The 72,089-nt window shown below is 35.9% G+C and overlaps 2 protein-coding genes and 1 long non-coding RNA gene across 3 annotated transcripts in view; 2 read left to right on the top strand and 1 right to left on the bottom strand.

Annotated features, from left to right (window-relative positions):
• LOC143243917 (uncharacterized) overlaps positions 1-3,577 on the top strand; it is a 17,072-nt gene extending 13,495 nt beyond the window's left edge. The window contains exons 2-4 of the long non-coding RNA XR_013024813.1: positions 1-1,175; positions 1,524-1,884; positions 2,591-3,577. The exon at positions 1-1,175 is cut by the window's left edge and continues 2,913 nt beyond it. This is a non-coding gene — a long non-coding RNA (uncharacterized LOC143243917). The remainder of the gene's footprint in view (positions 1,176-1,523; positions 1,885-2,590) is intronic.
• A 12,837-nt stretch (positions 3,578-16,414) lies between these two features.
• On the bottom strand, positions 16,415-65,874 carry LOC143245506 (glutamate receptor ionotropic, delta-1-like). The gene is made up of 9 exons (XM_076491869.1): positions 65,704-65,874; positions 56,695-56,774; positions 49,391-49,494; positions 46,306-46,408; positions 29,270-29,428; positions 25,772-25,937; positions 24,360-24,574; positions 22,736-22,857; positions 16,415-18,731 (listed from the first exon to the last, which is right to left on the bottom strand). Exons 1-9 carry the CDS (start codon positions 65,789-65,791, stop codon positions 18,467-18,469), a joined length of 1,302 nt encoding a protein of 433 aa, XP_076347984.1. The 5' UTR covers positions 65,792-65,874; the 3' UTR covers positions 16,415-18,466.
• LOC143235658 (uncharacterized) lies at positions 34,380-41,586 on the top strand. Its single transcript, XM_076473884.1, has 2 exons — positions 34,380-34,509; positions 40,412-41,586. Exon 2 carries the CDS (start codon positions 40,953-40,955, stop codon positions 41,412-41,414), a length of 462 nt encoding a protein of 153 aa, XP_076329999.1. The 5' UTR covers positions 34,380-34,509; positions 40,412-40,952; the 3' UTR covers positions 41,415-41,586.
• Positions 65,875-72,089: the final 6,215 nt, after the last annotated feature.

Below are 72,089 nucleotides of genomic sequence, written 5' to 3'. Positions count from 1 at the left end.
TATTTTCATTTTTGTTCTTCTTATATATTTATGTAAAAAAGTAGAGTGAAAATGTTTTTTCTGTAAATATGGGTTTATATCAGTTTAAAGAGAAAAGTCGTAATCAACTAGAAATACGTTTGAAATTAGCAGAACTTAAAATCTTTTACTGAAACAATGTAAATTGTTTTAGCCAGCTTATTTCTTTAAACAGATTTTCCACAAGAAAATGATAAAAAACTGGCTATGAATTTGAATTTTCTTTACACAGAGACACAAAGTAACTTGTAATAAATATACAACAACATTTCTTTTGATAATAAACAGATTAAGTAATACATATAATTAGAATTTAGTGACTTTATTTAAAAGAAAATATTACATTAGGGCTACTAACCAGTGGGTTCCAGGTTTGAGTAACAATATGTCGCTGAACACGCTCCATGCTTTTAACTGCAGGGTATCTTAACTACCTTAATCAATCTGATTGGTCGGTTAAGAAACATTGTATAAAAGCAATAACAGCAGCTGATGTTATTTGTTTAACAATTGTTAATAAAGGACAGCTTTGTCTGATATTAGAAACGATTTGAACTGTATTTTTATACCTTCAGCTTGTGTTTTAGAAACATTACTTCCATGCTTTAATATAAAAGTAGTTTTTTTTTATTATTCTCACAACTATAGCCAGCATCTCGAGTTGTGAAGACGCTACTTTGAACACAACCACACCTGTTCTTTATTCACTTATTATGATGTTTAGGATCGTCCATGTTATACTGTAGGTTTTCAGTTACCTTTTTTTACATTTATTCGTTATTCTGTTTTCAACAATTCACTGCGTCATGTTTTAGAATAAATTTACATATATTTTATGTCAAAAATGTAAACAATTGCCCATAACCTGTTCGGTTTGAATTTTGCGCAAGGATACACGAGGGCTATCTGCGCTAGCTGTCCCTCATTTAGCAGTGTTAGATTAGATGGAAGGCAGCTAGTCATCACCACCCATCGCCAACTATTAGCCTACTCTTTTACCAATGAATATTGGGATTGACCGTCACATTATAACGCCCTCACGTCTGAAAAGGCGAGCATGTTTGGTGGGACGGGGATTCAAACCCGCGATCCACAGATTAGGAGTTGAGTGCCTTAACCACCTGGCCATGCCGGGCCAGTTAACCTGTCCAAAAAATGTAAGTAAGAGTATTATAGAAAATATACATCAAAAACCATTTTTCAAACATTTTTAGGTCGGATTATGAAAAATATTGGGGAGTGTTTAATATAATAGAGAAACAAACCTAACATGTAGACACTGGATATAAACGTACAATACATAATTCATATACAAAAACACACAGTCATGAAACAGAATCGCAATCCTCTTTCCTTACATTTAAAAATTTTATAAAAGGTTTACTCTGTTCTTTATTGTGAGTTGTAACTTCGTTACACAATTTAGTTCACTTCTTTTTATCAACGTTTTGGTATTTAAAGTGCAGTTAGATATGTGCATTACAAATTATTCTTTTTTTTTAAAGATCTGAGCCCACCTGGAGACTTCAAAAGCAACAAACAAAAGAAATGTGTTTAGTGCCCTAAAAATCATTTCAGCAGTTACTTTGGATCATATAACTGTTGGTCCTGTCCAAAAGGTCAACATACAAATACTGGAGCTTTGTCACTGGATGCATGTAGACGTTTTATCAGACACTTATAAACACACCCTGAAAGATTTTATCTGAATTATGTTAACACTTTATATGAAAATTATTTATTAACAATAAAAGTGTTAAAAAATTGTATTATTGTTCTCATTTCAGCACTCGTAATAGTAATGTTATTTTTGCTTCCATTGGTATTTGTCACGGTGGGAATACCACTTATGATACTTTTATTATGGTAAGCATAAAGTTTCTATTGGTAGAATTTGTTTATTGTTAGGTGCAATAGGATCAACTTCTAATTGTAATGTTATTAACCTTCAAGTTTACAGCTAATTGGTTGAACAATCTAACAGTTTAGAAATACTTCAATCTATTTAATGTTTATTATCATGATTTTTAAACTGATTTCTTATTATGAATGTTTGTAATGGTATTTATGATTCTTATAATGATTAAATGTTTCTAACTTGTAAACGGGTTACGACCCAGAAAGGTGTGGAGTTTTAAAACTATATAATTAAACTCGAATTTTTTAACTGTTACCTATAGTAGGCAAAATAATTTAGATTTAAATGCTAATTGTCGGTGTTAGTTAAGTTTACTTAACAGCCAATCAACTAATTTACAATAAAATTGGTGTTTTCATTTTTATTTCTACCTCTCCTACCCTGATCTAGAATCTAATTTAAAATTGTTTTCCTATAATGAAACTTTCTTTTGTTGATTTAATAGAACAAGAATCCTTTCAGTTAAACGTGCCAGTTATCCAGTGTACTAATATACTACTGTAATATTATAATGACGCTAAAGTTTAACAGATTACATTACAATTGTTGTTATTTGCCACTTAGCTCATGTTACTCTTAACATAAATGTATATCTACTGAAGTCTGGTAATTATAGACAAATTTATCAAAGTTACATTATTTTTTTTCTCTTAGTATTATGATTTGGAAAGAACCCAGACTGGATCCATAAACTAGATACTTTAATGTAAAATCCATGGAACAACCAGAAAAAAAAAAACTACAAAAGACAAAATAACAAAAAATGATGATGTGAGTGTTAACAAACTATTCAGTTCAAGATTCTGTTAAGTAATATTTATATTTGAAAATTATGAAATGAACACAGAAATGTAGTTTTACTTTTGTCCCTTTCTGTGAAACATAAAGTTACACAACTGGCTATTTGTGCTGTTCCCACCAGTGGTAACACTGAAACTAGAAACCTTCAGATTTACCACTTGAGAGAAAAACTTTGTTTGAAAGTTGAGAGTTTGAAAGCAAAAATTATTATTTCTGTAAAAAGAATTTTTTATTATTTCAGGTTTACCGAATGATGTTGTTTGTTTTCGAATATTCTTGCAACTCTGTATAACAGATTGTCTAGCGTGGCTTGGTAGTTAGTGCACTACAGTCGCTAGATCGAATCCTGCTGCCGAAAATAACTGTCGTTACCGCCTTGTGACTATTATACTGTGAAGATTATTCTTACTTTGTATAAGTTAATATTAGGCCATCTCTAGTTTGGCCTAACATGCTCGCTCTTTCAGTTGTGAAGGCATTATAAAGTGATAGTCAATACTACTATTCATTGGTTGAAGAGTAGCCCAAGAGTTGGCTGTGGTTGTTGTTGTTGACTAGCAGCTTTCCCTCTAGTCTTACACTGCTAATTTAGGAAAGGCTAGCAGAGGTAACCCTCGTGTAGCTTTGGCAAAATTCAAAAACAAACAAACCCATGTCTATCTCTACTCTGCCCACCACAGGTATTAAAACCAGGTTTATAGCGTAGTAAGTCCACAGACATCCGGCTGGGGGCGCCAAAATTTATAAAATATTTTTAAGAGTAATATTTTATGTTTTACATTATATACCCCAAAAGAGAAAATATTATGTTTTTTTTTTAAAGTTACCTTCATTAAAAAGTTTACTGCCATAAAATATACAATTTACAAACGTAGAATTAATATAAATTTAGCCTTTATCTTAAATTATCTGCTTAACCGGTATATATATATGAATGTGTAACCACAATTCACTTTTATAAATTTAATGTAACCTATATTGCAAAACTTAAAATTATACATACATTTATATAAATTACATGCTAGATGCCCTGAAGAAACCCTCCTATATGCCAGTAAACAGTTTATTGAACGTATTTTAAAAAGTGTAAACTTCTGAAAGAGCTATATTTTCACGTGTTTCCTTTCTGGGGTCGTAATGTCAAAAATTAAAAATTGTTGTTTGAAAAATATTTTATAAATATTTGGCGCCTTTCTGAATATCTTATAGTCAGAGCGCAGCAGAAATTGGTTGTGTAAAGATGATAGGAATTGTGAAACCATGAAAACGTTTACTAAGACTTACAGAAAACAAAAAGTAAAAATATGAAGTTATATAATAAATAAATTGTATTTGTATTATTATTTTATATTATATTAGTTGAAAACCAGTATTTGTATGTTTTTCTGTTAAAGTTGGCCTGGCATGGCCAGGTGGGCTAAGGCGTTCGACTCGTAATCCGAGGATCGCGGGTTCGAATCCCCATCGCACCAAACATGCTCGCCCTTTCAGCCGTGGGTACGTTATAATGTGACAGTCAATCCCACTATTCGTTGGTAAAAGAATAGCCCAAGAGTTGGCGGTGCGTGGTGATGACTAGCTGCCTTCCTTCTAGTCTTACGCTGCGAAATTAGGGACGGTTAGCGCAGATAGCCTCATGTAGCTTTGCGCGAAAGTAAAAAATAAACAAACTGTTGAAGTTTCTCAGTAGAACTATTTCTTGAAGAGCAAATTTTTAAGTTACGAAACCAGTAGAAGAAAGTAATTGAAAAAAAGAAAGTAAAAGCTAGATATTCCAAAATTTTCTTATTCCTATCCATAAGATAATACTTTTTTTATGTTTTGGATATGTTTCCCAGTGGCACAATGGCAAATATGAGGAATTTCAACCCTGTTTCGATTCCAGTAACAGGCAGAGCACAGATAGTCCATTGTGTAGCTTGGGGTTAAATTTAAACAAACGAACGAAGTTTTGGTTAAATATACATATTTTTTGTTTCACTATAATAACACAAAACTAAAGGCCTACAACCAGCCTAAAATTGTAAAATATGTCTTTACTTGTCCCAACAAAAAAGGTAAAATATATTTTTAAAAGTTTCAGTGAGAATCTTTCTAAAACATTTGTGTTATCTGTAGACCAGAGGAAAAACTTTCTCCTCTCTCCCCTCTCAAATTTAACCCAATTGCAGATCTAAAATACGCTATTTTTCTATAGAAGACGTACGCATAAACAATATTCATGTCCTTCTAATGATTATCATAGTTTAAACATCAAACTGGGGAACGTGAATACAATGTTGAGTTCTTACACAACTAATGACGTTTATAAACATTGTCATACAGTGTCTAACAAGTGTATCTCAGATAAAACAAAAACATTACGATAAGTCTCTTACAATGAAATACGTTTGACCTTCGTCTCTGTTTCATAATTCATTATATTTGTTAACTCTTTCGTATTTCCAATGGTTCACAGATATCATTGGCTCTAATTAATACTTTATGGTTAAACCAGCAAACACTACCTTCACTCATAATATTTTAATTGTGTTTGTTGTAAATAGTCTGCTATGGCCGAATTGTTGTTATTTTTACTTCTTCTACATACTTAATGTAAACGATATTTTAGATCACGTTCTGTCTGTCCATTACAGTTTCTTCCATGTTAACATTCAAATTTATGAATTTCAACTTTCTCTATTAACACTATGTTGGCTTTAGTATCATAAAATATTTGTTGTATCTTATCTATTGGTTTAAATATAGGATAAAATATTTGTACATTATAAACACATTAACTAATAATTAAACCTGGAACCTAAGGTACAGGTAAACGTTCCTTTTAATGCTTGAGTAAAGAACATCATTAGGCTAATACAACAATGAACTGGCATACAAAGATTTATAAATGTAATAAAGTGATCTTAATACATTCGCATGGGATACTATGTACGTGCCTTGTTTTGTTCCTGTATTAGAAGTTATTCAGGGTTAGGTAATAAGGTGTTTATTTTATTTCAACGTTTAATGTCAACGCTCAAGTTATTCTAGAAAATAGTAATTTCTGGCATAGAATGAAATGTCAGTAGAAGGCTAGGGTTAATATAATATTTTGTAAGGTTTTGAACTTTAATAAAAGACCCACATATTAAGTAAGGTCTTAACCTGTAAATGGTGTTACATTCTTTAACTAATTCAGTTAAGTTTCTAAGTCTTCTTTATGGATGCAAAGTTGTAATAAAATGTAATAGTGAGTTTCTAAATATAGGGTTTTCTCCCTAAAAAGAAAAAAGTAATTGTTCACTTCACGTCTTATATGTGTGTGTATAATAATTCGTTAATATATCAGTTAGAAGTCTCTTAGAAGTGAAGTTATTAATGACAAACAACTTTATAACCTTTCTCTTTCAGATGTATTATCAGACAAAACTAACCAGGTGGGAGTTACTAAAACTCTAAAATCTTACCTTAAGAAAACCTCACCTGTTTCAATGGCAACCGTTGACTTACATATCGAAGATAACACACCGTATGATGTACTAGAACATCCACTTATTTCAAACATGGCCATACCCCAAACGTATGTATTTTGAAGTAAACCTGACCTTCAGCTTAAATGGTTCCCCGAGCTCTCTATTCGCAATCTGCAGGACACAGATTTGAACTCCCATCACACAAAACACACACTTTTAGCCGGGGGTGGAGGGTGAACTGTTATTATATGGTGATCAGTCTCACTATTCGTTAGTAAGAGTGTAATTCAATAGTTGACGTTGGGTGGTGTCGATTAAATGACTTCCTTTTCTAGTCTATGACTCCTAAGTTAAGGACAATTAGCACAGATAACCCACGTGTAGCATTGTGCAAAATTCAAAGCAACCCAGCCAAACGTTGCATTTATGATGTTACGAAAACTGGTGAAGTATTGAATAAACATTTTGAAACTAAAAAGACATTTCCATGTTTTCTAAATCAAATAGGACACGTTCGGTTTGAAAAATATGTGTATCAGTTAATGTATATTATATATTGGTCTTTATAGTTGTCTTTGAATCACCATGGTGAACATATATATTGATAGATTTGAAGAACATATACCAGTGATGTGTATTAGTTACTATCAAACAGTCATGGTGTTATAGTTGTTTGTTTGTTTTGTGTATTAGTTACTATCAAACAGTCATGGTGTTATAATTGTTTGTTTGTTTTGTGTATTAGTTGCGATCAAACAGTCATGGTGTTATAATTGTTTGTTTGTTCTGTGCATTAGTTACTATCAAGCAGTCATGGTGTTATAATTGTTTGTTTGTTTTGTGTATTAGTTACTATCAAGCAGTCATGGAGTTATAATTGTTTGTTTGTTTCGTGTATTAGATACTATCAAGCAGTTATGGTGTTATAATTGTTTGTTTGTTTTGTGTATTAGATACTATCAAGCAGTCATGGTGTTATAATTGTTTGTTTGTTTTGTGTATTAGTTACTATCAAACAGTCATGGTGTTATAATTGTTTGTTTTGTGTATTAGTTGCGATCAAACAGTCATGGTGTTATAATTGTTTGTTTGTTTTGTGTATTAGATACTATCAAGCAGTCATGGTGTTATAATTGTTTGTTTGTTTTGTGTATTAGTTACTATCAAGCAGTCATAGTGTTATAATTGTTTCTTTGTTTCGTGTAAAGCTACAGGAAATTAGCTGTTATTAATATAGCAGCGGACAACTAAAGTAAAGGTAGCTAATCATCACCACCTACCGCCAACTCTATTCCTACCAATGAATAGTGGGATTGACCGTCACATTATAAAGCTCCCACGGCTGAAAGGTCGTGGATGTTTGATGTGACGGGAATTCGAACTGGCGACTCTTAGATAACGAGTCCTGCGTACTAGCCACGTGGTCATGCCGGGCCAGTTAAACGCCACCTGTCATGTTATCTTTGTCTTCAACACCTTTTAAGTGTCGATTTTCAATTATGATTTTATCTAGACCTTTAATTCTTGCAGAAAACCCTCGAGTAGCTTTGCGCGAAATTCAAAAACAAACAAAAACAATAACCATAGAAGTCCAGAACAATATGAAGAAAAAAACTTTTCAAAGTTGTTTTTATTTCAATACACATTGTTTAACTAAAAATATTCTAAACTTCTAATTATCATGAGTGTTGAAAGAAAAACTAAACGACTGGATATAACTTGCTTTTAAAGGTTTATAAGGTTTGACCAAAAGTCAAGAGGACAGTAAAGAATTATGTGACATATTAATAGGAAAAATACGATCGAAGAATTGACCAATAGCAACATGAGGTATAACATTAGATACAGCACACAATGTAGCTAGTAGTAAGGTATGAAGTACAGTTTGACTTACAGCTTAGAGATATAGTTTAGGAACAGCTTGAAGAACAGGTTGGAGTACAGCTAGGAAGAATATCTTTTAGGTTTTATATTGTATTATAGCAGCTAGTGAACCAAATTTCCAATTCCTAATAAACTTACGTATTGGAAAATGAGAAAAAACAAACCTTTATACAAGTTGATATCAATTTTGATATTGATTCATAAAACACATTCCGGCCTGGATCAGTGCAACCTATCATACATAGTTTACGTGATATCATTAAAGCAAGATACTGCTCGTTTCTTATTCCTTTACATAATATAACACCTACCTGTAGTATACAATATACGTTGTTCCTGTACTGATGGGTGTGAGAGCTGGTGGCGGTATTATCAAAGAGATTAAATGTAGCCAATGAAGTTGGTGGAAATTGTTGCGTGTTCTTGAACAGAATGTATAAATTTGAAAAGTTTAGAACGTGTTAACAAGAAACAGTTGTTCAATTTCACCGAGATAAAGTGCTCTTCATAATTCTCTATTTGTGTAACGGTAAATTTTAGAAAGTCGCTTATTGCCATACTTATTACGTCATTTTTAATTGTCCACAACACCTCCAGCTTGTACGTTTACAACACACTATGATTGGAAGAAATTTTGTCATTACGACACTGTTAACATTTGTTATTGTCACGAAAGTAAAAAATGGTAAGAACCTTAAACTGTGTGAAACGTTAATAAACTTAGCGGGAGAACGATGTATAGGATGGTTTATGAATATACAACTGTTCACTACAGGGATGATGTTTAGTTTCAGATTGTTACTGTAATGTATATCATACGTTAACCAATAAATCATTAGCTTTCAATCGTCATGAACATACACTTTTTGTATTTCTGCTGACTCTCATGTTGTGTTTCAAGCTTGTATTATAAATATAAGATAAAAGATTGTGCCAAGCTTAACGTGTACAGTATACACAGTAAGATGACACTGTATTTATAGTTACACATTCATTACAGTAACAGTATATAATTCTGTTAAACCATAGAAATCATTAGCTTAATCACATAACACTAAGAGTGGGCACGGCCTGGCCAGGTGGTTAGGACGCTCGACTCGTAATCTTAGGGTCCCGAGTTCGAATCCCCGTCACGCCAAACATGCTTGCCCTTTCAGTTGTGGGGGCGTTATAATGTGACTATCAATCCCACTATTCGTCGGTAAAAGAGTAGTCCAAGAGTTGATGGTGGGTGATGATGACTAGCTACCTACCCTCTACACTTACACTCCTAAATTAGTGACGGCTAGCGCAGTTAGTCCTCGTGTGTCATTGTGAGAAATCCAAAAACAAACAAACACTTAAGTGTGTTTATCACTGTAACCTAGTGTTAAGCGAGTTCTGATCAGCGAACGTAACGCAAGATGTGTTAGACTAACAGTGTATCCATCCCCTTGTCAGTAGTATAACATAGGTTCATAACATAATGGGATTTAACCGTTTCTCTTGTAAAAAGTGCAATTTTCTTGCAACGGGACGCGAACCATAAACCATAGGATTCGCAGTACGACGAATGCTAATCATTTTGGTACGCCAAATCATATAACTCTGTAAACTTCGATTGTTAGTTAGTTGAGATTGACTATCCCCCAGACCTACAACGCTAAAATCAGGGACTCAGTTCCCTTCAATGGACACAACACACCAAATAGTCCGATGCGGCTTTGCTATAAAAAAAACGCGCACATACACACAGAGCGTGTCTTAAAGACGTTAAAATATATTTATATATATACTTCATTTAATCGTATTGCTGTGTCAGTCAGTAGACAATTTAGGCATATATTTTAGTCTTAGAAGTAATGATTACCCATACTCTTTTAGTTTTAACAGTTTTTAGTTGTTTAATTCTTTGTGAAATTTAATTTAAGTTCTACGTAATAAGTTAATAGTTATTTTATTTCTAACTAGAATAATATTCGATTTACTTAGTATGAAAATTTGATACTATACTATGTCACCCATGGTAACACCTAAAGTTAAACTTTAGATAAATCACAATTAAATAATCATTATAACCCAAATGTTTTTAAGATATATCTTATTTGTCAGAGCTAAATTGGTCACTGTTATCATAGTAAGCAACATGAACACAGGTATCTTGGCTCGCATGGATCGGGTCTGTTTGTTAATATCAACATTGATAAGCATGATAGTTCTTCCCTTGTCTGGAATCCACCAGAACGTCATGACCAAATTTCTCTCATCATCTCATTAATTAGTGGATTCTCATCAATAGTTACATACTCTGGTTATGGTATTCACCAATCACTTCAATTTCTTATGGACTTAAATCTTTGTACGAACTGACGGTAATCAACTTATCAACTATTATTTTGTGTTCTAATTAAGCGTTGGCGTTTCGTACTATGTGTGGTTACATGCATCTTGTAGTTACTTCAACTGATTTTAACCTATTGCTATTTACATAAATCAATGATTGAGTTAAGCTAAAAGATTTATTTCCCTCCACAGAATGTATTTATATCACATCTGCTGTGTAATTATCTTTTTTTTCACAGTGATCTTACAAGTTTCAGGTACTAGATCCGCAGGATGTAGGTCTAACATCCAAGGTTCCAGCCGCGATATGCCTCTGAATATGATCCACACTTTTAGCTGTGTTGGCGTTATAACCGTGATAGTCAAATCCCGCTATTCGGTTAATAATGGCTGGGTAGGCAACAAGTATTGATCGGTTGCCATCTGTCTCTGGGCAGTAACTCGAAATTAGAGATGACTGCGCATGATCTGAACCTTTACGGCCCATGTGTCCATAAGATAGTTTTCGGGTTGAAGCTTCTAGCACATAGAACTTCTACGCCATTAGGCCCTCCTCTCAGTGACTTAGTGGTACTTCTGTAGGCTTACGACGCTCAGAATCAGTTTTGAATACCGATTGTGAGAAGACCAAATGTAACCCATTTGAAAAGTTTGAACTTAACGACAACCAAGCCACATCTTTGATGATACGTTTCATAAACGTGGACCTGCACAAGTGTGTGGCTGACAACCATTCTCAACAGAATCTGAGCTAATGTTAAATTTTTGAGTATTTCCGTATTTATTAATTCGAAGTTAATTGATCTGTTTTCCGTATGAAGCCATTTTTAGTGTAAACTACATGTTATACACTGTTGGCCAAAGTTTTGGGACCAATGAACATAAAGAAAAAATATGCATTTTGCGTTGTTAGACTGAACCATTTATTTGAGTAGAGCTTCGAAATATGAAAATAAGAAAAGGGAAAATAAAAAAGAAACTTTTTTCAGAATTTAATAGGGAAAATGTGAACACTATGAAATTAGCCTAAATACTAACTGGTCAAAAGTTTAAGACCATACTGAAACAAAGCGTTAATCGGTAAGCACCAAACGAAATATAGTCATTTGTGTTCAAGCATAAGTGTTATCAACACCTCCCACTGACATCTCCTGTGTTGCATTGGGTAAAAACATGGCAAAGGCTAAAAGGTTCACAGAGTTTGAACGTGGCAGAATTGTCGAGCTGTAAAAGCAAGGTCTCTCTCAACAAGTCATCACTGGTAAGATTGGGCTTAGTAAAACTGCTGTTGCAAATTTCTTAAAAGACAGTGAGGAATACAGAACGAGAATTTCAAGTTGTAGACTCAAGAAAATTTCACCGGCTTTGAACAGGAAGATTCGATGGGTTATCCGGCAAGATACCAGCCGATCGTCGAACCAGATTAAGGCCCTTACGAACGAAGAATGCAGCTCAAGAATAATAAGACGGCATCTACGAGAGAAAGGCTTTAAAAACGGTAAACGTCTTCAAATTCCACGTCTCCTTCCACACCACAAAACAGCTCGGTTAAACTTTGCTGAGAAGCACCAAACATGGGACGAAGAAAAGTATACGAAGGTTTTGTTCTCTGATAAGAAAACATTTAACCTGGATGGTTCAGATGGCTTCCAACGTTACTGGCAGGATAAGGATATACCACCGGAGACATTTTCTACACGACACAGTGGAGGAGGTTCCATCATGATCTGGTGTGCTTTCTCCTTCCATGGAACAATGGAGCTTCAGGTTATACAGGGGAGTCAAACAGCAGCTGGCTGCATTGGCATGTTGAAGAGAGCATCCTAATTGACTGAAGGCCCTCGCTTGTGTGGAAATAACCGGATCTTTCAGCAGCACAACGCTGCAATCCATAATGCCCGCAGGACAAAGGACTTTTTCATGGCAAATAACGTGATTCTTTTGGACCACCCAGCGTGTTCGGCCGAACTGAAGCCCATTGAAAATATTTGGGGGTGGATAGCAAGGGAAGTCTATAGAAATGGACGTCAATTCCAAACAGTGCTTTTCATAGTGTCTACATTTTCCCTATTAAATGCTAAAACAGTTTTTTTTTTATTTTCCCTTTTCTTATTTTCATCTTTCGAAGCTCTTCTCAAATGAGTGGTTGAGTCTAACAACGCAAAATCCATATTTTTTCTTTTTGTTTTTTGGCCTTAAGATTTTGGCCAGCAGTGTTTCTCCGTTCCATGTTGTTCGTGTTATATAACTAGCTACATGTTTAAGTTAGAACTAAACGAAGGCAGCCAATTTCTACAGTAGTTTTGTGTATAGGGCTTAATAATCACCATGTTTTAGGGCGAGTAATTTTATATCTATCCTGTTTTGTATTATTTTATTCTGTGGGTTTCAATAGTAACTATGTTCTGCAAATTAATGTTCTATAAGGAGAGTATCAGACCCCTATTTTTTATTTAAGTTTGTCTAAATCGTATAATAACTAAACTGTGTTCTAGTTTGCCATTGTCTATTAGCTGTGACAGCAATCTCACTCTAGCGTTTAATTTTGTCTACTAGTCGTGATAGCCATCTCACAAACACGCTGTGGTTTAATTTTGTCAGCTACTCATGAGAGCCATCCCACTCTGGGGTTTAATTTTCCCTATTAATAGGGATAGCCATCCCACACACACGCTGGGGTTTAATTTTGTCTGTTAGTTGTGACAGCCATCCAACTCTGGCATTTAATTTTGTCTACTAATCGTGATAGCTATCCCACTCTGGGGTTTAATTTTCTTCATTAGTCGTGACAGCCATCCCACTCTGGGGTTCAATTTTGTCTACTAGACATAACAGCCATCCCACTCCGGGGTTTAATTTTGCCTATTAGTCGTGACAGCCATCTTACTCTGGGGTTTAATTTTGTCTATTAATCATGACAACCATCCCACTCTGTGGTTTAATTTTGTGTATTAATCATTACAGCTATCCCACTCTGGGGTTTAATTTTGTCAATTAGTCATGAGAGCCATCCCACTCTGGGGTTTAATTTTATCTGTTAGTCTGACAGCCATCCAATTCTGGCGTTTACTTTTTCTACTAGTCATGATAGCCATCCCACTCTGAGGTTTAATTTTGTCTATTAATCATGACAGCCATCCCACTCTAGGGTTTAATTTTGTCTATTAGTGTGACAACCATATCACTGTGGGACTTAATTTTGTCTATTAGTCGTGAAAGCCATCCCACACACACACTGGGGTTTAATTTTGTCTGTTAGTCGTCACAGCTATCTCACTCTGGTGTTTAGTTTTGTCTATTAGTTGTGACAGCCATCTAACTCTGGCATTTAATTTTGTGTAGTAATCGTGATAACCATTTCACTCTGGAGTTTAATTTTGTCTATTAGTATTGACAACCATCTCACTCTGTGGTTTAATTTTGTATATTAATCATTAGAGCCATCCTACTCTGGAGTTTAATTTTGTCTTTTAGTTGTTGTAACCATCCCATTCTGGGGTTTAATTTTGTCTGTATTGTTTAATAGTCGTGAAGGTTTAATATGTTGGAGGCTGTCTTTGCAGTCTTATAGTTACCCTATTGTTGAATATAATTTTGTGTATGTGGTGTAATACCTATCGTTTCCAGGGTTTAATTTTGTTCGTAGTGCTTAATAACCACCTTGTTTTGTGATTCAGTTTTTACTAATGGAGTGTAATTACCACTTTTTTCATGGTTTAATTTTGTGTATTGGGCTTCATAGCGCTATGTTTTGTATTATTTTTTTATGTGGGTATCAATAGTAACTCTGTTCAGCAAACAGGGTTCTATAAGCAGCGTATTACCCCCTCTGTTTGATTTAAATTTGTCTATATGGTATAATAAATAAACTGTATTCTCGTTTGTCTATTAGCCGTGACAACAATCTCACTCTGGGGTTTAATTTTGTCTATTAGTCTTGACAGCCATCCCACTCTTGGGTTGAATTTTGTCCATTAGTCGTGACAGTCATCCAACTCTGGCGTTTAATTTTGTATACTAGTCGTGATAGCCATCCCACTCTGGGGTTTAATTTTGTTCATTAATCGTGACAGCTATCCCCCACACACCCTTGGCTTTAATTTTACAAATTAATTAATGTCATGATTAATTCATGACAACCATCCCACTCTAGGGTTTAATTTTGTCTATTAGTCGTGACAGCCATCCAACTCTGTGGTTTAATTTTGCCTATTAATCGTGACAGCTCTCCCGCACACACACTGGGGTTTAATTTTTTTCAGTTACTCATGAGAGCCATCCTACTCTGGGGTTTAATTTAGTCTATTAGTCGTGACAGCCGTTCAACTCTGGCGTTTAATTTTGTCTACTAGTCATAACAGCCATTCCGCTCTGAGTTTTAATTTTGCCTATTAATCGTGATAGCCTTCCCACACATGCACTGGAGTTTAATTTTATTAATTAGTCATGAGAGGCATCCCACTCTGAAGTTTAATTTTGTCTTTTAGTTGTTGCAGCCATCCCATTCTCGAGTTTAATTTTGTCTGTATTGTTTAATAGTCGTGAAGGTTTAATATTTTGGATATATCTTAATCTTTGAGGTGGCTGTGGAGTTTTATATTTACCCTATTGTTGAATATAATTTTGTATATGTGGTGTAATACCTCTCGTTTCCAGGGTTTAATTTTGTTCGTAGTGCTTAATTACCACCTTGTTTTGAGATTCAATTTTTACTAATGGAGTGCAAATACCACTTTTTTCATGGTTTAATTTTGTGTTTTGGGTTTGAAAGCTATATGTTTTTGGGGTTAGATATTTCCCATATGGGTTACAAATTACCTTGTTATCAGGAATGTCTTTTTATCTATAGTGTTTAAAACCCACATAGTTTTAGAGTTTTTGCAATGGAACTTAATAACCGTAGGTTTTAATTTTGTCTATGGGGCTTAACAGCCATCCTGTTATGAGTTTAATTTTGTCTGAAGGACTAACAGCCATTCGACTCTGAGGTTTATTTTGTCTGTAGAGCTAAAAGCCCTATTCTGAGGTTTAAGTTTGTCTAAGGTGCTTAGTAGCCATCCTGTCTTTGGGTTTAATTTTGTCTGTAAAACTTTTCAGTCATCCTGTTCTGAGGGTTAATTTTGTCTGTAAGACTTAACATTCATTCTATTCTGATGTTTAAATTTATTTGTAGGCCTTTATATCATACTGTTCTGAGGTTTAGTTTTGTGCAAGAATCTTAATAGCCGTCCTGTCTTTGGGTTTAATTTTGTCTGCATGACTTAACAGCCATTTTATTCTGATGTTTAAATTTGTTTGTAGGCCTTTACAGCCATCCTGATCTGAGATTTAGTTTTGTGTAAAAAGCTTAATAGCTATCCTGTCTTTGGGTTTAATATTATGTATTGGAGTTAATGACAACTCCGTTCCACACTTTAGTGTTTAAAGTTTAAATATACTAATACAATGTCAGCATAACTCTACCAACTGTATGTCACGTCACAAAGTTTTTCACTGAACATAGGAGTTTTTAGAACGTAAAACAATATGGTATGAACTTTCCTGTAATTACTGTCGTGTTCAGTTGATTTTTTGTGACAATGCTGTATTTTGTGTGCACATAACTTGTAAGCTTAATTAACGTTAAATGTAATGAAGTTAGACAAATGTAAGCTGTGTATCCTGTGTCATTTTTCTTTATATATTTGTTTGCACTTAAGTATTTCTGTTTTGTAATTAGACAGATAAATATATATTATTTATTAGCTAAGAAATTATATTATTGTTAGCTCGCAGGTATCAATTGCTGTAACGTGTTAAAACCATTTTTATTTCACAACCAAATTCTTTTTCGTTCTGTTGATAATTGCAATTTATTTTTAAGATATAGCTTTTTAAAAAAAAATTAATAAAATTCGCCATTGACGTCTTGCTGAAAAATGTAGTAAGTTTTGATTTTTTGGTGATACTGATGTTTGACAAAGAAAAAAATAATCGACTCATTCAACGATTTTAGACATCGACTTTATTTTGCCCTTACTGATTGCCCACCTTCTCTTGTCCCACATTTATAACCAAATAATTAAATATATATAGAGAGACAAAAACATTTGACACATTCAGTTAATTTATCAACAAGGTTTTTAATACTCTGAACATCTAGATTTATTAATACAGACAAAACAGTGCTTATAACGAGTAAAATGTCCCTAGTGACTCAGCGTTAAGTCTGTCTGTGGGCTTATAACGCTAAAAATCTAGTTTATGTGTCTGTAGCAAAAATAGCATAAATAGCCTGTTGTGTAGCTTTCAACATAACAATAAATAAAAAGGAAAAAAATGATACATGTTTCACTCATTAACCAATAACGGTACAAATATAAGATGACATAACAAATAATTTTATTTGTTAAGCACAAAGCTACACAATGGGCTATCTGTTCTATACCGACCACGAACATCGAAATTCAGTTTCTAAAGATATATCAAAGTGTGGAACATATGCTCAGTGAACCGTCCAAATACAATGAATCTCATATATATGTTAGATAACTTGCTTAGTGAAACGTCCAAATACAATTAATCCCATACACAAATTTAGATAACTTTACAACTTGTATTCAAACATTTGTATAAGCACCTCCATTGTATTAAAGCCAGAATGGATATATTGTAGCTTTATAGTGATATTTGAGATACGTTTATTTACATAGATATTAAATCTTCATCCGCAAAAGAACTGATCTGGTAAGAATTTACAGCGCAGTGAATAATAATAATAAAAGATATACAGAAAAAAACCAATCTTACGTGTACAATACAGTATTTCTAGCAGTGAATGAAGGCAAACAACTGTGTAACATTTACATAAAAATTTCGTTTGATATCCAGTGTTAGTTGATTATCACAGAACATTATAGTAATATACATTCTTGATTCTGTCTGCTTCGTGGGAGCGGAAATCGTGTTTTGATACCCGCTGTGGGCACAGCACAGATAGCTTATTGTGTAGCTTCATGTTATACAAAACAATGAAAGATAAACATGGCCCTACCAGTTCCGTCTACTAATATTACAAGGTGGTTTAGTGATATTTCGTTTCTTGGTTGAGAGGACAATCAAGTAAAGAATTTGGGATTTTCTACTACTTTAGTAAGCTAATTCTGATTTGGCAATATTACCCAAGTTCCTTGTTTGTTTACATAAGAAACACGTTTATTTTGTTGTTAAATAGACATATTTCAACTCCTCCAAACATGTTCGACTTCATTCAGTGTTTAAACTGAGTTCTCTTATATTTTGTCCACATTTGTGGTTTGTTCTGTATTCACTTATTCTGGGACTTAAGGTTCTCTACAAGTTGTTTTTCAACCTAATTAGCAATAACTTTTACGTCACAGAATGGAAGCAACAACTAAACTGACAAAGTCGACAAAATGAGCTTGGTACATTTATAGAATATCAATTGAATAATTCGATTTTACATCAAGTACTTTAATGTACTGGTGAGGCCTCGGGTATATATTGTAGGACGTGTTATGTTAAGGTCTGTGATACTTTTTGAAAATTGCAAAAATGCTATAAACGTTGCATTCCCATTTCACTATTAATATATCTTCGATAAAATAATTACTCAAAGTATAAAATAACACCACGAAATTTAAAATCTTAACCCTAGTTAGGCCCTATATAGGCCTGGCATGGCCAGGTGGTTAGAACGCTTGATTGAAAATGAAGGTCGTGGATTCGAATCCCCCGCCAAACCAAACATGCTTGTCCCCCTCAATCGTGAGGGCGTTATAAGTGACAGATAATTCCAGTATTCTTTGGTGAAAGAGTAACTTAAGAGTTGGCGGTGGATGGTGATAAGTAGCTGCCTTCCCTTTGGTTTTACACTACTAAATTAGGAACGGCTAGCGCAGATAGCCCTCGTATAGATTTGCGCGAAATTCAAAAATAAAACAAACTAGATCCTATATATAGATAAAGCTTTTTACTAGCATTACTTGAAAATAAGTACACTGCGGGGCTTGAAATTGTTATTTGTGAGGTAAAAAAGGGGTATGTTAGAGTAACTAAGTAGAGTGAACTAATGTTTTAACCATGCACTCAATCTTATATCCTTCTTCTTATTTCGAAACATGTATTTCCATATATTTTCTATTATAAGAACAACAGTTCCAAAGGCAACACCTCCAACATACACATAGAAAGCACTTGCCAGTTCACCTATTGAAAGTGCTTCTTCCTGGGTATTAAAAGATTTTGATCGACTTAAGACACAAGACTTCATACTGGGAAAGTACTGCTGCCTCCACTTTTCGATCAGTCCTGCTGCTCTAAGTTGCTTGATCCTGAAAATAAAAACACATTCGTTGTATTTAGCTCATACACAATAGAATCACAAAGATTAAAAGTTTTATTTCACTTAATATTTACACAGTGCTCTATTACAATCATTGTAATGTTTTCTTGAGCCACACTAAAACCGTCTTCTAGCACATTAACTGTGATGTATTTGTGAGATATACCATAACTTGTGTCTTATACAATCATCGTGATATATTCTGAAGACAAACTAAAAAGTCTGACATGACCAGGTTTATAGGGCTCTCGATTCGCAATTTGAGAATTGCAAGTTCGAATCCCTATCACACCAAACAAGCTTGCCATTTCAACCATGGGGCATTATAATATGATGGTCAATCCCACTATTTGTTGGTAAAAGAGTTGCCCAAGAATTGGCAGTGATGATTAGCTGCCTTCCCTTTGGTTTTACACTACTAAATTAGGAACGGCTAGCGCAGATAGCCCTCGTATAGCTTTGCACGAAATTCAAAAGAAACGAACGAGCATACTGAAGTGATTAAACAAATAATAACTTAATGAACAACCCCATTCCCCGGCACTAGACGCTTACCGACGTAACGGACACGAACCCCCAAAAATTTTTAATATATCATGGGATTATTTAAAATAATAATAATAATGTCTTAAATAAACAATACATTTCTAAGCCTCATGCCCGTGACTTTAATTTCAGTATCTGTCACTTATAAAGTAAACGCATTGAGCGGTTTCTACAGTTCAAGTTGAGTGGTTCATAGTTCATGTTGTTGTTGTTCATGTTACTTACATATCATTGAAATCTTCGGCGTACAGACTATCTGGAGCGTAAGGTATGGCATTCTGTCTTTTGTAGAATTCAACCCAACCTTTGGTCAGGACACATTTTCCTTTATGTTTGATAAAACTTCGGCGTATCAGATAGTTTAAAACGTTGACCTCTCGGAAGAAAATATAGCCTGAAAAAGTTTTTGGATCTGATGATTTAAACCAATAATCTAGTAAACCTTAATTTGTTTGAATCTCTCGTCACTGAGAACTTCTAAACTGTCATAATGAGACACTACAAACTAGAGCTAGCGTTAGAGGGGTTGAGGAAGCTGAAAGTCTTTGACTGTTTCATGATAAAGCTGTCCGTTAATCAATTTTAAATTTGAATCCCTCCAATTGTATGTGTTACTGTCCCTCTTAGAGTAAAGAGACATGGGGTCGAGAGTACTAAAACCATTATTAATATATTAACCCTGGTAGCTGTAATGGATTCTCAGACGGAGATCAGTATGGCGTGTTATGCTAGAAATAAAGAAAGGAAACGATCATTCGATATTATGGCTTTAGGCTTAGTGTCAAGGATGAGAATGTAATATAGGCTTTCGTTTACACACATTTTACTGAGAAGATGTTAACAGTTTTCTAGAATGCGTGTGTATGTTTTCTTATAGCAAAGCCACATCGGGATATCTGCTTTGTCCACCAAGGGAAATCGAACCCCTGATTTTAGCGTTGCAATTCTAGAATGCAACCCCGTGGCACAGCCAAACGTCCGCGGACTCACATCACTATAAACCGGATTTCGATCACCAGGGTGAGTAAGTGCACACATAGCCCATTGTCTAGCTTTGTACTTAATTACAAATAAGCAAACAAATCTTTTTTTGAAATAATTCTATTCAAGTTTTGTTTCATACATTTTGCGACTCGTTTAAATGAATTAAACTGTTTTAAATTATTAATAATCCAGGTCCTCTCGTGAAAAATTAAAAATCTAGACATGTTTCAAAATTTAAGGAAAGACCAAACTGAACTGACATAGCACGAAAAAGAAGTTCATCCCTACGACTGATTATGCGAAACGTTGAATTCAGTATAGCTTGATATGTCCATGAAGAGGTCAGAAAAGATGTACTTGGAGATATTAGCTTGTTTTAGATTTGATGATAGGAATAATACTATGAAAATATGTTTTTCCGTACCTCACAACTGTTGAATAAGGGTCATATTTCTACTTATCCTACATTTATTACAATTAGTGTATGAACATTAAAACCAGGAACTAAAGGTAACAAAGATGAAGGATTTTAGAAATAAAAAGTAAAAATAAATTATGTTATTGTTTTGAATGTATTAATAATCAACGAAAGTGTACCCATTTATTTACTTCCGTAGTTAAGATTCTCTGTTTTTAAATATCAAACTTTATTTAGTATTTCCTTAGAGAGAATATATATATTAATACTAATAGTGTTACGTAAAGAAAATCAAATGGAAAACTGCGTTATAAACAGCAAATTCAAACCTCTTACTAATTATATTAGTTTGTTATAACCGAAAACAAGCCGAAACAAAAATGAATTAAAAAATAACGACCATAAAACGCTTTTATGTTACAACAAACTAATATACACTACTGGTCAAAATCTTAAGGCCAATGAACATAAAGAAAAAATATACATTTTACGTTGTTAGACTCAACCATTTATTTGAGTAGAGCTTCGAAAGATGAAAATAAGAAGAGGGAAAATAAAAATAAAAAACTTTTTGGCATTTAATAGGGAAAATGTGAATACTATGAAATTAGCCTAAATACTAGCTGGTCAAAAGTTTAAGACCATACTGAAACGAATCGTTAATCGGTAAACAAGTAACGAAATTTAGTCATATGTGTTCAAGCATTAGCATTATCAACATCTTCCACTGACATCTCCTGTGTTACATTCAGTAAAAACATGGCAAAGGCTGAAATGTTGACAGAGTTTGAACGTGGCAGAATTGTCGAGCTACAAAAGTAAGGTCTCTGTCAATGTGCCATCGCTGGTGAGATTTGGCGTAGTAAAACTGCTGTTGCAAATTTATTAAAACAGCCTGAGGGATACGGAACGAATTTCAAGTGGTCGGCCCAAGAACGTTTCGCAGGCGTTGAGCAGGAGGATTCGACGGGTTGTTCGGCAGGACACCAGCCGATCGTCGAACCAGATTAAGACCCTTACGGACGAAGAATGCAGCTCAAGAACAATAAGACGCATCTACGAGAGAAAGGCTTTAAAAACCGTAAACGTCTTCAAAGGCCACGCCTCTTTCCACACCATGAAACAGCTCGGTTAAACTTTGCTGAGAAGCACCAAACATGGGACGTAGAAAAGTAGACGAAGGTATTGTTCTCTGATGAGAAAATATTTAACCTGGATGGTTCAGATGGCTTCCAACGTTACTGGCAGGATAAGAATATACTACCGGAGACATTTTCTACAAGAAACAGTGGAGGAGGTTCCATCATGATCTGGAGTGCTTTCTCCTTCCATGGAACAATGGAGCTTCAGAATATACACGGGTGTCAAACAGCAGCTGGCTACGTTGGCATGTTGGAGAAAGCATCCTTATTGACTGAAAGCTCTCGCTTGTGTGGAAATGATTGGATCTTTCAATAGGACAACGCTGCAATCCATAATGCCCGCAGGACAAAGGACTTTTTCGTGGCGAATAACGTGATTCTTTTGGGCTATCCAGCGTGTTCGCCCAAACTGAACCCCATTGAAAATGTTTAGGGGTGGATTGCAAGGGAAGTCTATAGAAATGGACGTCAATTTCAAACAGTGCATGATCTTCGTGAAGCCATTTCACCACTTGGAATAACATTCCAGCCAGCCTTCTGCAAACGCTTATATCGACCATGGCAAAGCGAATGTTTGCAGTTATTCGCAATGACGGCCGCGCAACCCACTACTGAGATCTCTTGTTGGGTATTTCCTACCTTGTTTAGGACGTCTTTTTGGTATGGTCTTAAATTTTTGACCAGCTAGTATTCAGGCTAATTTCATAATGTTCACATTTTCCCTATTAAATGCTAAAAATGTTTTTTTTTTTTTTTCCTTTTCTTATTTTCATCTTTCAAAACTCTACTCAAATAAGTGGTTGAGTCAAACAACGCATAATGCATATTTTTTCTTTATGTTCATTGGCCTTAAGATTTTGGCCAGCAGTGTATATATATATATATATATTTATATTCCTCAACTCAACCCGTAACTTAACTCCTTTTTCTACAAATGTGACTGCCTCATCGTCTCCTTTCGTCGTACCGCCTTTTCCTTTCAACCTTGATGCATGGAGTTGCCTAAAAGTTGTGTCAATGGGAGACTAGAAGAAATAAAAATTATTTACCTAAGTTAGGGAGTCAAATTTGTTACCCAGTAAATATTTCAAATGTTTAGTTCTTAATACCTGAAACATAAGCTTAAACATCCTAAATAAGCAAAGCAATAAGGCCTAAAATATCCAAGTAATATATTTTGTCTGAAAGAAATTCTTTGAAGCATTAATTTCAGTACCTGAGAATATCAAATTAAAATATTATTAGAAGAAAGGAATTCTGAGAAGAAACTTGCTTAAGGATATTTTTTTTCGAAATAATATACTTCAACATAAATCATAAATAACAATGGGATTATTACTACGCCTGTAACAATATACTCCAACATGAATCATAAGTAGTAAAATGATTTTTACTAAATCTGTAACACGAGTTATGAAACCGTTAATTAAGGAATCTTCTAACTGCTTGGTGATTTAATAACTGCTGTGGTGTATATGCCTTTTATAAGCTGATGAATTGTTTTACCTTTCATAAAACATTATTATTAAGCCTATTACATTTGTCAACCCTATATTTTTAATCCAGTTCCTTTGGAACTTTCATGAACTGGAAGAAAGCATAAAAATAGGATTCTAACCACACTATATTTGTCGTATCCATTGCTGACGTCAATCTGACCACATCTGTAACCTCCGCCTGGCGTGATAAGATATGAAATGAGCGAAACGCGTCGTTGGGAATAAATGTCACAAATATACATGTAGTTTGTTTGAAACGCTATTATTATACATTTTACTTATTATAAAAATTTTCTAAAAGATAAGATTAAGAATGTAGTTTTTAAAAACGTAATAGGCCTAATATTAATGTCTTATTACAAGTAAAATTGAAACCTATTTAATATACCATTGCGTTCTAGCACGCATTTCTGCTATAAAATACACGTTAATTTTATTTTGAGATTAAATACCCTAACTTACACATTGCCCTTACAACGCCCGGTTCTGAAAGTTATGCTTACACCTAAAAAGCGTTTGTGTTGTTCTCTACATATGTCCTACGTAGATTAATTGCACCTGTGTATAATAAAATGAGGCGATTTAATATTCTGTTTTCCTTAAAATCTGGATAAAACAAGATAACATTTTTGTGATTTTAATCTTACAATTTCTGAATGACGGACTCTAATAGCTATACCTTGACAGTTTCAGTTATTCAATAACAAGTGCCATAAAACTTAAAAGACCCTTAGAAACTGCGTATCAAAATAATTTTTCTGTCATTCAACAAAGGCAGTTGCTCAGCGTTTCAAAATGTAAAACCTAGTTACAACCCTAAATACATTTTTAATGCAATACTTAAACTGTAGATTTCGAATGTCACGAAGCTCCTTTTAAAATGTCCTAAAATACAATAATTCGACTGTTGATGTAACACACTCTTCTTAAGAAATCCAATATCCACGAATGTTTTATGTTGATGCTTTGTTTCGTATTAATGACATCAGAGTTTCACTTATGTATTGATCTAGGTTATTAATACAAACCTCGATTGCCGAGTCTATAGCACTTCCGTAATCAACAAGCCATTTCGTCGTCGGATCGTTCAGAACGGCTTCTAAAGAAGTACCAAGCTTGTATACGGATGAAGTCAAAAAAGCCGTGAGGTTACCGGTGTAAAAGGCAGTGACGATTAACGTGAAAATCCACCAGGTGGCAAAGAGGAACCTTATTGGGTCTGAGATGGGAACGTCTTCGACGCCTAACAAAAACTGTCTAAACTGTAGAGAGAACTGTGCCTGATGAGACTTATTAGTTTTTATTTTATGAAAAACAAACAAACACGTGAGATCTTCTGTGGAAACATTCTGTATTACTAACGTATACATTAAAGTACTTATAATAATTTGGATACCACTTTCATGTTCTTGAAATTGTTAAGCCTACATGTCGGATTTTAATCCTTTTTTTTTTTTAGATTTAGAATTCTGTACAAATAATTCAGTAATTATTTATTTGTTCGTTTTAGAACAAGGAATCCCCAGATTTCAGCGTTCTAAAACTGTAGACTTACCGCTTTCTCACCGTGGGGTATTTAATAATCAACACTCAAATGTTGCCTGTTTGTCCCAGTGTAGACTAAATAAACTTACTATCAACAACAACAAAGAAAATGAGTACAGAGACTTCATATATTTCTACGGGTGTTTGTAGACATTTCTAGAATAATTAAAAGAATATACAGGTTTCTTGCACTCAGTGTACTTTATATATACAAAACATTGCTGAAAAACAAATAAGTGAGTTAGAAATTAATGTTACTGGATTAATTAAGATTTTTATACGGTACAGTTAGATTATATATAAACAAGGAATAATTGTATATAAACATGGAATACAAAAGTTTATCGTTGCATTCGCTCAAATCTACACGAGGACTACCAGTGCTAACTGTTCCTTAACTATTATTGAATAGGCTAGATTGAATAATCGGTTAGTAAACATCATCTATCGTTAATTTTAGTATTGTCAAAACGACAGTTGGATTACACCTTCCCCCTTATAAAGTATTCACAGTTCCAATGCATTTTGTATGTGTATGATAACCATGAAACCTCGGGTCCACAACGCGGCAAAAATAAACTTCTGTATTCTATATTTCAATCAAACTGTGTTTGTTGTTAACCACAAAGCTACTCAATCTGCTACTGTACTCTCCGCCGGTATCGAAATCCGAATTTTAATGTTAGAAGTTTTCAGATTTACTGCTGAGCCACTGGGGAAGATCTCAGTGAAGTTAATGGAAGCCCCCTCAGTGGCTCAGCGGTAAATCTGAAGACTTCTAACACTAAAACACTAGAAATCAGGTTTCTAGAAATCGGTGGACATAACACAGATAGTCCATTGTGTAGCTTTGCGCTTAACAACAGAAAACAAGTTAATTATAAAAGAAACAAACCTTGTTTAACAAGCCCTGAATATACAAACCACATGCATTTCGACAATGTTTCACTGTAATTTTCGCCCATTTCTTCTACAGAACTGAGAAGGTATTTCTGAAGACATAACACGACGAACAACGTTAATCCCATAAATATGGTAGTTAACATGATTGCAAACCACACCTGAAACATTGAAAAAAGAGACGTTTTAGAAACAAAATCCTAAAACGGTTTGGGAATACCACTAAAAGTTAGTGAATAGTCACACTACGTATTTCTTCCAACATGCTCTGTTCTTTCAAAATCACTAACCACTGTTGTGTTACACTTTGAAATAATTCTATATGAAAGAAGTTCAGTAATGCATATTAAACATTCTGTAGCTCATAGTAGAGGAATTCTCTACTGCATATTCAAATTTTAATAGCTCATATTAAAGAAATCCAGTAGTACATACTAGTCCTTTTGTAGCTCATATTAAAGGATCCCAGTATCGCATATTCAAACTTCTGTACCTCGTATTAAAAAAATTCAGTAGCACATATTAAACCTTTTGGAGCTCATATTCAAAGACTCCAGTGGCGCATAATAATTTTGTTTGAGCTCATATTAAAGGGGTCAAACAGCGCATATTAAATGACATGTAGCTCCCAGTAAAGGAGTCCAGTAGCGTATAGTTAAACCTTTAGTAGCTCATGTTAAAAAAAAGAGTCCAGTAGCACATATCAAACATTTATATCTCATATTAAAGTAGTCCAGTAGCTCATATTCACTATTTTATAACTCATATTGAAGGAGTCCAGTGTGGGTGAGTTTGCATTTTTCTTATAGCAAAGCCACATCGGACTATGTTTTGTGTCCACCGAAATTAATCGAACCCCTAATTTAGCGTTGTAAATCTGTAGACTTATTGCTATCCCAGTGGAAGACAGGAGTTCATTACCACATATTAAACCTGTTGTAGCTCATACTGAAGGAGTTCAATAATTCATATTAAACCTGTTGCACCACATATTGAGGGAGTTCAATAGTTTATATTTAACCTTTTGTAGTTCATATTAAAGGAGTTCAATAACTAATATTAACACTGTTGTAGCTCATATTGAAATAGTTCAACAGTTCATATTAAACTTGTTGCAGCTCATATTGAAGTTAAATAGTTTATATTAAATCTTTAGTAGCTCATACTTAGAAACTGTAGTACCTGTCAAACATAATTTGCCTATGTATTAAAACACTGCTGTAGTCCATATTAAAATATTACTGAGAACCAGTTCCTTGATGTATGAGAAAACGTTTCTGTAGTATATACTAAACTACCCTCATAATACATACTTCAAAAGTTATACAGAATATATTCAAATACCACTCCGTCAAACACTCGTATGAAGTATATATTTAAACACTTATAAGGTAAACCTTTAAAAGTTCATGTGGTACATACACATTTCTGAATGATGTAAAATACGTTCAAAGACTCATGTAGTACATGTATAAATGTCGTTGCTATATTTATCTATTTGATTTGTTTTGAAATCAGCGTTACACGAGGACTATCTGCGCTATCCGCCCCTAATTTAGAAGCATAAGACTAGAGGGAAGGTAGCTAGTCATCACTGCCAACTCTTGAACTAACTTTTTACCAACGAATAGTGGGATTGACTGTAATTATAACGTCGCCATAACTAAAAGGGTGAGCATGTTTAGTGATAAGATTGGAACCCTTGACCCACATATTGCAAGTTGAACACGACAACCACTAGGGGAATACCGGATCTGACAGGATTCGATATGTGGCAACTGATGGCCATTCTTGTAGACCCCGTGAATTTGTTCGTTCGTTTCGAATTTCACGCAAAGTTACACGGGGACTATCTGCGATAGCCGATCCTAATTTTGGAGTGTAAGACTAGAAGGAAGGAAGTTACTCATCACCACGCACTACCAACTCTCGGGCTACTCTTTTATCAAAAAAATAGTGGGATTGACCTTCAATTCATGACGCTCCATGACTGAAAGGGCGAGCATGTTTGGTGTGACGGAATTTTAGGTTACGAGTCGAGCGCCCTAACCACACGGCCATGCCGGGCCAAACCTCGTGAAGTAATGGGCAATTGGATTTAGGTTCAGGTTCAATACAACTGGCCAGTTACCAGATACGATTCTACTATTTCAAACACTATGTACAGTATGTATCCTCATGTCCTAATGGCATAGCGGTTTGTTAAGATACTCGTGATGGGCAGAGCATAGGTAGCCCTTTGTGTATCTCTGTGTTAATAACAAGAAACTAAATGTATCTATTTATACATGTATGCATGTATTCATTAAAATATACGTGTGTGTGTTTTGTTTCTTAAACCAAACCTACATGGGCAATCTGCTGTGTCCATTGAGGGAATTGTTTGTTTTGTATTTCGTGCAAAGATACACGAGGGCTATCTGCGCTAGCAGTCCCTAATTTAGTAGTGTAAGACTATAGGGAAGGCAGATAGTCATCACCACTCACCACTAACTCTTCGACGACTCTTTTACCAACAAATAGTATGATTGACCGTCACATTATAACGCCCCCATGGCTGAAAGGGCGAGCATGTTTGGCGCGACGGGGATTCGAACCCGCGACCTACAGATTACGAGTCAAACGCCCTAACCACCTGCCGGAGTGAATTAAAATAAAGAGTTTAGTGTTATAAGGTCGTATAACTGTCCCACCAGGGAACTTAAAATATCTAACTCGTAAAGATTTACTTGCTACTTGTGTAGTTATTTGCTGCAAACATTTAATAAAAGTCTACTTTTTCATATTTTAAATTTTAACTTTGGTCTATTCCTGTAATAAAATGTTTTAGACCTGTACTTACCCATAAAATAAATGGCGCCACAAGTGTTTAACAGTCTGTTTTAGACCTGTACTTACCCATAAAATAAATGATGCCACAAGTGTATAACAGTCAGTTTCAGACCTGTACTTACCCATGAAATAAATGGCGCCACAAGTGTTTAACAGTTAGCTTTAGACCTGTACTTACCCATAAAATAAGTGGTGCCACAAGTGTTTAACAGTTAGCTTTAGACCTGTACTTACTCATAAAATAAGTGGTGCCACAAGTGTTTAATAGTGATATTTTGAATTACATATATCCACAAAGTAAATAGATCCACAAGTGATAAAGTTTATTTTGAGCTACACTCTCTCGCTTTCCATAGCAACTTGAGGATAATTTTACCTCAAGGTATTACTTAACTCGTCAATAACAATTTTGCTGTTCATCTTTACGTAGTACTAGGATTTTACTTAACAGTAATCTAACACATAAAAGAATACATATAGACAACAGGTTTCTAAGGCAAAATGAACTTAGCCTCTTTCCGTGACCGACATTTTACTGTTACACACATATCACTAGAATTGTATATGAGTAAAACGATTTGAAAATTCTGGATGAATTAAAAACGTTTATGTTATTGAGTAAATAAGGTCATTAATAAGGTGATGTTTGAGTTTCACTCACCCGCAGAGTAAACGGTGCCAGGAGTTTCTCTGTGTTGTCTTTCTTTTCAGGTTTTTTTACTAAAACTCCGATATCATCAGAAAACAAAGTCTCGCTGAAGTTGACCACGCGACGACGATCAATATTTATTGTGAACGGTCCAGCTGCTAGGTCAACCTTCTGTAAAGAAAAGGACACCAATTTTAACTTTCTGCTCAAGTAATCGGTCGATTACAGAAGTCTATAATGACATGTTAAAATATATATACGTGAAACATATATTTGGTTGGTACGTCCCAGAAAACGATAAACTGTGCGTAGTTAACATTTTTTGTAAAGATGATTAAGTAAAATATTATTTATTCGTGTCACGACTTTGTAAGACGAATTTCCTCCTAAGCTTTCTTACTACTTAAAATATAACGTCACGGAAATCGAACATCATTTGTGTTAAGTTCAAATGAGTCACTTGAAAATTCGAAGAATAAAAACCTGATACGTGTTACAGAAAAACGTACGGGCCTGACCTAATGGTTAATATGCTCAGACAGTGAATCCGAAATTTCAGAGCTCGTATCCCCGTAGTGCAAAAAAATATACAAAAATTTGAGTGTATGTGCTATAAGAATGACGCTTGAATTCTGTCGTGAAAAAAAAACAACTACCCCAAATCAAATGACCCTTACAGAGCGTTATTTTGACCAACTTACAAATATCATAGGGACGTGACAGAACAGCTTATTCAAGCAAACGACTCACGCGTCACCTACAACACATACTCACGACATATAAGAGTGATCGACGTTTGTGCAGCTGGTGGTTTTAGTAAAAATCATTAAACCTGTTTTCTTAGTTTTACAGGGAGAGATATATTTATTACACTTGTGTTAAGATGTGTGACAATGATTATCCCACGTTTATAATGTCCAAATACTACTTACACAGTGTTGTTATCATATTTGGTAATTTTTAAAATTTGTTTTAATTTTTAAAAACATGTCGTAATGCATTTTCAAAATAAATAAAGAATTTGGCTTTCTTTAAAAAGCTAGAGATAAAACCCAAATAAAAATAATTAATATATATAATATTTATTTAATAACAACGTAAAACTTTGTTGACATGGTAACAACCAAACTACTGGTATCTAAACTATGTGTCTTCATTGAAGATATGAACTCGTGTCGACATGGTAACAACCAAATTTCTAACATTAATATAGTAGATATCTTTCCAGTTTAATATAATTTTTTTTTAATTATTGATTATGAACAAACCCTTTGCGAAATTTCACATAGTGTTTGTTCTTATAGCAATTCAAATAAACTCCATCAGTTTAGCTATCCACAAAGGATATTTAAAGCTGATATAATATATATTGCAATAACAGTAAGTAGAAATGTATGTACTTATAAACAGTTGGATAAATTCATATTATTTATATTATACATATGAGTGTGTGTGCGTTTCCATTATACACACATATAATTCTATTGTATATATATATATACACACACATACAATTATTTCTATTTGATATATATATATACATCATTACCACTGAGTGTATATTTCTGAACACTCCACCATTTGGTTGTGCCTCCAGTGGCACAGCGGCGTGTATGCGGTTTCACATTGCTAGAAACCGGGTTTCAATATCAGTGGTGGTCAGAATACAAACTGCCAATTGTGTAGCTATATGCTTAATTTAAAAAAAAAAAAAACAAATAATTTAGTTGGTTACAGGTCACGGGATCGAAATCTGTCACTGAACATGTTCGCCCTTTCAGCCGTGGAGGCATAAAGACGTGACGATCAGTCACAAATATTAGTTAGTAAAAAAGTAGTCGAACGGTGGATGATGTTAAGTAGGTGCCCTCCCTCTACTTTGGCCCGGCATGGCCAGATGATTAAGGCACTCGACTCATAATCCGAGGGTCGCGGGTTCCAATTCTCGTCACACCAAACATGCTCGCCCATTCAGCCGTGGTGGCGTTATAAAGTGACTGTCAATCTCACTATTCGTTGGGAAAATGGTAACCCAAGAGTTGGCGGTGGGTGGTGATGACTAGGTGCCTTTCCTCTAGTCTTACACTGCTAAATTAAGGACGGCTAGCGCAGATAGCCCTCATGTAGCTTTGCGCGAAATTTAAAACAAAAACAAATCCTCCAGTTTATCACTTCAAAATTAGGAACTACTAGCGGAGGTGGCCCTCTAGTAGCTATAAACGAAATTCAACATATAAGCAATTCGTTAATAGGCACAACGTTTCAGCCACTTCTATGTTTTGTATATTCAGTCAGCCTAAGAACCCTGTTATTGACCGTAAGAGATCGTTGGCACTGGATAGGGCATATACACTCTATATAAAAGTTGTTCATTTCGATTTCCAGGGCATAGTCATGTCTATTTTCTGCTCTAGAGATATCGTGGTCGCTGTCAAATTGCCTATCTGAAATGTATCAATAAGCAAGATGACTATCATTTTGTAGTCGTGGATATAAAATTGACTATTAAATAGTAACGATGATCTATTACTAGTCAGATTGACTGACTCTTAATCAATTTGAGTGACTCTTAGTCAATTTAAGCAATTAGTCAGTTTAACTACTTCCCAGTCAGAATGACCATGTCTCAGTCTGTTTTACCACTTCCCAGTCACATTGACTACTTCGTAGCAACACTGCTATGCTAGTCTTAAGGACTACTTTGTGGTGAGGAAGACCAACCCCATAGGCAGCATGAACTCATAAACTGACACCCTTGATGTTTCTTATATTATTAAGGTGCAGTTCAAACAAATGGCTGTATACATGCATTTTGTTACATAAATACAACAACTGAAACGTGACCAGGGCTAAACTTTGCAAGAATTTATTTATTTATTTACTTTTTTTTTGGGGGGGGGAATTTCTTTCACACAAAATAAGTCCTACCTAAATAAATCTTATTTATCGACCACTACTATTTCTTCACTGTTTTATTTGACAATTGTGTTTTTATATTGTTGTGTGAGTGTGTTGGAATATTCGAATATGAAATCAAATAATCAATACATTTATTATTACAATCCACAACGATCTAAGTTATGACTGAAATAAGCTTTCCCCACGTGGTTAACACTCGCACTGACACTACACGTGCGGGAAATGCATCCGATTCGTCTGGTGGTCCGCAACGCAAATCGAGTGCAAATGGAAAGTAGCTACATTAGGCGCGAGCGAGACTATCTCTTTTCCGAGTTAGGAGGACCTGAGCTAGCCACCGAGCAAGTCAGACGTGCCAATATGCTATTCAGAACGAAACGTTCATCCTCGCCAGTCAGGCCGTTAGTGCCGCCTGTAATCGTCGACGGCTTACCGCCGAACCTCACGCCGTACCAAGTCGCCATGTTGATCGCCCGAGCCAAGCCTGGGGCAACCATCGAACCGTCCAGGACCCGTATTTTACGCCGGGGAGGAATCTTCATCCAACCAGCTACTACTGCAGACCAAACCTATCTGTGCCAGCCATGGAACACTGAATTTAAAGTAAGTTGTTCCCCTACGAAAAGTCCAGTCAATCTTTATTCTGTATTCCTCAGGGGGCGTCGACCCATCAATTCAACCAGAAGAAATTAGACAAACCATAGAACCCCAAATACAAGCCAAGGTATACGCAGTTCATCGAATTTATTCTAAGAACAGTAATCATCCCACACACTTCATGAAGATAGTGACAACATCGAAGTACAGTGCCGACTGTATTTTACGAGATCGCTGCTATTATCATATATTTCATTTTAGAGCCGAACGCCCACATCGACGACCACTCAAGAATGGTTCAAACCAAGCACCCAGATATCGCAAACAACCAACGGAAATATTCCAACAGGAAAATACCAAAATACCGCCGAGTCCAGACCGTATTAGAAGAAACATGAAGACGGATTCAGACAACCCGACTCAGAAGAAGACAACACCCATTGTTAGCAACACGCCAAATTCCAGTAGATCAAGAAAGAAAAAGGACAGTTCCTGCCAGACTTCAATCCTAGTTCCGCAGAATTCAACAACCAGCCAGACCCAAACCATTACGAAGATAACCATCGACGCGACAGCACAAACTGAAAATCAAACTACCTCCACGCAGAAAACTCAAACCAAAATCTCGAGAAGAAACAAAGCATCACAGACCAGCGAAGAAAAACTCACCGAAGAACAGCCAGTAGTTCCACCACCAAGACCACGTTTCTCAGTTGCACCAATGGGCTTCAAGTGTGGAAACAAGTTCATGATGAAGTTACCACCCGATCTACAAGACTGCAGCTAACAGTTCCCACGTACACCATCAACGTAGTTCATCAGTTTTTTTTTTTTTTTTAATTTTGTGTTTGTTTGTTTTTCTTTCCCAGCTACTTCCGGGCACGGTCGGGGTAGATTATTCGGCGCCCAGGCCGTGAAAGTGGGTTTTCTCGGGGCACTCCCGTTTCCCCCCACAGCAAAATCTCTGGCATCGGACCTGTAGGTCCCAGCCTCATTCTGAAAAGGGCCGTTTTCCCAGTCAAGGGTATCTATTCAATTACAGTAAATTTTAAAAACCAATTCGCCAGCCGCCAGTGTACTCCATCCTCGAGCCAAGGTTTGGCTCACTTCACTTTCGCTGCTTTCGTCCAGTTCTCCCGTCCTTCCTCTCACTCACAAATACATCACTACACTTTTTTTTTTTTGAAATGTTAAAAATAAAGTTCCACGAATATCTTAAAACATTTCTCATGTAAGGGGACGAAGAGGAACTGCAAAGTTCCTGAACACCCCAGTTGGGGAGAGAACTCTTCTGATTTCTCTCTCTCTAAACTGAACCCCTGCCACGTTAGTTTAGTTTAGTTTTTTATCTCTTTTCCAGAGGGGTGTACCAGGTCGAGTTTATCTGAAGGCGGGAGTTCCTTGTGCAAGGAGGGCTGTATGTGTTATTTGTGGAAAGAGGTTGATCATTTCTCAAGGTGGTCGAGTGGGAATTTAGGGGCTCACATACAACAATACATACACAAGGGGGGGGGGGGGTAGTGAAGACGGCACGGTCCACTCCTTAGCGGCAGCCGAAGGTAGGGATGACACTATAAACCCAAAGGGGACGGGGGAGGGAGAATCACACACAGCAATATTTTATCGCACACTGGAGAATTACATATGACGTTTACAGAATTTATAATGACCGAAACTTGGGCTGCCATTGCACAATTGCTATGCAACCGCGCAGATAACGGAAAGAAGAAATCCAGGTAAATATTAATCGTTTATGTCTTATTTTCCTGTACCATGTTTCAATAAAACAATATAAGAATACGAATGTCTAACTTTCTAGATTAGCTGAAGTGAATCCATTCGTATGTTTTTGTACAACTCGTTATGTCTAAACAAGGATGGTTGCCCGTTACATTGTGTAGGTCTGTACTACTGTAGTCTAGTAGTAGTAGAGTAGGAATATTTATATTTGGGTAATGCTATGAAGCAAGTATGAAATCGTAAACATTCCTCAGTCTTGACATCACCAATGCACATATTTGGTATCTTCAATGCATATCCTGTGGTAGAATCAAAGACCCGCAATGATCCATGTTGCTACTCTGTTACATTTAGCGCTAACTACACCGCTGCTGAAAAGATTTGTTACGGCCACCGCTACACAGATGAAAGTTGTATACTCATTAAAAAGGACCTTGTCTGTTAATATTTTGTAGATCTTTGATAATGAAAGATGACATACGATAATACGTAAATAATAAATCCTTATTTTTAATAAATCAGCAGAGCTACAAATGCTAAAGCGTACACACTTTATGCGACGTGTGTACTATGGCGGGATCCACTGACACAGCCAACAATAGAGTTACAAATGGGGGTGGAAAGACAAATCATTTGGAAACAGCGAAAAAGTGAAACATATATTGTGTTTAATGTGTGTTTCTTTAATTTAATATTCCAAACTATCTAAAAATCTCGTTAGGTACAAAATGTATTTAAATTTTTAAACTCTATACTTTGAAATCGAATGGTGCGAGATAGGAGCCAGCGCCAGGCCGTACACTATGAATAGAAGGTCTGTGATCCTGCAAAATACTCCCCCAACCCCTCTCCCTTCTTTGCTCCCAGGGAACTTTCTTAGTGTCCCTTCCATAATCCATACCACATCCATACCGGTGAGAGAAATGTAAGATGCGGAGAATATTGCATCGAGTCATGAGCAACCGAGTTGTGTAGTTAAAACAATAAATATTGTATACCCTTACAAAAATCGGGGGATACTATAGATAACGCATCAGCATGCATATACGTCTGCAGAGATTTCCTTGTGTTCACTCTAAAATCCACAATTCCTTTCGGATTTCTGTCCAATTTGGTGAATATGTTAGTTGGGTTGAGATCTGGCCAATGAATGTTTTTGGCCACCTCCCGGGGGGAAGGGGTTGTGGCAAGAATTTACATTATAAAATGCGTTTTTGTTCGTTAGATTGAGGGCAAGTCCGAGGATACACCATCGGTTCGTGGGTGACCGACATTTGCTAGTTGTTATTGTTGACATTTATCATTAAATTTAGTTAAATAAATGATACATTTTACGTTCCAGAGTGAAAACCCGTGACACTGTGAAGTTTGGTAAACTTTGGAGTTAAACATGACAGAACAGTCAGACGTTTTCAATATTTTCCCTTGCATTAAATGTAATTATAAGGTTAGGCATTTTAGTAAGCTTCTTTCACATTTTTCTTTGGTTCATGAGCATGAGCCTGGATTTGTTGTCCCATGTGGGGTTAATGGATGTGAACGACCGTTCAAAAGCATCAGATGTTTGAAAAGACATATAAATAAAAAGCATGAATGGTTTGCTACTACCAGTATGCATGATAATGAAGCTGGTGGTGAATGTGTCGAGTACTTTATGGAACAGAGGTATAAAAACTCTGACAGTGATGAGGCAATTGATGGTAATAAGGAGATGGTTGTCACAGACAAGCAAAGAACCTTAGCTAAAACAATTCTGCAGCTGCGTGAAAATGAAAAAGTTACTTACAAGACTACAAGTAATGTTTTAAATTTGTCCTGTTCTTTTATGGCTGCCAAAGATAAACATTTATTCCAAACCAAAAAAGAACATTGATCAGTGAGGGGGTTCCTAGAAATAGTATAGTTGCAGTGATGGAAGCTTACAACAAAGAAAGTCTTGACTTTCATTCCATGATTGAAAATTTCACTGACCACAATAATTTCCAGTCTTATATTGAAGATAATATGACATTTGTAAAACCTGTTGAGTATGGCCTGGGAATTACTGGTGATGGGAAACGGAACACAATGCAGTATGTTTCTTTATTAGATACTCTGAAGTGTTTACTTAAATATGATGATATTTTTAGTCAGGTTGTTTATCCTCGCCAGTCAGCTGATTATTGTCTTAGAGATGTCGTTGATGGTGAACATTTCAAAAACTATCCATTCTGGCAAGAAACTGCCCTTCAAATCATTCTCTACTTTGAGTTTACAGCTGTGAACCAGGCTGGAATAAGAGCTCCTGCTTACAAATATGCTGCTTTCTACTATCCGTTAGGCAATATTGAACCTGCTTTGAGATCTCAGCTTCATTGTATATTCTTAGCAATCTTGGTGAAGAACCAAAATGTAAAAATAAAACATGAGCTAAATACAGTAATGAGACCTTTGATTGAAGAACTATTTGTTCTTGAAAACATTGGTATTGACATTGTCAAACCAGAGGGACATTCAAATTCAGAGGTGCACCTCTTATTGTTGGTGCAGATAATTTGGGAAGCCATGCTATTGGAGGGTTTCTTTAATCATTTTCTGCTCTCAGATCATGTAGATTCTGCATGGTAACTCGGGATGATTTAAGGAAGTTGACTGATATTTCAAAATGTCTAGAGAGATCTATTGCATCCTATAATTACCAAGTTGCAATGGTCGAAACTGAACCAACTTTGTCAAGTACATATGGGGTTAAAAAAAGATCGCCCCTGAACGTTCTGCAGCAATTTTATGTGGCAAATGCTCTAACACCTGACCTTTTTGAATCTGGCTTGGTGTCAGAAATTTCAATTTTACTCATAGATCGGTATGTCTTGTTTGGATACTTCAGACTTCAGTACCTTGCAGGCAGAGTGAAGGAGTTCCACTGCAAAGGAACTGATAAAATCAATAGGCTTGAGCTTGTTATTTTGAGATGGTCTATACACATTAACAAAAAGCTGTGCAAGTTTGGTGTCTCTTAAGGTTATTTCCATTACTGGTGGGTGATTCAGTGCCACAAGGCAACAACAAATGGGAAGTTCTGTTGGCTCTGCTGGATATGGTAGAATTTATAATGTGTCCATCAATGTCATATGCAAGCATTGAATTCTTAAATGATGTGATACAACAGTTCCATTCTCTTTATGAAAAAGAATTTCCAAGTAGAACTCTCAAGCCAAAGAGACATTTTACTTTGCATTACCCAGATATGACCCGCAAATTTGATCCACTGAGGAATGTGTAGACCATGAGATTTGAGGCCAAACATAGTTTTTTTTTTATGTTGCAAGACGTACCAAAAACAGGAGGAATCTAGTCAAAACAATGGCAATAAGACACCAGTATAAACTCTGTTCACATTTGGAAAGCAATGGATTTCTTGGAATAGATGCCTTTGACCATACTAATCCTGTCAGAGTGCCTGTGAATTCACTCGGAGAAGAGTGAAACATTGTCAGAGCATTTGTTGGGGAAGGCGATTTTGTCACTAAAGCATCAGGTTGTACAGTCAACTGCTTCACATACAACACAGAGACAATGGTTGTCAGTAGCTACGAATTCGACAGTCTTCAATTTTCTTCAGTGATCTGTTGCTTTGTTCTTTGGGGAAAACCTTTTTTGTATTGTCAAAGATACCAAACTGTTGATTATCACAGGCATCTTCATGCTTACATTGTAAAGCCAATGAGAAGCTATGAGCTTCTGAGCATTCCATATCTTTATGATCATTACCCATTGCCTTGTTATGTGAACAAAGGTAAAAATATGATCATCCTACGTCACTACATTCGTGTCGACTGAATGTTAACAAATTTTAAACAGAACTTTGTAATCAGTGGTAAATTTTAACCTATTTGATGTAACTTGGTGTGTACCTTCCAGTGACAAATTGTATCAAAGGATTTGACATATTTTATGTAAATTTGTTTCTGCCTTTTTGTGACAAATTTCATCAAAATTTTCAGAGAGAACTTGTGTCATATTAATATGTATCATGCATATTTGCACCAAAATCGCTACTATCATCACCATCTATTAAGGTCAGACTACTTATATTTGCTTTCACCTTTTAAAGACTACTATTTTTAGGGAAAAAACCAAATTACTTATTTAGCTGATATATACCAGTCCTGCTGATGTTAAATTTATGGAAATTTAATATATTTTTTGTTGTTTTGTAGTTGTTCTTCAATGATAACTTTTCTGCATGTGTATACATATAAATCATTTTTGATCAGTTCCATACTTTTAGATTCCAGAGAGATGGTTTTATCCTATCACATTACCTACAATGAAAACAAATTGTGGTGTCAGTGGATGATCTGGGATTGTTGCCCAGTAACATTTCTGACAATCTAAATCTGGATGTAGATGCTACCAAATTGTCAGCTCAAGCGTACATGGAAGACTGAGTGGATGTTCAATTGTCTGACATTCCAAAACCACGAGCAAAGTTGCGCGTTTCTCTGGTTTCTAATGCTGGGGCCTTTGATGGAGAGATAGCTGTTGTGGTGAGTCGTTTGTAAGAATGCACAACCCGTTTAAATTTGAGTGATTATAATCATTTATGTTGTCATTGGAAATCGCTCTGCGGAAACTTTATTCCGAAGAAAAGAAGTAAAATTGTTCAATATACATTATTCAACATAGCACAATTACGGTTGTTAATTTCTTATTATAAATTTAGACCCGTTAAAAATGTATTTTTGACCAAAATCCACCAAACCCTGAAGTGTCTTCAAGCAAGCAGAGTGCATCTTCACCCGGTCCCAGTACTTAGCAAATTCAGTTCATATCATCATGGTAGAATATGTCCTAAGGAATGTCAAACAGATCCTTCAATCTGTTGGAGAAATAGTTTCATCTTTCACTTGAGACAATTAGACCATAGTTAGTATTTCATTGCAAACAGTCAACCCCAATTTGTAAGTGTTTTGAACTATTTGATATTTTCTATGGTCAGCATTTTAGCATTCAAGCCGTGGCCAGTACCCTTTAAACTGGAAAATTTGTCATGTCTGCCTACATCTACTGTTTTGCTGTTGTCACAATGGAAGCCTGTTGAGAAAGAAGATCGCTTCCATTTACTGAATGCAGTCTACAACTGAGGTTTCCAACTATACCTTGTAAGTGCTGTACAGTGAATACCATGTGTACCATTTCTGATTACAAGCGTGTAACTATATCTCTTCAGATGTCTTTATTTGTACGTGATAGCCTGCCCAACCTTTATTTTCCAAATATTCCACTTCAAGGCAGTATGATCAAGTAGTGGATGAAATATTTAAGCGCTACCCTCAGCTGTCAGATGCCCCAAACCTAAGTACTATCCACATGTGCATTATGTTATGTTTGTTGTGAAATATATTTTCATCACAAATATATTCTTTTATCCATACATTTGACTTTATGAGCCCAAAAGCCAATGAGCCCAATAAAATTCGTCTTGAAGTGCGTAACAGGAAAGTTACAAAATAAATTAAATGACATTTTTTGTGTTGCATAATATTAGTGAAGAAACAAGTGAAAATTTGTGTGAAGTTATATTTTTTAAAACACACATAAGTACATATATCTACCAAGGAGGGACTGTGGAAAATACTATTTTGATACTTTGAAATGTTTGTTTTGTTTGTATACGATGTAACATGACTCAACTGATGAAACTCAACTAATTTGACGCTAAAGAGAATACATTGTCAAGATGAACTCGTACAACTGATTTATTAACCAGTATGTGTATTACTTTGTTTCTCAGATTAAACCTGAAAAATGCCAAAAATGGTTTAAAAGAAATACTGTTTAAAATAATTATAGTTATACCAAGGCAGTTTCGTTATTCATTCTCAATAGAACTAATTCTGTCAATTCTAATTGCAGGAGCAGTGGAGGATGAAGCTTCGTCAGAAATTCCAGAATAATAAAAAGCGGAAGGATTCATCATTGCCTATAGTCCAAGAGAGAAAGAAAAAGACGAAAACTGCAACAGATGAAACCCCATCTCCAAACCACATCTCAGAACAGAGGCTATATGTATTAAAGCAATACTTGTGTGAAAAGCCAGTTGGGGAGGATGAAACTTCCACCGAAAAACACAAGGAATGGATGAAAACTTGTCTGTATTGCAGATAAAAGGGTGATCTTTGTAAAGTGGACTTGCTTATGAACAAAACTGCATGATCGTAGGAAACTGGTCATTGACAACACTCCTGTCAATGAACTTGTAGAGCATTATCCTTTCCTTGTGGCATCATCAGCACAGCTATTGAATGAATTTAAGCGGCTAGGAAATGATGCAGAAAAAGGAGTGTCCAACTTTCTCTCTCAATATAAGGATTCAGTATATTCTCACCTACAGGACAGAAACATATCACCAGAAAATAATCCATTGCTAGCATTTCTTACAAAACAGTCCTCACACATGCCTGATGTTACATCTAGTATTGCCATTCTTGGTATCCCGTTTCTTCTGAAAGAAAGTGAAAGTATCATGGTGGGTACTGAAGTTAGGGAACCTGCTGAGAGTGGTATATACATTCAATGTGGTTCAATTTCTCAGGTTTGTGATCAGGAATTCAAACTATATGTTGATGGCTTTGATATTTTTGCCACTGAAGATTTTGTGGAAGCATTCACGATGTATATAGGGAGTTTTTATATCTTCAACTTTACATTTCCAACAAACCTCAAAGAAACTTTCAACTTTGTTGAAAGAGTTGTTCTGAAGCTCTATGATGAGTCCAGGAAAGTTACCAAATCTGAAAAAGATGCAGACAGATGTGTTCTTCTGTTGCTTGATCTCTTGAATGTCATAAAACATAGCAGTGGGAAATCTATCAAAACGTCCAAAGGTAAAGGAAGAGGAAAGAGTTCAAAGCTATAAGGTTAGATTAGATCTGGTAATAGTAACTTGTCATGTGTATTTGATCCAGGGTGAATTTTCAAAAACAAAGTGTAAAGTTCAGTTGTTTATTTTCAAATTGTTGCTGCATTTTGAATTTTATTTTGGTACATGTATATTGATGTACACTTGTGTTCAGTTTAGAATAAAAATGGTGCTGCTAAAATGCATTTTATATTTTTCAGGATGGTTGCAGGTTACTGGAACTTAGGTTGAATCATCAGATGGTTGTAGGGTTGACTGCTCAGTGACTGTTCTGCTGACCACAACTGACTGAAGATGGTCTCTTTACCTTACAGTGACATTGCAGAGGTGGTCCTGACCGGGTCAACATGACTTATCGTCCATGGTCGTTGGATGGTCATAATGACAACCGCTCCTTGGACGAATAGGGTCACACTGACTATGTCATGACTATTTTGTAGTGGTTTGCAGGTAGGCAATGAGACTATTGTCAGGTAGTTAGCATTGGTCAGAATGACTACCTAATGAAAGTCATAACGACTATCATAGAGCAGTCAAATTTATTACCTGCCAGGTATCCCCGCCACCATTACCTGACTATTTTCCGACTACACAATAGTAAAAATGACTAATCTTTAATAGTCATATTAGGTAGTCATCGATTTTAGCGACTACTTGGAGAGTCTTTTTTGGCACCGATTGACTACCTGATTTACTATTCAAAAGTCGTCGCTTTGACTAGTTCTTATTTTGAGTGTACGATGTGGCTAGTATATTCTTGAAATAGCGGGTAAATTCGAACTAAGCTGAAATTTCGCGCCTGTATATAACCGAGGTTTCTCTGTATATAGCTGAACGTTTTATATTTCGCGTCTATGCATAGTTTAACATTTCTGCAGTTTCGTGTCTGTGCATAACTGAGTGTTCTGTCATTTCGCCATATTTTCATATCAAACTGTAACAGAATCGATTTTAAATTTATTGCACTTCTAAAATTCCAAATTGTTACATAAATTTTCCCATCACGTAAATCCGCACGCACGCACACACAAGTCATGCAAACGTGTGAAGTGAAAGGGTCGTTTGGTGCTTTATGGCGCACAGCAACTAGGCTATAAATGACTTGTATGTAAGTTGTGATTATCTGGACTATTTATGACTTTTTGTAAAAGTTTTATTTAACACTAAAGAATAGCCAGAATTCTAAACTAATATATATTCTAACTAGCTGTCTTAATGTATGATTTTTTTACGTCAAATAAACACATTACTATATAAATAATATTGTTTAATAAACATTTTAACCCTCACTCAGGTTTCCATACCCATGGTAGGCAGATCATAAAGTAAACCAAAATCGAATTAATTAATAAACCATCAACGCTTGTTCAACAACTACTGTGAATTATTGATAAAAATGAAATATTCGTGATGACGACAAACCCACTTGAAGTAAAAATGTATCTGAAGTCGGTTAGTATGGGCATTAAAAATAAAAAAGAATAGAACACAACGTTTTCACCTTCTTAGGTCATCTTGGTCAACAAAGATAGTTTTTAACTGACCGTTGCCGGGTTCAAAATCCAGGCATAAACTAAAGTTCATACTATGTAAAAACTACACTTACAAATAAAACACCAATATTATTTATAAGATACAATGCAATAACTGCCACGACTTCTATATTGCAGAAACGAGCAGAAAAATGGAAACTAGATTCAAAGAGAAAAAAACAACAACCTTCACACGTTTTTGCACGCTGCAAACCAAATAAACACAACATAACCATAGAAAAACATTCAGATACTAAATAGGGAAACAAATATAAGCAAACGCAAAATCAATGAAGCCTTACTTATAAAAGAACTGAAATCAAAATTAAACCAATATAAAGGGATAGATTTATACCTATACTAATTAATAGCCTAACATCTTATTGCAACACCCCTACAATTCTGTACCCGTTTATACCCTCGTCACTTAGACACTTGCTAGGCAACGGTCAGTTGCAAACTCTCTTTGTCAACCTGAAGGTGACCTAAGAAGGTCAAAACGTTGTTGTGTACGTTATTTTAATTAAAGTACCAATACCCATACCAGCCGTCTCGAGAATACATCTTTACTTCAAGTAAAGCTAACTTCTTCAAAACATGCATTTTTTTTAAACTAACATCTAACTGTAACGCTATTTGTAATCCCATACACGTTTACATATTTGTCAGTAAAGACATTTGCCCGGCAAAGGTCAGTTGCGGACTCTCTCTTTGTTAACCTGAAAATGACCTAAGGAGGCCGAAACGTTGTTCTCCACTTTATTTTAATAAATGTTTTAGCACCCATGCCAGCCATCTTGAAATCCAAAAATGAAATATGCCTTTCCTTAACCAATGATATACACAGATACAAACAATTGTCGTTTGTACAATATTAGCTGTAGATATATATATATATATTTAATGTACGACAGTGGTGCAAAAAGTTCGGCCCGCGACGAGTCGCCGAGTGGCCCGCGATGTCCAACGGGAAAGTCAAACACAGAGAGTTCGCGCCTGCGCGAAGATTAAGCGCTATAGAAAAATATGCATTAGATTAGATACTGGAAAACTCCATATTTGTGTCGAGCAATAAAGAAAATTTAATAAGCAAATCTCGTCGATGCATAGGCATTTAATAATATTTCCGTAATTACGAAATCTCACGCCTTCCAATTGTTCTTCGAGATTTATTACTCGAAATACTTACGAGCCCTATTTTGATATTATTTCGTAACAAAAATGGCAACTAATCGTAAAAGAAAAATTGACGACGAAAACCGGCAGTTTCATGATGATTGGACTGGGCAATACTGTTTTGTTCAACAACAGAAGAACTGCTGTGTCATTCGACAGTAACAGTGGCGAAGGTATCCAATATAAAGTGTCATTATGAGTCGAAGCATAAAGATTTCCACAACGTTGTCGGTGATGAACGAACCCCTCGAATTGAATCTCTGCGGCGGTCGCTGAATCTCCAGCAGAACGTTTTCTCAAAGCAGTCAGCAGATTTAGGAGCAGCATGTGAGGCCAGTTACGATATTTCGTTGATGATAGCGAAATCTGGCCGACCGTTCACTGATGGTGTTTTTGTCAAGCAATGTATGATTACTGCATCGGAAAAGTTGTGTCCGGAAGCAGTTCGCAAGCTACATATGCTGGCTTTGAATCGTATGACAGTTCAACGAAGAATTTCACACCTCTCAGCAGACGTGACAAGGCAACTTACAAATAGAGCAGCCAACTTTGTCTACTTTTCTTTGGCAGCAGACGAGTCGACTGACATCAGTTCAACAGCACAGTTACTAGTTTTTGTTCGTGATGTGTCGTCATCGTTTGATATCACAAAGGAATTAATCGGCATGGGTTCCATAAAGGGTCAGACAACTGGGTCTGCTCTATTCGAGAAGACAGTACGACTGTGTAGTAGTGTTTCATTGGATTTCACGAAACTGGTAAATGTGACAACTGATTGAGCACCAGCTATGACCGGAGAAAGTAGCGGGCTGGTAGCACTGTTGATAAAGCATCAAGGAAAACAGAAAAGACAGTTGGTGAAGTTGCACTGTATTATTCACCAACAGAACCTGTGCAGTAAAGAACTTGGTTTTCAGGCACTGATGGCATTAGTGACGAAAACCATTAATTTCATCAAATTACGAGGGTTCAATCACCGCCAGTTTCGAAGTCTTCTTGAAGAAATTGATACAGACTATGGTGGCCTTGTGTATCACCGTGAACTACGCTGGCTGAGTCGAGGGAAGATGCTCAGAAGATTCTGGGAGTTGATTGATGAGGTGATAGATTTCCTCAGAAGCAAGAACAAAGACACAGAAGTTATTTCCATGGCTGATCCAGCATGGCAAGCTGATTTGATCTTTCTGGTCGACATGACACAACACTTGAATGATCTGAATTTGAAGTTGCAAGGCAAAAATCAGCTTGTCTGTCAGCTTGTAAATCAAGTGTCAGCTTTCAGGACAAAGTTGTAGTTGTTCTGGCAGCAAACAGCATCAGGCAACTTTATGCACTTTCCCACTTTTCAGTCACAGCTACAGAAGAATCAGGACATTGACACACAGGTTTATGTTGGAAAGTTAGATACCATAATTCAATCCTTCAACTCACGGTTTCATGACTTTGACCAATGCAGATTGTTGATAAAAGTTTTTGCTGATCAGTTCAGTGTGTCAGTGGATGACTTGTCAGCAGAATATCAGCTCGAACTTACTGATCTCCAGGCATCTGATGAACTGCGTGCTAGTTACCGAGAATTCAGTTTGCTTGACTTCTACAAAACGTTGCCTGATACATTTGCTAATCTGAAAGAGAACGCACTTGTCCACACCAGCATGTTTGTCAGCACGTATTGCTGCGAACAGGCTTTCTCGCATTTGAAACTGAACAAAAACAACACTCGCAATCAGCTGACTGATGATCATCTGAAAGCAGTCTTGCATCTTTCAACGTCAAACATCAAGCTCGTAGATGACATGCAGCTCCATCCATCGCACTGACTTTGTGACAGTTGACGTATCATAACATTTCTTAGAATAATGTGCAAACTCTTTGATGTAATCATTATATGTGTGTTCTTAAATGTGATGTCCATTTTGTGTGAAACAACTGTGGGACGATTTTAATCTTCACTTTTTTGTGGCCCCCAACGGTTACAAGAAGTTTGTTTGTGGCCCCTGACTCAAAAAGTTTGTGCACCACTGATGTACAAGGTGTATCGTTTGCCTTGTCCGCTAGCAGCTACGTAACAACAAGGTGGACAAAAAAATCTTCAACTTTATCCAATAGTAACCGTGTATATAAAAACTAAACCAACTTTATCTAATATATCTACACCAATAACAATAGAATTTTTTTACTTTGTCCAGAAGAAGCTTCATCATTCCATTCCACGACTCCGTTCCATTATTGTGTTTTACTAGTTTCCCAAATGAGTTGTCTGTGGGTATCACTATGTTGTAGCTGGAACAGGAAAGTTGGTTTATTAGGGTTAAACTCTATCACAAAGTATGGAAATGTTTTATTTTAATTAACAAGTTGTTGTTTAACGTTAATATTAACTATATAAATACTTATAATAAAGTTATCAAAGCGTAAATGATATTAAGTTGCGCCTTTCTTTGTCTTTTATTAAAATTTCAACAAAGAGCAGTTTATTTTCGATTTGTGAAAACACTCCTCGTCCTGAAGCGTGAGCACGGTGTGAACAACCTCAGTTATCACAAACTTTTGAAGCAATTTTGTGCGGTTTAAAAATATATTGTAGCGCAAATACCTAATTAAAGCCGAAGGTACGTCCTATCGTGAAGGCCAGATATGACTTAATTTTTTAAACTTTTCGGTCGGTGGATTACCACAAAAACCACGATCCATTGGGCTCGTGGGAATGGCTATAAGAATGTCGGTAATGTTTCAGATTACGATACCCAAAATATTTCGCGTTTGGCACTGTTGATAGTTATCAGACGGGGCTTAATGCGCTCGAAATATTCAGGTCACGAGCTCGAAATTCGTCATCGCACGTGCCGTATGCGCCTATTAACGTACTATAAATCTCATTCTTCATTAGTACATATTTCGAAAACTGGCGATTGGCACTATTGATTTTTGAATTAGGAACGACTAACTTAGATACACCTCGAGCAACATCCGTGAAATTTAATAAACAACAATAACAACATCAAAACTGCGCTTAAAATGATATCACTCAAATGCAATAAGTAAAAAATTGAAAGTATATCAGATAATAATCTAAATTTTAGTGTTTAACATTACAGCTTACAAGTTCATGAAAGAAAGTGTCAGTCGTTTTATGTATTACTTATAACTACTTTTTGGATTTTTCGGGCAACGATATATTATTTAGAATTACTTTTTTATTTTTTTCATGTAATGATATGCCTTACTTATTTGCCTCACTAGAAACCCGTTGAATGCAGAGCACACGTAGCCTATTGTATAACTTCAAACAAATAACATCCTCTATCATATGCTATTTAGAACGACTTATTATTGTTTTTCTTGTAATCACACATTACACATAATTACATTGTTATTTTTATCATGTAATGGTATACTATTTAGAATCACTACTACTTCACTCCATATACCATGACCAGGTGGCTACGACACTCGACTCTTAATCTGAGGGTCTCTGGTTCGAATCCCCGTCACACCAAAAATGCTCACCCTTTCAGCCGTGGGGACGTTATAATGTTATTGTGAATCCCACTATTCGTTGGTAAAAGAGTAGCCCAAGAGTTGACTGTAAGTGGTGATGACTAGCTGCCTTCCCTCTAGTCTTACACTGCTAAATTAGGGACGGCTAGCGCAGATAGCCCTCATGTAGCTTTGCGCGAAATTCAGAAAACTAACTAACTAATATATAAATCGCTGAGTCGCGTTCTTTGAACTTGACTTTGTTTGTTTATGTTTTAAATAGCCGCCTGTATAGTTTGGTAGTGACTGATCAGAGGAAAAGGGAATAGTTAATGGTATTCCTCGCAATGTTTGAAATAATTCTTTTTTTTTCCTACTTGAATGGGATCGTCTTACAACAAGCCCAAAGTCAATGAATCGAGTTTGTGGCAAGAAATCGTAAATCATAGGTTCTCGAGTTTATAAATCGGCACAAAGACTTGGAAAATGTTAAAAAACAAATTAAAGAGTTCAATTACCTACAGCTTTACTTTTATTTCTCGAAAACTTCTTACATTTCTCTGTTTGGTAGACAGTAATAATATTCCCTTACCTATACGTATTCATTTTTCTATTGCTATCTGATGTTCTATTCAGCTGCGCTTGTATTGAGAAAACAGCTCATTTTTAAGTCTACTTTAAAGTAATTGCCATGTTTCAAGTCTGATTAAATACATACGCTAAAGTAAACATAAGCGCACTCACCGACCTACCTTATTTACCATGAGCACCATTCTACGTAGTAGTAGTAGTAGTACTGGTATTAGTATTATTAATAGTATTAGTATTACGGAATTGCATTCATTCGACGTATATGAGACGTTAATCATATATCTCCAAGCTAAGTGCCCCCTTATAGCACAGCGGTATCTTTGCGATGTCACACCGCTAAACTTCGGGTTCGATACCCGAACACAAATACAAATATACATAGTATCAAAAAGTACATTGCTACTCATACATTCTTTATCAAGTTTATTTTAACAGTTATCACGAATAGAATTCTAGAACATTCATTCTGACGTACATAGCATGTTGACCATTTGGAGGAGCTCCCCCTCCGTCCTCCTCTTGCATATTATGTTGCTGATCTCAGAACAATAACAGAATATTCATGAAAAAACGCGAGTGGTTTCGAACAGTCAACTGTTATTCTTCATTAACTATTCAAGAAGAAAGTATGGGGGGGGTAAAAGCAAATTTAACCATTATTATGAAAAAAATAGGGTGTCAACAATTAAATAAGGTTAAACAATGTAACCGGGCAACAAAAATAAAAATAATACAAGCATTAATATTGTAGTTTGTTTGTTTTAACTCTTAGACAAACATAGATTCATACCATCAAGAGAAATGCAATTTCTAAATGTGATTCAGCCATCTAGATAAATAAAATTTCATACTACCAAGAAACACGTACTTCTAGATTTGATTCAACAACTTAGATAGGCTAATTGTGGAAGTTGAAGTTTCTAACTGTTTTTATTTTTTAGTTACTGTTCTAATTACACGTGATATAGGGCTTTTCAGAGGGCTTCCAATCATGTCGAATAAATAAAACGTCTATTTTTTCAGTATGGTGCTTTGGAATGTTTGTTTTGTGTACTTGTTTTTTGTTTTGTTTTTTTCAAAAAAAGTATTTGGACTCTTCTCAGTAGACAATAACACATGTATCAATGTATTTTTTTAAAAAATAGTTCTAGTTTCTTTTGATAGCTGTACGAATAAATGAAAATGTGTTTATACCTGAAGTTAAAGTAGTGAGCCAGATGGTTGATGATTTCAAAGATGAATCCACTTGTCTTATATTTTCCGTTGGGTAGCTTTGTGATATTCTGGAAAGGTAATCTCTAGAAGACGAAAAACATACAAATAGCGGGTTATACTTCTAAAACTTGAAATAAAAAACAACATGCATTTGTTAGAAACACTTATATCGCATAAATATACTTAAGTGCCAGGAGCGTATCCCCAAGGGTGGGTGTCGAAGGATCATCAAAAATTTTGAAAATATCTAAAATGTACACATCTTCAGGTTTAATTTTTAGTAAACACTGGACATTGATGTAAGTCATTTAATTTTTTATGTAAACAGCAAGGTCCACATTTTGTTAAAGCCCTTCTCCCCCCCACACACACACACATCATGTTATTGGTAAACACAGATTGAGCGGAAACAATTCAGGCTTGTTTGGCTAAACATTCTTCACCAAAAACATAGATACACACACACAAAACCCCATCGTTCTCATATCACATCGTGTGTAAAGTATAGGTTAAGTATTTTTTCAAGTCAGTGTTAAGTAAAAATAGTTATATTCAAATATATGTTTCTTTTGTTTGTGTGTTGGTTGGTTTCGTATGTTCGAGCAAAGTTACCACACAAAAGACATCTACATTAGCTGTTCCTGATTTTGAGGTGAAAGAATAGAGAAAAGGCAAATAGTTAATAGTACTACTGCCAACTCATTCAACAGTTGGATTAGACCATCACTCCTATAATACACTCATGAAAACTCTTGGGTTTACAGTTCGACATGCTAACTACTAAAAGACGTCCGGTTTAAGTCGGGTTTTAAATCAAACTTTGTCAAACTCTCACACTGACTGTTCGATATGCTAACTACTAAAAGACGTCCGGTTTAAGTCGGGTTTTAAATCAAACTTTGTCAAACTCTCACACTGACTGTTCGACATGCTAACTACTAAAAGACGTCCGGTTTAAGTCGGGTTTTAAATCAAACTTTGTCAAACTCTCACACTGACTGTTCGACATGCTAACTACTAAAAGATGTCCGGTTTAAGTCGGGTTTTAAATCAAACTTTGTCAAACTCTCACACTGACTGTTCGACATGCTAACTACTAAAAGACGTCCTGTTTAAATTGGGTTCTAAATTACACTTCATCAGACTCTCAGATTTACTGTTCGACACGTTAATTACTAGAAGATGTACGGATCGTTTTCAGATTTACATCACGCCTCATCACGTTATATACGATAACACACATGGACATGACAACCCTTCACTGAATTGGAAACTAAAATAATTAGGCAGGGTTAAATTAAAAAAAAAACTTTCTCCAAATTAATAAAACCATATAATTCTGGCACTCGAAGTATAAACATTAGAAAATGTGAATCAGACGAAATATCTTTTTTTCTGTTATGTTTTAACTTTTTTTTACATCTTTCTATTTGGTTATTTTTATAGTCTTTTTTTGCCAGTATTTTTGGACAATTTCAATCTATTACTCATGACATAAACATCTGAGCAGACGTTTGTTTTGTTTTGAATTTCGCGCAAAGCTACACGAGGGCTGCCTACGCTAGCCGTCCCTAATTTTCCAGTATAAGACTAGAGGAAAGGCAGCAAGTCACCACTACCCACCGCCAACTCTTGGGCTACTCTTTTACTAACGAATAGTAAGATTGACCGTCATGTTATAACTCCCTCACGGCTGAAAGGGCGAGCGTGTTTGGTGCGACGGAGATTCGAACCTGCAATCCTCGGATTACGAGGACTGAGCAGACGTGGCCAACTACTTTGATCGAAATCAAACTTCAAACTTTCAATATAATTCGATCTGGAACTTCAAACAGATTCTGTCTTAATTGTTTTTGTTTGTTTGTTTTTATAAATTAGATCCTTTTATTGAAATAGAAAAAGTGTTTTTTAAGTTGAAAAACGAAATTATCTTAAAAACGACATCATGTAAAATCGTGATAATTTTAATATCCAATTTTTATGAAACTTATATTGTTATTGTCAGCTGGGTTTGTTTTTTATGATTTGTTCCATTTTTAGCGCACGAGAAACACGAAAACAACATTTTCTGTGAAAATATGCAAACGATGAACTCTGCATTTATGAATGTATAAATAAACAAATGGAGACGCCACTGTTAGTCCATATACGAAACTGGAGTATATAGATGTGATGCTTGTGTATAGATTGTAGAAAATGAGTTATATTAGAGTGTTTACATCTACGGGTAGCTTCAATTCTAAGATTATGACTTGAGTGCCTTTACCACCTGGCCATACAGGACCTTGAGAATGCTATTAAAGCTATACGCGTAATTTGATAATTGAAGCTATATCACTATGTAACACAAATGTTGTTCTTGGATAGTATGTGTTATTTCTTAATTGCTTATAAAAGTACAGAAAATGGCCATTACTCCCTTCAAACCTTTCTTTTGTTACCTGGATAATGAAATTTAGAAACTAACATATATGAGCGTCAAAGATATGGACTTTCAGGGACATCTTGCAGCTCATTTTGCCGTAGTTCTTCACCAGAGCTTCAACCAGTTCCACATAATTTTCGGTCTTGTGACTGCCCAAGAAGCCCTGAACCACTGCGACAAAGCTGCCCCAAGCTTTTGTTTCTTCCTATTGAGCTTCTTGGGGAAATCTGTACACTCCAGGATTTTCTTTATTTGTGGTCCAACAAAGGCACCAGCTTTGACCTTTGCCTCAGACAGCTTAGGGAAATGTCTCAAAGGCTGCAGACTCCTTATCAAAAGCTGTGACAAATTGTTGCATAAGACCCTATTTTATGTGCAGTGGTGGGAACAACACTTTCTGGAAGTCCACCAATGACTCACACTTGACATTGTGCCTCCCCACAGAGAACTCGGTTTGTTGTGGACAGTATTGCGCTGTGGAGTCCCTGCTATCCCAAAGGCAAAGATAACAGGGAAACTTGGTAAAGCCTCCTTGGAGAACCATCAGGAATACCACCATTCTGAAGTTTCCGATAACCTCCCAGCCATACTCATCATACATCAAGGTTTCTAGCAAGGTCTTGACACTGTTGTGGTGCATCGAATGAGCCAGGGGAAGAGACGGATATTTATTCCAGTTATAGAGTAGCAGATCTTTGAGGCTTCTACAACATTCTAGAAAGTTCTTGAAAATCCTTGTAAATTTGAGAATATTTTCTATCAACTACTCAGCACTGAATCTACCTGGAATGTTCTAGAAAATGGATAAATATGAACATTTCGTTACCCAGGTCACAAAAAAAAAAATTTGAAGAGAAAAACAAGTCTTTTCCATATACTTTAGGCATAAGCAATTGGGAAATAACACTTTCTGTCCAGGAACACGAAAAAGTAAAAATTTTGTTACGTAGTGTATTTAGCGGTGTAAAATAGAAAGAAGGCAGCTAGCCATCACCACTCATCGTCAACTCTTGGGCTACTATTTTACCAACGAATAGTGGGATTGACCGTTACATTATAATGCCCCCACGGTTTGGTCACTCCTTCCCTTCTGGTGGTTAAAGCAATCGACTCATAATCCGAGGGTCACAGGTTCAAATCTCCGTCGCACCAAAATGCTCGCCCTTTCAGCCGTGTGGGCGTTATAAAGTGACGGTCAATTTTACTATTCGTTGGTAAAAGAGTAGCCCAAGTGTTGGCGGTGGGCGGTTATGACTAGCTGCCTTCCCTCTTGTCTTACACTGCTTAATTAGGGACGGCTAGCGCAGATAGCCCTCGTGTAGCTTTGCGCGAAATTAAAAAAAACAAACATACAAGCATTCTGAAACTTGCTACGCGCTCACTGTATTTACATTGTTAATGAACTGTGAATCATAATAACTAGATAATACCACTTGTAATCATCAAGTTATTTTTTTGTGTTTTAGTATTTGCAACCTCTACGCTAAAAGTGGGCTAAACAGCCAAGTCAAAGATTCTAAGGTTCGGACGTAGCCATTCCAAATTTAGACGAATGTCTATCACGTGTGTAAAGAACCAACATATGTCAATGCAATGTCTTATCGTTGACCACTAACGGGCTCAAACTTGAGATCGTCTGATAAGCAGATCCTGCAAGCTAATCATTAGACCATGTTTAGCCCCTGTTTTCATTTTTCTAATAAAAGACCTATAAATTACAGCAATGTGTCGTATTTAAAATATTAAACAATATTCAAAAGAAACTTGAGTTAAAATTATACTTCCTAAAACACGTGTAATTCAATGGATAGCTTTTCAAACAGAGAAGAAGTAGACCCAACGTTCGTTTCTTTTTCCGCACGTGAAAAACTGTACTGCAAACGCAGTGTACACGAATTTCGTTCTTTCATATACTTGCTTGCATTATTAATGTCGTGATACCAGCAGTGAATGTATTGAAGTTTAGCTGAAAAACGTCACGCACGTTCAGGTATGAAAGACAATAATGCTGAACATTAAGGGGTGGAGGAGTGGGACACATTACGACAACATCGAAACTCTTCTAATATGCACCATTCGTGTTCGTGAGTAAATAAAAAGGAAAATAAAATACTTAAATATTATTTGTTTTACAGACTGCGCAGGAAACGTGTAGATAACAGAGCCCATTGGAAATAACTAGATTTACATATGTAATGGTCCACATTACAGGAAACGCGAAGATAACAGAGCCCATTGGAAATAACAAGATTTCTATATAAAATGATCTACATTACAGGAAACGTGTAGATAACAAAATTCAAAAACGGGTTTAATAAAAACAAATCTACATGTATTATACTGCATTTTAAGTTATTGATGTTCTTGTGTTGATGAATTATTTTCCTGGTTAACAATTCAACGAGTGGATGTGGAACGTTAGTTGATCTTGATAAGACTGTGGGTATATACTTCAAAATAACAAACCCCAATAGTAAAATCACATGACAAAACAAAACATATATGCATTTCATTTATTATTTTATTACTCTTGGTTTATTTGTGTGGTAGCACGAATATCCAACACGATAGAGTGTTTCTCTCTTTTTGTTGTTTGAATTATGGGTGGAACTAATATATTACGTATGTCATTTTTTGTTGGCAGTTCATTAATTAGATACTGCCATTTTCACGTTAAGCCTTTCGAACATTTACATTACCTTCTTAAAACATTCAGTTCCCATGAGCCAAAAAACATCAGGTGAAGATTATATATATGCATATTGATCCCGTGAAGTACTCTCGATTGTTTACACTATTACAGAAGTTATTTCCCAAGATATTTTCTAACAGTAACCATAAACGAGCGAGCAAATAGTTCTCGAGTATTTATGAAATTTTAATATTGCTCGCAAATACAACCATTTCTGTTTTTCGCACACACATGCGTAAATTAGATTATAAAACCACCTGTAGAATTTGTGACCATTCTAGTAGTTGTCCGAAATGTAATGGGTCCATCACTTCACAGAGTTTAGCTCACATTAATATAATTTAATTTCTTTTAACAACCGTAGTTGTCTTCCTTCTATTATGGCATGTGAGTTTCTAAGGCCTAACTCGCTAGGCCTTTTTTTTCTTAGAAGCATCATAAAGCAGTTTTTGGTTTGAGTATTATCTCTTGCTTGTTATGTGTCTTATCTGTTATAAACTTTGATGACTATAGTTCTTCATCCACTTTGATCTCTGTTGGCCTGCTGAAAGCCTATGTTGGTATTTTTATTTCCCATCCAGCTACTGATGTTATTCATGCATGTGAGCCTTTGTCTCCCGCTGCCCTTTTTTAACTTCAACTCGTTTTCTTTCGCAAGATGATCTCCACATCTCTACACTAATTAACCCTAAGCGAAATAATTAAAAACTGTACAATTTTTCTATGTAATACAGTTACTTTCCTCGAAACGCATACGGATTGCTACATACTACATATACTTGCGCAGGCCCCCCGAAAGTTTTCTGGTACAGAACGGTGAATTAACTATAGTCATATGGGTTACATCGGTTTATCAAGGTTTCCTATTGTATTCAGCACTTTTTTCTCTAGATAACATATCTACAAGCAATCTGACACACAATTCAATAATGCAATAAACTATCGTATACATCATCAACTCGTTACTTCGTACGTCGTTTGGTTACCATTTAAACGATGCTGATTCTATCAAGTATGTTATGAATAGATTTGTAGTAAATTACAAATATGCATTATATTATGCTATTATGAAATTATTGTAACAGTAAAACGTTTAATGGGCATTTTTCAAATTGTTATGACTACCTACGGTGGCAGTTAGAGCCGATGATCGGTCGGTCCAGGGTTCGAGACGCGATGATGTTAGGTACGCCTCACTATTACGTCTGTATGTGCTTTGTAAAAGTGACAGTTAATCCAAATATTTGTTTCGAGGAGGATACTGTTGGTTAGTTGCCTTCCTTAGGACTAATAGTGAAATTCTGAGATTGTTTGTTTTGGAATTTCGCACAAAGCTACTCGAGGGCTATCTGTGCTAGCCGTCCCTAATTTAGCAGTGTAAGACTAGAGGGAAAACATCTAGTCATCACCACCCACCACCAACTCTTGGGCTACTCTTTTACCAACGAATAGTGGGATTGACCGTCACATTATAACGCACCCACGGCTGAAAGGGCGAGCATGTTTGGCGCGACCGGGATGCGATCCCGCGACCCTCAGATTACAAGTCGCACGCCTTAACACGCTTGCCCATGCCGGGCCATTCTGAGATTATACCTGACATTTATGGGTTTGTGACATGGGTCTGGCATGACCTTATTGTTATGGCGCTTGAATTGCAATCTACAAATCGCAGGTTCAATTCCCATCATAACATTCTCGCCATTTTAGCAATGTAAGTGTTATAATGTTACGGGCAAATCCGCTTTTCGTTGATAAAAGAACGGTCCAAGAGTTGGCGGTGGATGATGTGGACTATCTTCCTTCCTTCCAGCTTATTACTTTTCAATCAGGGACGGCTAGCGCAGATAACTAAGAGTATCTTTGTGCGAAATTCAACATAACAAAGTTTCATACAGTCATTTAACTCGTGCGTTCTCAAAGTACATTTCAAACTGAAAATACCAGCAACGTATTCCACACGATGTGCAAACTTTATTAATGACGTCAGTATTATAAGCACTGTTGTTTTTCTAACTATGAATCCAAAAAGACATTAATACTGTAAACAATTCCTAACTCTTTCAGTATTTTCTACTCCGATCCTACGATGTATATAGTGTTGCATTTTATCATATTATACTAAAATAATATGCTTATGTACTTATCATTTCACGACATACTTACGTGGACGCTTGCAATTTGTAGTGTTTTGTTATGGAGGTTTAGGCGTGGTTCTACGAAGAAACTCTTCTTCATCAGTGTGCCTGAAGAAAAGAGTATAGAACTTAGAAGTATCACTGAAATGTCTAATACATAACGATTCTGAATTCATAAATAATATGTCAATTTGAAGGCAAAGTATCCGGTTTAACGGTGCTGTATTCAATAGGAGGTGCCCCCACTGGCACAGCGGCATGTCTGCGGACTAGCTAAAAATCGCGTTTCGATATGTATGGTGGGCAGAGCACATATAAGCCAGTATATATCTTTGTACTTAACGGCAAAGAAAAAAATCAGTAGGAGGTTATAATGCAGGACTCTGGGCAACTTGTTCTCTTACAAAAAACTCACCTTGAAGCAAAGTTACATTAGACTATCTGTTGTGTACACTGCTTGGAATCGAACTCCGGAATTTACTATTATATGTGTATGTGTTTTTTTCTGATAACAAAACCACATCAGGCTATCTGCTAAGTCTACCGAGAGGAATCGAACCCCTGATTTTAGCGTTGTAAATCCTTAAACTTGCCGCTGTACCATCAGGGGACTACTGTCGTCCCACCAGGTGATACAAGTGTGTGTGTGTGTGTGTGTGTGTGTGTGTGTGTGTGTGTGTGTGTATTTCTTATAGCAAAGCCACATCGGACTGTATGCTGAGTTCACAGTGAGGAATCGAACCCATGATTTTACTGTTATAAATTCGTAGACTTACTGCCGTCCCACCAGGTTATACAAAAATAAATGTGCTAGCTCAGTGTTAACCTAATCAGTGTTGTAATTAAATGGTTCTAAACATTTGACAGATATTCTAATAAGAGAACTAGATTTGGGTAACTTCACGTCAAATGTGAAAGCAATATCGGTAAAAGGAAACAACATATGTTATCACTTAATCTAAATACATAATCCTAATAATTCTGCCTTCCAAAACAAATCTAAAAGAATCATCATTATAGGTATCCTTTCACTCCATTAGGGAATATCCAGGCAATTTCGGCAGTCGCTAGAACTCTCCACCTGTTTAAAAACGGACCTGAACCAACCAACAGGCCCCGGGAACACCGGGAAAATAGGTTTGTTTTAAATTTTGCGCAAAGCTACATGAGGACTATCTGCGCTAACCGTTCCTAATTTAGTAGTGTAAGACTAGAGCAATGGTTCTTAACCTGGGTTCAGTCGAACCCCAGGGGTTCGGTGCGTCAGTCTCAGGAGTTCGGTGAGTCAGTCTCAGGGGTTCGGCGGAGGTCAAAATACACACACTGGGTGTGTGTCCGTTCCGTTCACCCCACTCGCACGCCTTAACACGCTTGGGCGAAGCGGAAGAAAACCTGAAGGTTTTTTCAAAAAAAGCGACCGTTATGGAAACGACGAACAGAGAATGATAACTTCACAAACTTTCCCCTGCTGGACGACTGTGTAAGTAAGATCGAAGACGTGTCTGAAATCGGAGACATATCTATACCCGAGGAACTGAAACAAGCATTTGCCATGCACTTAGATGAACTCGCAAAGCCTCTCGACAGATACTTTTCCACCAGAAAGTCATATCCAGAATGGGTGAGACAGCCGTTCACGTTTAGTGTTGCGACAGCAGATGTCAATGATGAATACCTCGACGAAATCGTTGAACTTCAGCAGAGCCAGGTTTAACAGCAACTTTTCAGAACAACAACGCTCTCAACGTTTTGGTGTCACCAAATCGTAGTGTACCCTCTTATTGCTAAGAAAGCCTTTGAAATACTCATACCGTTTGTTACAACGTATCTTTGCGAGCAATCCTTTTCGAGGATGGTAGACATAAAATCGAAGAAAAGGAACAGACTTTGTTGTTAAAATGATGTGAGAGTGATACTTGCCAAGGTAAAGCCGCGCATTTCTGAACTTGTCTCTGAAAGGCAACAGCAAAAATCACATTGATTTGCAGTAAATATTCATTTAGTTATGTTTTTCTTTTTGTGTGAAATTCATGTTTTGTTGGTTTTGTTTTTTGAACACAGTTACATTGTGTGCAACTGATGCATGGTTCATTTTGTGCACGAATAAAATATTTACTTATGTTTTGAATTTGAAAAAAATCATATTTTATTTTTCCAATTACGAAGGGTTCAGTGAATGCAAGTACGAAACTTTCGGGGTTCAGTACCTCCAACAAGGTCAAGAACCACTGGACTAGAGGGAAGGCAGCTAGTCATCACCACCCATCGCCAATTCTTGAACTACTCTTTTACCAACGAATAGTGGGATTGACCGTCATGTTATAACGCTCCCACGGCTGAAAGGGCGAGCATGTTTGGTATGACGGGGATTCAAACCCGCGACCCTCAGATTATGAATCGAGTACCTTAGCCGTGCCGGGCCCGGGAAAATAAGTGAAAAGGAGCTAAACACATATTGTATCCATGAACTCTCAAAGAAACTATACCCCTAAATCTAAAAATTAATGAACATAGTTATAATTCATTCTGTACAACTTGATTCATAAATTACATTATTTCCAGTAATTTCTTTACTGAAGAATTAGAGAAAGGTGCCACCTGTACGAAACAAAATATAATAATGAATGGGGTAAGCATTATTAACTATTTTAATTAATTTAAAATTATTTCTAGTCTTCTGAATATTATAAGTTTTATAATTGTCAGGATTATTGTATTGAAACGTATTATCAACTTCTGAGAATTATTTGTATTCTCATCTTAGAGGTAACATAGTAAGTTAGCCAGTAATAAGTTTACGTATTGGCTCATGGTTAGAGTCTCGCACCTAGAAGGCTAAAATTAATAGACGTGTTGTTAATTTCCACGTTCAAAAATTCGATCTCAGTTGATGAACTGGTTTAGAATACTGAAGGACGTGTTAAAAAAGCACCGACAATCAGTCTAATAGGAAGAATCAAGTTTATATAAGTTATACAGTGAGTGTATAATCCTCTGTTCACACTTCACAGTGAGTGTATGTCCTCTGTTCACACTTCACAGTGAGTGTATAGTCCTCTGTTCACACTTCACAGTGAGTGTATAATCCTCTGTTCACATTTTATAGTAAGGTATAATCCTCTGTTCACACTTTATAGTAAGTGTATAATCCATTCTTTACACTTCACCGTATCTAATTCGTTGTTCACATATCACACTAAGTAAATATTTGTGATGTATTCCATTTCTTAAGATCTAGTTATTCGTGGAATAAAAACTGTGTTTAAGTTAATCGGAATTTTAAAACTTCCCCGTAACATCTCTGATATTTAACTACATGTAGACTATCGTGTACTTCACATCTGTTAAAGCTTGCAACATTTTACCATTTCAAACATCTGACATTTCGTAATCTAAAAAACACAATGTTAACCGTTATTATAAAATGTAACGTAATATAATACTGAAACATCAGTGAGAGCATCTGGATGTTTCTTTTTTATCTTAGACAACGTATTTCAGGAAGAAAATGGTTGCATTTTAGACGTCTGAGGCTCTTCGAGCTTGCCAGCCAGTGGCATAGCAGTATATTTACGGACTTAAAACGCTAGAAACCGCGTTTCGATTTCCATGAGGGCAAAGCACAGATAGCCCATTGTGTAGCTCCGTGCTAGATTACAAACAGTCAAACAAAGGCTGGCTTCATATTTCAGTGTCATGGGCACTAAATGAGTGACAGTCATACCACACCATTCTGTTAGACATGAGTAGCCCATGTTAGCTGCCATCCCTGTATTTTGTCGTAGTTCAGACATGCTCGACCAAGCAATGTGGTAAGAAGTGTGCTTTTTTTTACATACTCTTCAGAACTATCTAAGCTAGTTTCGAAAATACGCGTATATGTTATTGTAAAGTGCAAGGTGCTCTAAAACTCTGAAATCATAGACCCTTCAACGTATTTAACGAACTGTGTTCCGTATGTCGTCCTTGTAAATCGAAACAAGTTAGAATTAACTCGACCTTTCCATACTTTAATAGCACCATCTGAATTTACTAAAATCTGCCAATCACTTATTGTTCCAGACTTTTCGGACGCCATGGATTAGCTCTTCATTAACGTGAGCTTTAGAAACTAGCACTAACTTAGAGTTCGTTGGCACAAAGTTTTATGTGTTATTAATTCTAACCAAAAAACAGCTTGCACAAACGTATAGAAATTTTCTGTCGACACTAATAATTAGCACCATTTATTGTAAACAAGGAAAAAATATTTCAAATGAAAAGAACTAATGTTCATTTTAATAAAATCAAATTAAATTTTAATAAAACCATAAATAGCCGGTTTTTTTATTTGTTACTTTTGTTAGCTCGGTATTATCCAGGCCATTATTTGACATATCTAAGTTTGTGTGTGTGGACCGGCGATACCTGAAGCGATTGTCACCAAACCTAGTCTTAATTAACCCTTAGAATCTTCCGAGAAGTAAAATTGTTTTCTGTTTCACCGGTGTATTTGTCGTTATTGTTAATAAAGTGTATAAGTTCTCTTATGGATCACATGCTTTGCTTTTGCTTCAACCACGGTTACTTTCCTTAACTGCTTTGGTACAAGGTTAATACGAGTTCTGATTTTTATAATCCTTTTCATACAACTCTCAAGGTGTTATTCTTGATCCCTGCTAGTACAGCGGTATGTCTCCGGATTTACAACGTTACAAGCGAGGGTTCAATTCCTCTGGGTGGGCTCAGCAGATAGCCCGGTAACACACATGTTATTCTTGGGGTGTCGCTGTTGTGTTTTGATATATTATTTGTAAAATAATATGTTAAAATAAGTTTTATTTATCTTCTTTGATCTACTCCTTTGATAGAACACTCGACTTGCAAACTGTGGATCATGTGTTCAAACCTCATCATCATTCAGGCCTAGGGACGTTACAATGCAATGGTCATTTCCACTATTTGTTGTTAAAAAGAGTAACCCAAGAGTTGGTTGGCAGTCGATAATGCTATCTAGCTGCCTTTCCCTCTAATTTATATAACACTTCAAAATTAGGGATAGCTTTCGAGTAACTTTGTGCGAACATCAACAAACAAATAAACACTTTTAATAGACGAAATGGGTTAAATTCGCTATTAGTTCCCTTTAGTACGTCGTGGATACAAACAAAGAATTCTTAAGGTATTCAAAACAAAGACGTTTTCAGTAGAACATAATGGTGTTTATGACGAGAAATCCAGTTGAAGTAAAACTGTATTTGTTTGTTGTATCTACAGTAATCTCAATAAAAGCATTACAGCTTAACTTAAACGAAAACTTTATTCTGTATTGGACATCCAGAGACTTAGAGTCAAATGCTATAATATATTTTCAAGGCGACTGGTATGGGTACAACACGAATTAAAGTAAAGTACAGAACAACGTTTCGGACTTTTTAGGTCATCTTCAGGTTAACAAAAAAAAATTAATACTTTGGTGCAGTAAATTCAATGAAACAAATAACTTATTTACCTCTGAAGAACTGTACTGGCATTACCTTTCTATTTGTTGCTTTCATTTTGTTTTTACCTTTCTTCGATTATCGTAATTAGAGAACTTAATGTTTAAACTTTAGCGGAATATTTCTGAACTTTGGTCTAAAGATTTCAAAATAGATTTAAATTATTTTGTTTATTCGTTTTGGTGAACATTTTTCACTCGTTCTTATAAGTTTGATTTAACATTTTTTTCCTAATTACGTAAAATATAAATATATTTCCATAAGTAGTAATCACAAATTTTGGTTGCTTATTAATTACATCTTTTTAGATATATAAAAGATTTGAGAACATATGAAAATATAACAATAAGATTTATAAAAAATAATAAACTTTTTGTTATATAATATTATATATAGGCTAAAGGTGAATGATGCGTATAATTATATTTGTACTGGTAAAAATTACAATACAGAAGTATCTTCAACTTGTGTTGCATTTTAGAAACACGTTTTAAGCATAAAGCTAACCAATGAGTGATTTACTCTGAACCTATCGCAGGGATTGAGTTCTGAATATTAGTGTTATAAGCCTCAACCTTATCATTAAACCACACACACATCGGATGCGCAATAAAGAACACACACAGTTGATAGAAAACACAATTTTTGTTCTATTAAATTAGATTTCCTTTACAAAAATATATGAATTTACTTTTCTTAATCATCGTTCGCTTCTTTTTTGTGGGTATTTGGGTATGTTGAATTTTTAAATATCCAGGAGAATCAGGTGCACAAGACCCCTTCCTCCATCCCTAGCTTTCTAGTCGGCTACTATTATGTTATTGTTGTAGAGCTTCTGGGTCAGAGTATCCCACAGTACTCCGGCCCTCTTCAGGGCAATGTCCATGTATTGTCTTGATTTGCCCTTTTATTATTTATTATTTTTCCCTCTTTTATTTTATTTTTTTTACTTTTATTTATATATAAATACATATTAAATTTTCCCCTTTTTTCAATATATATATTTATCGGAATAATAAAATAATAATAAAAATGAATATTATACTAGTTTTAAGCGTCTAGTGCATGGTGGCCAGCTTGATTTATATTTCTGAAATATATATACTGCTGGCCAAAATCTTAAGGCCAATGAACATAAATATGCATGTTGCGTTGTTAGACTCAACCGCGTACTTGAGTAGAGCTTCGAAAGATGAAAATAAGAAAAGGGAAAATAAAAATAAAAAAACCTTTTAGCATTTAATGGGGAAAATTTGAAAACAGGGAAAACAGGAGAGAGGTATTTAGGACGATGTTCATCATGTATATCCGTCGAGATCACATATTAAATCATTTTTATGCCAATTTTTATTAAAATAACTTAGTGCATTGCGCAAGAGTCTTACAGGTATTGTTTCTATATTTTCATACTTGTGCATGAATGTGGATGAAGTAATACGTGGTACTTTATAAGCTGAAGTTATGATTGAATTTTGTATTTTTTGTACTTTGCGTAATTGTTTTTGTGTTATGTTTATCCAGGCAGGACATGCATATTCCATTATAGGTCTAATGTACATTTTGTAGATTTCTATTATATTATCAGGTGATGTACCTTGATTTTTACCTGACAGACTTCTTGCATAATTTGCTCTTTTCCAGATTCTAGTTAGGATATTGTTAGTATGCTGTATCCACTTTAATTTGGTATCGTAAGTTAATTCTAAAAGTTTAGCCGAAGTAGCAGTCTGTAAAGGTGATTTGTTCATGTATAACTTTGGGGGATCTTTTTTCAGTTTATTTAATCTGCTGAATAGTATTACTTGGGTTTTCGGAATATTTATTTTTATTCTATATTTCTGGCAGTATTATTCTAAGTTATTCAGGACTGGTTGTAGGTTCGTTGCTGCTATTGAAGGAGTGGGAGTACTTTCCAGACTGCTACATCGTCAGCAAATTGTGATGCAAAACCTAAATTTAGGTCCGACAGTGGCATATTACTCACATACATGATAAAAAAGATAGGGCTAACTACCCTTCCCTGTGGGACTCCTGCCTCAGATGAAAAGGACCCTGAGTGAGCCCCATTTAAACGTTCTATTGTCCAGAAAGTTAGATAGCCAGCGAATAATTCTCCGGGGTAAATCCATTTCCGTTAACCGGTGGCGCAATCCGTTATACCACACAGTGTCAAATGCTTTCTCAATGTAGAGAAAGCAAGTTAACAGTGCATTCGTTTTTGTTAAAGCTGTATGTAATTGTTTCTGTTAATCTGATTAGGTGGTCTGGAGTTTGTATATATTTTCTAAATCTGTTTTGAATTTCGGGTAATTTTGAATTTACTTCTAAGTATATAGATAGTCGATTAATAATTATTCTTTCTAAAATGTTGCCGATGCAACTGGTTAGGCTAATTGGGCGGTAGTATTTTTCTTGATAAATTGGTTTGTGTTTTTTTAATTTCGCGCAAAGCTACTCGAGAACTATCTACGCTAGACGTCCCTAGAGGGAAAGCAGCTTATCATCACCACCCACCGCCAACTCTTAGGCTACTCTTTTACCAGCGAATAGCGAGATTTACCGTAACATTATAACGTCCCCATGGCTGAAAGGTCGAGCATTTTTGGTGCGACCGGGATTCGAACCCGCGACCCTCAGATTACGAGTCGAACGCCTAATCCCACCTGGCCATACCGGGCCGTTGACATTAAAGACTGTCGCTACTTTAATAATGAAATTTAATCGATATTATTGTTTGATAATCAAGTAGAAAACACTGTTAATTAACTATTAAACTGATGCAAAAGTCGGCTTACTGGGAACTGATTTCCTGAAACACATCACTTACAATGGTATAAAAGCTATACCACATGTAATTTCTAAAGACAAGAGCTAAACCATTTGCCAAAATTCAAAAGATAATTTTGGAACTTCCATAAATAGGTTTTAAAGAGGCATAGGGCGGATCCCTTCCAATAATGATTATTTTTTAAATAATTATTTACCTTTCTCGTCATCCTGGTTAATTATTTATAACGCTTGAGCACAATCTTAATTATTATTAACGTTAATAAAAGTACGTAATGCTGACACAATTAGTATCCACTTTGAAAATTTCAAACATGGATCTAAAAATAAAAATTGCTACTTATTAAAGAATTTTACAAGTCCAAAACTCAAGATATTTAAGAAAGAGGACTTTTCCTCTTCGTGAACGACCAATAATAAACATAATTATTATGATAATGGTACAGTACAAACTTTATTATCAGCCATCTTCACATCTGGAAATATTTTCGCTGTAGTTTAGAGGCCCTACTGTGACTTCGGTTGTTAACCACCTATAGTTTGACTCATACTGGGCCTAATATATTAGTAAACTTTTTCTACAGTTTTAAGTTCTTGCTTCTAATTCTAGGAAGTTGAGGTTTAAATACTGTACCTTAGAACATTAACAAGGTGTCAAAACTTTTCCTGTAAAAAAATCTTAAAGGAAATGGCTTCGTAACCGGAATTTTCGCCTATCCAGTACTGTCCAACAAAGTGGTAATATAGTTTTCACTGTTTAACATACTTACCTTTTTCGTTAGCTGCCATAGTTGATGACATAAACGAAATGAAAACAAAAAGTCTCTTGCACAGAGCTACACTTAACCTTGTTTTCATATTGTCCTTTATAACAATAACTCTTTAAACTTTAACCAACTGAACGAATCGCTTGAACTAGCGGCATGAAATAAATATTTACGTATCTGTGTTCAAGGTTTAGTATAAATATGTATAAAAGCGGAAAAGTAGAGACATGACAACACGAAGTTAAACAGGTGCTCATTCCATGAAAAATATCTTAATGTGATTGGACGGCGTGGTATTGATTTCGCGGCCAGTTTGCTACAGTGAATATAATTACCACACGTCTAAAAACGGCTTTCTGTTTAACATCTTTGTCTGTGTTCAGTTTTTCTCACACGATCAAATTATTGAACGATATATGTTACAAATAATCCGCAGAGCGAAACAATTTTCTTTTAATTGATTTCATTCGCGCACTGTTTGTATCAACACAATTTGTTTTTAACTACGTTTTGAACGTTCGCATTTTACTCATTTTGCTACATGAAACGCTCCTTTAATTGTATGAACTCTTTGACTTCACAAAGATATTGCTCATTTTTTAAATTGTTGTTTTCACGCCACTGTTTCATTCGTGTTGGCCTGGCATGGCCAAGCGCGTAAGGCGTGCGACTCGTAATCCGAGGGTCTTGGGTTCGCGCCCGCGTCGCGCTAAATATGCTCGCCCTCTCAGCCGTGGGGGTGTATAATGTTACGGTCAATCCCACTATTCGTTGGTAAAAGAGTAGCCCAAGAGTTGGCGGTGGGTGGTGATGACTAGCTGCCTTCCTTCTAGTCTTACACTGCTAAATTAGGGACGGCTAGCACAGATAGCCCTCGAGTAGCTTTGTGCGAAATTCCAAAACAAACAAAACAATCATTCGTGTTTCTTGATCGATGAACGGAAACGTTTTGAATTTGTCACTGAAAGATACGTCACTTTTAAGTTTCCAAGTAACAATGTGAGAAAATTCGTAACACAGCATAACGTTTTGGGGCAACATTGGACTTATTAATCAGTTTCGGCTGTTATACTCTCTAAAATACATTAACTTAAAAAAGAAAAAGAGACCAACTTTAAAGCCAGCTCTTATCATTTATATACTTATCAAACTTATTCAGTAGACGTAATTGACTGCAAAGTTGAAAAAAAACACATAAAACAAGCTACTCACGAGTCGAATGTAATGGCTAAGAATAGTACTGTCAATAAGAAATTGATTGAATTAATTAGAAAAAGTAAGTATCATGTAACTATGTGGGTCGTTCATATGCTTTAACCAATGGTTGGGGGCTCGATTCGTAATCTGAGGGTCGCGGGGTCGAATACGCGCCACACCAAACACGTTCGCCCTTTCAGTCATAGAGGCATTTCAATGTGACGGTCAATCCTATTATTCATTGGTAATAAAGTAGCCCAGAGTTAGTGGTGCGTGGTGGTGAGTAGCTGCCTTCCCTCTAATCTTACACTGCAAAATTAGGGACAGCTAGCGCAGATAGTCCTCGTGTAGCTTTGCGTGAAATTAAAATAAAACAAGTTGTCCTTAAATTAACAGTGTAAGATTAGAAGGAAAGCAGTTAGTTACCTCCATGCACTACCAACTCTTGGGCTACTCTTTTACCAACGAATAGTGGGATTGAACGTAACATTGTAGTAACACCACAGCTGAAAGGGCGAGCATGTTTGGTGTGTGAGGGATTCGAACCCGTGAACCTTAGATTGTGAGTCGGTTGCCTTAACTACTTAGCCATGCCGGGCCCCATTATTAGGGATGGCTAACGCAGACAGCCCTCGTGAAGGTTTGCGCAAAATTCAAAAACAAACAAATCAAGTCACACTATATTAAATTACTCGTCTATTATACATTGTTCAGTTAAATCCTACTATGTCAAGTCATTCGTCTGCTGTGTATGTTATAATTGTATTTCACTATGTTATATTACTCATATGTTGTTTATTTTACATATAAAATGAGTGATAGTTAATTATTCTAACCAGTTGTTTACAATGAGTGAAGTAACAGGCAAAAAAAATTCCTAAAATTACTGATTGTATTTGGACGCCACTAGTAATAGACGGTATAAAAACACATCGGTACTATAAGAATTAAAGTTAAATATATAGAATTTAGTTCAAATAAAGTTTTGACAAAAACATTATAAAAAATATACTTGGTTAGGCTCTGTACGTAGCACATTAGAACCACACACTTTTCTGGCATTACGTATCCCAGCAGTATAAAACACGATGAGCTCGTGATAGCATTTATTAAATAAATAAATGATTTGTTTGTTTTGAATGTCGCGCAAAGCTACTTGAGGGCTATCTGCGCTGGCCGTCCCTAATTTAGCAGTGTAAAACTAGAGGGAAAGCAGCTAGTCATCACTACCCACCGCCAATTCTTGGGCTACTTTTTCACCAACGAATAGTGAGATTGACCGTCCCATTATAACGCCGCTACGGTTGAAAAGGCAAGCATGTTTAGAGCGACCGAGATTCGAACCCACGACCCTCGGATTACGAGTCAAACGCCTTAACACGCTTGGCCATGCTGGGCCTTAAACACCTGATAAAACGTTTATATCTGGTAGTAAAACAAGTTGTATATTTCTTAAAATAACATTAACGGATGTTTAACCAAAAATTGAATTCGTTCTTAATGAGCTCATTAGTAGAAGATTCAAAATGCTAAGTCTCTCTAAAAGCATGAGCGAGTGTATTAAAACCAATGAAAACAACAACTAATTTTAAAATAGCTGTAACTACATATGGGTCTTTCCTTCTTTAGTTGCATACGATCAGGTAAATGCTTAGGTTCTAGAATATTATGTTAAAGTATGAAGAGTTTTCGTATAGAGCTAAATTAACTATTTATTTATACGTCAGTTTGTTACCTTTTTGGTTCCACGGCTGCTTTATGACTTTTGTGAATCGATCAATTTCCACGTTTAGTTTCTCACATGTATTGCACGATCTCAAATTCAAAGCGCACCATTTGCAAGCTCTGAGAGAATGCCTGCAGCGTAAGCAACTTTTACAGTCATTTTACAGCGAGGCATATTAGGAACTGGATGATACACAACCTCATTATGTATCATTACTATTTGAATATCAGGTTCTGTAACCAGACTTAAGATTAAGTTTAAGTTTGTAATGTAATGAATATAATAATTATTTTTATGGTTTTGTATTATTGTTAAACAATTAGAATCAGCCAAAAGCGAAGATTATTCGTATTTGGCACGAGACAAATGCACCCAGCAATTAGTTAACCCTAATAAATCGCTTTTATATGATATGATAGTACTGGCAGAACTCAAAAAGACTAGTTGGAGCCTATAAATCAACATGACGTTAGAAATGGTTTTCGTGTTTGTGTAGTGTTTTGACTTGTTTTTATTCATCAGAGTGAAATTATATTTCTCTGTTATTTCAAGGATGCTGGTAATGTATTGTTATTTGAAGGATATGTAGCACTGATGTTCGTAATGTATTCTTCTTGGCATCGTATTTATATTTACTTTATTCTTCGTTCACCATCAGTAATGGGAAAAATGGGTTAAGAGACTCTTTGATTCGTCAGTCGCTTGTTTGTTTTTGAATTTCGCACAAAGCCACTCGAGGGCTATCTGCACTAACCGTCCCTAATTTAGCAGTGTAATACTAGAGGGAAGGCAGCTAGTCATCACCACCCACCGCCAACTCTTGGGCTACTCTTTTACCAACGAATAGTGGGATTGATCGTCACATTATAACGCCCCCACGGTTGAAAGGCCAGCATGTTTGGCGCGACGGGGATGCGAACCCGCGACCCTCAGACTACGAGTCGCACGCCTTAACACGCTTGGCCATGCCGGGCCCATCGTCAGTCGCATGTCAGACATTCATTTCCAACGCTGTCTTTCTTCACATTGATTGAACAAAACGTCAGAGAAGCTACTTGGCTCTTCGAACGGCTACCTATCTTTTCCCATGAAAGCAGCTCTAACTAATGGATTACTTATAGTTGAAACAACTTTGAAACAAAGGTTTATTATCTAAGCATTTCTATTTGTTTGTTTGTTTGTTTAGAATTAAGTACAAAGCTACAGAATGGGCTATCTGTGTTCTGCCCACCACGGGTATCAAAACCCGGTTTTTAGTGTGTAAGTGTATAATGCCACTGGGGGGCATTATCTAAGCAATTTGAGCAAAAACATGTTACCGTATGCTAAAATATCCATATTTCAAGTTATAAGTAATGCATAATTTTTAGTTTTCACGCTTAAAATGAAATAATTTTTTTAGTGAGTTGAAAATCTTACGTCAGTAGCTTTAAAACTATCATCACGTCTTTCTTTTTTTCATTACAGAATTTTAGTGCAAAGCTGCATAAAATGTTAACTGTTATACAGCCATTCAATTTTAACTGAAACTGTAAACGATAAAAAACAAATGTGTGAAAGCAAGTACTTGTGTTAGTTGGTAATTCACTGGAAAGAAATTGGTTTTATAAACAACCGGGCGCAGATAGTCTAGTTGCTTGGCGCAATGAAACACCAAACCAACCAACAAAACAACCGATAAGGTTTTTGGTGCCACATAGTGGATTTAAAGTAAAACTTTAATTATTATTCCCCTATGTCGTGACGGGATAAGCCCCAGCGGATTGATTATATAGTAATACTTTGAATTACAGTTCTTGTCGGAATACGTCAGAAAGTAAACAACGATGTATCGAGAAAGATAACTCAAGCAATAAGTAGTTTGGTAAAAGTAAAACATGCGTTAATTACATTATGTAACACAAATTTTGTTCCTAGATAGTATGTGTTATTTCTTAAATGTTAATGTTGTAAAAGTACAGAAAATGGCCATTATTCCCTTCAAACTTTGCTTTTGCGACCTGGATAATGAAATTTAGAAATTAACCTATTTTCTATGTAAAAACGGGCAAATTTGCATATTTTCATTTACATAAGATCTGAATAAAACAACATATGAATCAAGATTTACATGTATTTACACTAAAGTTATACAAAAATGAACAAAATTTTTAGAAGTGAGTTTTTGAGATTTGCAACTGCAATGCCAATCACTTTTACGTATCAGCCCCCAAATATAATTTCCCATCATGTTTTCGTTATACGCTCCTTGGTAGCGGCGTTCAAAGTCCAGTATATCTTGGTGGAAGCGCTTGCCTTGTTCCTCTGAGTATGCTCCCATGCTCTCCTTGAATTTATCAAGATGAGCGTCAAGGATATGGACTTTCAGGGACATCCTGCAGCTCAATTTGCCATAGTTTTTTACCAGAGCCTCAACCAGTTCCACATAATTTTCGGTCTTGTAACTGCCCAAGAAGCCCTAAACCACTGCGACAAAGCTGCCCCAAGCTTTTTTTCTTCCTATTGAGCTTCTTCGGGAAATCTGATAAGGAGTCTGCAGCCTTCGAGACTTCTTCCCTAAGCTGTGACAAATTGTTTCATAAGACCCTATTTTATGTGCAGTGGTGGGAACAAAACTTTCTGGAGGTCCACTAGTGGCTCACACTTGATATTGTGCCTCCAACAGAGAACTCGGTCCGTTGTGACCAGTGCTTCCTGTTGAAGTGCGCTACGGTGTCTCTGCTGTCCCAAAGGTAAAGATAACATGAAAACTTGGTAAAGCCTCCTTGGAAACCCAACAGGAATGCCACCATTTTGAAGTATCTGATAACCTCCAAGCCATACTCATCATACTTCAAGACTTCTAGCAAGGTTTTAACGCTGTTGTATTCCTCTTTGAGATGCACCGAATGAGCCAGGAGAAGAGACAGATACTTGTTCCCGTTATGGAGCAGCACAGCTTTGAGGCTTCTGGATGAGTTATCAATCAAGAGGTGCCATTCGTTCGGGTTACAGGCAATTCCAATTGCCTTGGCAGATAGGATACATTGTGGCAAAAGCAGAGCCCATCTTGACGAGTGGAGAAGCTTGGAAAATGTCGGTGACGCTTTCTCTGACTTGCGGCCTGCACACTTTCATATAACAAGTCCCACTCCTTGAGCTTAGATGTCAAAAGCTCGGTATTCGACTTTGTTAAACCAAGATCTCTAATCAAGTCATTGAGGTCTCTTTGGTTGGGGTAGTATAGGTTTCTCTCACCAGCTGCACCTCTGAAATTGTAATCTGGATCTCCAACGTCTACATCCTCTTCTGATTTGCTACTCTCTTCTAAGGATGGCTTGAAAATTCTTGTAAGTTCGAGAAAATTCTCTATCAGCTATTCAGCACTGAATCTATCTGGAATGTTCTGGAAAATGGGTAAATTTGAAAATTTCCTTACTCAGGTAACAAAAGCAAAGTTTGAAGATAAAAATAGGTCTTTTCCATT

This window comes from Tachypleus tridentatus, chromosome 2 (genome assembly GCF_004210375.1).
Source record: "Tachypleus tridentatus isolate NWPU-2018 chromosome 2, ASM421037v1, whole genome shotgun sequence".
In the NCBI taxonomy this organism is placed as follows: domain Eukaryota; kingdom Metazoa; phylum Arthropoda; class Merostomata; order Xiphosura; family Limulidae; genus Tachypleus; species Tachypleus tridentatus.
Note: the sequence above shows the minus strand (reverse complement) of the source record. Positions and strands in the feature narration are given on the sequence as shown.

Excerpts from the sequence above, each read along its gene's own strand:
- LOC143235658 (XM_076473884.1), top strand. The coding sequence starts at position 40,953 with ATGCCTGATGTTACATCTAGTATTGCCATTCTTGGTATCCCGTTTCTT.
- LOC143245506 (XM_076491869.1), bottom strand. The coding sequence starts at position 65,791 with ATGAAAACAAGGTTAAGTGTAGCTCTGTGCAAGAGACTTTTTGTTTTC. Across the intron at positions 49,495-56,694 it reads TACAAATTGCAAGCGTCCAC|AGATTACCTTTCCAGAATAT; the intron begins GTAAGTATGTCG and ends TTCGTCTTCTAG. Across the intron at positions 25,938-29,269 it reads TGGCACCGTTTACTCTGCGG|GTGTGGTTTGCAATCATGTT; the intron begins GTGAGTGAAACT and ends TCAATGTTTCAG.